General features: G+C 50.3%; 15 protein-coding genes across 15 annotated transcripts; 10 read left to right on the forward strand and 5 right to left on the reverse strand.

The window, feature by feature from the left end:
- Positions 1 to 6,848: 6,848 nt before the first annotated feature.
- On the reverse strand, positions 6,849 to 8,507 carry ALTATR162_LOCUS6976 (uncharacterized protein; the record flags this gene model as incomplete). The annotated part of the gene is made up of 3 exons (XM_043314602.1): positions 6,849 to 7,193; positions 7,245 to 8,099; positions 8,160 to 8,507. 3 exons carry the CDS (start codon positions 8,505 to 8,507, stop codon positions 6,849 to 6,851), a joined length of 1,548 nt encoding a protein of 515 aa, XP_043170537.1.
- A 700-nt stretch (positions 8,508 to 9,207) lies between these two features.
- ALTATR162_LOCUS6977 (uncharacterized protein) lies at positions 9,208 to 10,835 on the reverse strand (the record flags this gene model as incomplete). Its single annotated transcript, XM_043314603.1, has 3 exons — positions 9,208 to 9,732; positions 9,809 to 10,555; positions 10,650 to 10,835. 3 exons carry the CDS (start codon positions 10,833 to 10,835, stop codon positions 9,208 to 9,210), a joined length of 1,458 nt encoding a protein of 485 aa, XP_043170538.1.
- Positions 10,836 to 11,651: 816 nt separating this feature from the next.
- Positions 11,652 to 13,606, reverse strand: ALTATR162_LOCUS6978 (uncharacterized protein; the record flags this gene model as incomplete). Its single annotated transcript, XM_043314604.1, has 2 exons — positions 11,652 to 13,481; positions 13,532 to 13,606. 2 exons carry the CDS (start codon positions 13,604 to 13,606, stop codon positions 11,652 to 11,654), a joined length of 1,905 nt encoding a protein of 634 aa, XP_043170539.1.
- A 292-nt stretch (positions 13,607 to 13,898) lies between these two features.
- On the forward strand, positions 13,899 to 15,502 carry ALTATR162_LOCUS6979 (uncharacterized protein; the record flags this gene model as incomplete). Its single annotated transcript, XM_043314605.1, has 2 exons — positions 13,899 to 14,243; positions 14,291 to 15,502. The coding sequence occupies 2 exons, from the start codon at positions 13,899 to 13,901 to the stop codon at positions 15,500 to 15,502; spliced, it is 1,557 nt and encodes a 518-aa protein (XP_043170540.1).
- Positions 15,503 to 18,388: 2,886 nt separating this feature from the next.
- ALTATR162_LOCUS6980 (uncharacterized protein) lies at positions 18,389 to 19,159 on the forward strand (the record flags this gene model as incomplete). The annotated part of the gene is made up of 1 exon (XM_043314606.1): positions 18,389 to 19,159. One exon carries the CDS (start codon positions 18,389 to 18,391, stop codon positions 19,157 to 19,159), a length of 771 nt encoding a protein of 256 aa, XP_043170541.1.
- A 2,571-nt stretch (positions 19,160 to 21,730) lies between these two features.
- ALTATR162_LOCUS6981 (uncharacterized protein) lies at positions 21,731 to 22,105 on the forward strand (the record flags this gene model as incomplete). Its single annotated transcript, XM_043314607.1, has 2 exons — positions 21,731 to 21,878; positions 21,984 to 22,105. 2 exons carry the CDS (start codon positions 21,731 to 21,733, stop codon positions 22,103 to 22,105), a joined length of 270 nt encoding a protein of 89 aa, XP_043170542.1.
- Positions 22,106 to 23,547: 1,442 nt separating this feature from the next.
- On the forward strand, positions 23,548 to 24,879 carry ALTATR162_LOCUS6982 (uncharacterized protein; the record flags this gene model as incomplete). Its single annotated transcript, XM_043314608.1, has 2 exons — positions 23,548 to 23,847; positions 23,908 to 24,879. The coding sequence occupies 2 exons, from the start codon at positions 23,548 to 23,550 to the stop codon at positions 24,877 to 24,879; spliced, it is 1,272 nt and encodes a 423-aa protein (XP_043170543.1).
- Positions 24,880 to 31,496: 6,617 nt separating this feature from the next.
- ALTATR162_LOCUS6983 (uncharacterized protein) lies at positions 31,497 to 32,558 on the forward strand (the record flags this gene model as incomplete). Its single annotated transcript, XM_043314609.1, has 1 exon — positions 31,497 to 32,558. One exon carries the CDS (start codon positions 31,497 to 31,499, stop codon positions 32,556 to 32,558), a length of 1,062 nt encoding a protein of 353 aa, XP_043170544.1.
- Positions 32,559 to 33,271: 713 nt separating this feature from the next.
- ALTATR162_LOCUS6984 (uncharacterized protein) lies at positions 33,272 to 33,472 on the forward strand (the record flags this gene model as incomplete). Its single annotated transcript, XM_043314610.1, has 1 exon — positions 33,272 to 33,472. The coding sequence occupies one exon, from the start codon at positions 33,272 to 33,274 to the stop codon at positions 33,470 to 33,472; it is 201 nt and encodes a 66-aa protein (XP_043170545.1).
- A 404-nt stretch (positions 33,473 to 33,876) lies between these two features.
- Positions 33,877 to 35,478, reverse strand: ALTATR162_LOCUS6985 (uncharacterized protein; the record flags this gene model as incomplete). Its single annotated transcript, XM_043314611.1, has 4 exons — positions 33,877 to 34,486; positions 34,538 to 34,750; positions 34,806 to 35,240; positions 35,297 to 35,478. 4 exons carry the CDS (start codon positions 35,476 to 35,478, stop codon positions 33,877 to 33,879), a joined length of 1,440 nt encoding a protein of 479 aa, XP_043170546.1.
- A 1,437-nt stretch (positions 35,479 to 36,915) lies between these two features.
- Positions 36,916 to 37,275, forward strand: ALTATR162_LOCUS6986 (uncharacterized protein; the record flags this gene model as incomplete). Its single annotated transcript, XM_043314612.1, has 2 exons — positions 36,916 to 37,074; positions 37,123 to 37,275. The coding sequence occupies 2 exons, from the start codon at positions 36,916 to 36,918 to the stop codon at positions 37,273 to 37,275; spliced, it is 312 nt and encodes a 103-aa protein (XP_043170547.1).
- A 3,349-nt stretch (positions 37,276 to 40,624) lies between these two features.
- On the forward strand, positions 40,625 to 41,961 carry ALTATR162_LOCUS6987 (uncharacterized protein; the record flags this gene model as incomplete). Its single annotated transcript, XM_043314613.1, has 2 exons — positions 40,625 to 41,357; positions 41,405 to 41,961. The coding sequence occupies 2 exons, from the start codon at positions 40,625 to 40,627 to the stop codon at positions 41,959 to 41,961; spliced, it is 1,290 nt and encodes a 429-aa protein (XP_043170548.1).
- A 30-nt stretch (positions 41,962 to 41,991) lies between these two features.
- On the reverse strand, positions 41,992 to 42,441 carry ALTATR162_LOCUS6988 (uncharacterized protein; the record flags this gene model as incomplete). Its single annotated transcript, XM_043314614.1, has 1 exon — positions 41,992 to 42,441. The coding sequence occupies one exon, from the start codon at positions 42,439 to 42,441 to the stop codon at positions 41,992 to 41,994; it is 450 nt and encodes a 149-aa protein (XP_043170549.1).
- Positions 42,442 to 49,212: 6,771 nt separating this feature from the next.
- Positions 49,213 to 51,222, forward strand: ALTATR162_LOCUS6989 (uncharacterized protein; the record flags this gene model as incomplete). Its single annotated transcript, XM_043314615.1, has 1 exon — positions 49,213 to 51,222. The coding sequence occupies one exon, from the start codon at positions 49,213 to 49,215 to the stop codon at positions 51,220 to 51,222; it is 2,010 nt and encodes a 669-aa protein (XP_043170550.1).
- A 733-nt stretch (positions 51,223 to 51,955) lies between these two features.
- Positions 51,956 to 53,012, forward strand: ALTATR162_LOCUS6990 (uncharacterized protein; the record flags this gene model as incomplete). Its single annotated transcript, XM_043314616.1, has 4 exons — positions 51,956 to 51,996; positions 52,054 to 52,097; positions 52,154 to 52,688; positions 53,000 to 53,012. 4 exons carry the CDS (start codon positions 51,956 to 51,958, stop codon positions 53,010 to 53,012), a joined length of 633 nt encoding a protein of 210 aa, XP_043170551.1.
- Between the last annotated feature and the right edge of the window lie 16,109 nt (positions 53,013 to 69,121).

Consider the following 69,121-nt stretch of genomic DNA (forward strand, 5'->3'; position numbering starts at 1 on the left):
CCTTAAGCCGCTTAAGGTTGCTACGGAGCGGCTTAAAGGCCGAGGCAAAGTAGGCAAATTTGGTGCTATATACGAAGTTATACCTGTCTTTGAGTACGTACTTACCTTACTCAAAGCTCGTACGCGCTAATACAAGCAAGTCGATTTTAACCACACCGACGCGCTAGAGGACTACCTTAATATTAACCTACGCGCTGCTTAGCGTAAGGCTAACGAGTACTACGATAAGCTTGATCGATCGCCTGCCTACTACGCTGCTGCCTGCCTCTATCTATACTACAAATACTACTGCGAGAACAGCTGGGTTGACAAGCCAGAGTGGCTTACCGCCGCTAACACTAGGTTTTAGCGACTCTAGCAGTCGTATAGACCTTAGCGTATACGCCCCTAACCTCTACTGACTTTAATAACAACTGCGCGTAGTATAGATAACGTAATCAGCGCCTTTGTACGCCGCAACAACACTATGCATAAAGCAGCTTACGACGACGAGTACGAGCGCTAGAGGACTTAAGAGCTAGAGTGGAGCAGAGAGCAGTACTTAGGTGATAGTTACCCTGTCGTTTACTGGATACAGATGCGCTCAAAATACCTGTGTTTAAGCTAGTTTGCGATTAATATACTAACAATTCTAGCATTAAGCTGCGAGTGTGAGAGGCTCTTTAGTGAGCTTGGCGACCTACTTAAGCCTAAGCGACGAGCTATTAGTAGTGAGTTGCTAGCTGCTCTTCAGTTAATACGATCGTGGATAAGAGTAGGCTTTAAGACTTATTATAACGACAGGGACGACGTACTAGATGAGGATATTATATAAGACTATAACATAGACGAGTGGGCTGATAAGCCACTGTAGTTGTATACAACTTTGATCCTTTATGTCACGGTAACCACCGTGGTTCCCTTGACACTGAACGCGCTACAGAATCCGAGTGCTCCGCCAAGCACCAGGATTCTGCTGATTGGCCGGCCGGGCCTAGCGCCATGCGCACGGCCCCCATCGATAACTTCTCACCGCCTGTACATGCTGATTCTGTTTCCTTACGCAACGTCTTGTATTACACCAGATATCGTACGTAGCCACAACTAACGCTTCTAGTAAGCTCTTAAACACGTGCTCGTAGCATCTCGTGACATTACGTTGCGTCAACCTACTATGACTACCCACGAACAACCTGACGCGTTGCAGCTAATCTTGCGTCAGCTGAACGCAATTCAAGCGGACTCGGCTGCGTTGAAGGCTAGCAACGAAGCACTCCTTGCTAACCTAGCCGAGCAAGAGAATCGACACGCGCAACAGATATTAGAGCTCCGTCAAGAGATAGAGACTATTAAGACTAGGTCTGCTCCTGTTACTACCCCAGCTCTTACCCGTACCGACACTGAAGCTGGGCAAGTTCGTTTCGAGGAGCCATCTGGAAGTGGCTTGAAGCCTGTGACGCCGCCAACTGCGAGCCTCAAGGACCTGCCCCGAACCGACCGCCTGCCTGACCCGCCTTTGTTCAATGGCCGACGAAAGGACCTCCCCGCCTTCGTCCGCAAGCTAAGGTACAAGCTCGAGGGTAACGCTGACCGATACCCGAACGAGAGATCCCGCCTGCTATATGCCCACTCTCGACTGGAGAAGGACGCTGTAGCCCTTATTGACCCGCTTATGGACAAGGACGTCCATACTGTAGACCAGCTTGTTACCTTCCTTGAAGCCACCTACGGAGACCCGAACAAAGAGCTGACAGCACTTAGCCGACTAAGCGGATTACGTCAAGGGAAGCGCAGCTTTACTTCCCACTTCGCCGAGTTCCGACGACTAGCCGCTGATACTGGATTGAATGAGATCGGTCTCATTGCTTCCCTCCGAAACTCCCTGTCCCACGAATTGCAACGCGCAATGGTTGGAGAAGCCCTGCCTAACGATCTAAACGACTACGCCAATCTCATATCTACTTACGACAACAACCTCCGCTTCCTACCAGACCGCCCACGCCGTCTCCCTGTAGCACACCCTGACGTAATGGATATAGACGTGATGAACTACGCACCCGCTGGCTCGGCTGAACGCCAGAAGAGAATTAAGGAAGGCCGCGCTTTAAATGTAACCAGAAAGGCCATATATCCAGCAACTGCAGTGTCCCCTTACCTGCTCAGCATATCCGATCGCATAGCACGAATAACCGGATCCGTACTCGCTCCGCAGGATCCGATACCTCAAGATCTTCCCGATCCTCAGGATCTCGAGAGAGACGCTCTCGCAACCGGTCCCGAAAGGGAAAAGCCTCGTCCCGAGGATAAGTCGCTCCCCGGGACCGCGCATACACCGAATCTCTGCTGAACTCTGGTCTGAATCCCAAACCGACACATGGAAACGCTGTATCGTGATACCCTGCACAGTCCAACAAGGCAACACTAGAAGTAATCTTAAGGCCTTAGTTGATACTGGAGCTACTGGTATTGGATACATTCACAGAGACCTCGCGCGCAACCTGAACCTTCGTCAAACCCTGCTGCCCTACGTTATCTATCCCACTGGATTTACTGAACGTACTTGACGGTGGAGAAGTGTCTCACACCGTCACTCTAAGATTACAATACGACAACCACGTAGAGATTATACGACTCTACGTTACTAACACTGGCCGCCACGAGATAATACTTGGCCAACCATGGATGAACAAGCATCGAGTAAACTTAGACTATGCTAATGAGAAGCTGCTTTACTGCCCGAAGATGCACCGAACGATGCCTTAGAGTTAGCCGTACCTCTGCTCCTACTCCCCAAGGACAGTGGGGCAACAACAGCTCTAATAGAACTCACTCCCGAACCCCGAAACTCAAACACGTACTACGACAACGACACGATCATTGGCTACCTAAGATGAAGCGCCAATTAAACGAACCTATACACGAACCCACCTACGACTCCGACTCTGACTGCACTCTTTTAACCAACGACCAGGACGACTCGTTAAAGTCACAGCCGAAACTTAATATCTATTGCATAGGCGCGGCCCCATTCATGAGCCTGGCGCGTAGAAGAGGCTACGAAATCTGTGCTGTTAGTATTGCTGACATTGATAAGGCACTAGCTGTAAAGAAGCACACCGATCCACTCACGAAAGTCCCTCCTGAGTACCACGACCTAATAGACGTCTTCTCGCGAGAGAACTCCGACAAATTGCCCGTACGACGACCATACGACCACAAGATCGAACTGATAAAAGGCAAGCAACACGGGTTCGGCCTGTTATACGGCATGTCCCAAGACGAGCTAAAGGTACTGCGCAAGTACCTCGAAGACCACCTGTCGAAGGGGTTTATCCGAGCAAGCTCCTCTCCAGTCGCTTCTCCTGTTATCTTTGTCAAGAAACCTGGAGGCGGATTACGCTTCTGCGTCGACTACCGTGCCTTGAACGCAGTTACCGTCAAGAACCGTTACCCAATCCCGCTGATCCAAGAGACCCTAAGCCGACTAAGCAAGGCTAAGTACTACACAAAGCTTGACATTATCGCTGCCTTCAACCGACTCCGCATCGCTGAAGGAGACGAATGGCTGACAGCCTTCCGTACCCGATATGGGCTATTTGAATATCTCGTAATGCCCTTTGACTAGCCAACGCGCCAAGTACGTTCCAGCACTTCGTGAACGACGTGCTACGCCCGTTCTTAGACATATTCTGCACCGCTTACCTCGACGATATCCTGATCTATAGCGAGACCCTCCACGAACACAAGGAGCACGTTAGATCTGTTCTGAACGCTCTTAAGGAAGCTGGGCTCCAACTAGACGTAGACAAGTGCGAGTTCCACCAAACTGAAGTCACTTACCTTGGCTACGTAGTTGGAGTAGATGGAATACGAATGGACCCGAAGAAGGTTCAAGCCATCGTGGATTGGGAATACCCAAACAACGTCAAGGACGTTAGAGCCTTTCTAGGATTTGCGAACTTCTATCGACGGTTTATAGATAGCTTCTCCCTACCTAGCCGCTCCGCTTGTAGCATTAACTAAGAAGGACGCTAAGTTTCTCTTTAACGACGACTGCCAGAAGGCCTTTAATGCCTTAAAACGCGCCTTCACTACTGCACCGATACTGCGACACTTTGATCCTGACCTCCCGATCATCGTAGAAGCAGACGCTTCCGACTACGTCACGGCAGGTGTCCTCTCCCAGACAGAACCCGACGGTACGCTTCGCCCTGTAGCCTACTACTCGAAGAGGATGAACCCTGCGGAAAACAACTACGAAATCTACGATAAGGAACTACTCGCTATCGTCCGTTGCTTTGAACAGTGGAGACCTGAGCTAGAGGGCGCGTCCTTCCCAATTGCTGTACTTAGCGATCACAAGAACCTACAGTACTTCGCAACTACGAAGCAACTGAGCCACCGTCAGGCTCGATGGTCCGAATACCTCTCCCGATTCCAGTTTACGATTACGTACCGACCAGGCAAGCATGGCGAGAAGCCTGATGCCTTAACCCGACGTTCGCAAGACCAGCTTGCACAAGAGGAAGCCCGAGAAGCTCGCAAGCAAACGTTGCTGCGCCCAGAACTCTTTCAGAATCCTCCCATGATTGGGTTAGTAGAGACCGATAGATCTATCCAACAGATTATCGAAGAAGGATACCAGTTAGCACCTAACGGTTACCCCAAGGACCCGTTTATACAAGAAACTCTGCAACTGCTGCACGACGGTAGACGACGGTCAAAGACCGTCACCCTAAGCGACTGTGAGAACCGCGACGGCCGTCTATACTACCGGAACAAGCTCGTTATTCCTGACGACGACGAACTAAAAATCAAGATCCTCCGTGCAGTCCATGATGCTCCCTCTGGCGGCCACCCAGGCCGAGGAAAGACACTCGAACTTATCCAACGGGAATACTACTGGCCTCGGCTGTTCGAGACCGTCCGACGATACGTATCCTGCTGCCACACCTGCCGCCGCTCTAAAGCGTCGCGAGAGAAGTACCACGGGTTATTAAAGCCATTGCCCGTTCCTGAACGACGTTGGGCAGATATCTCCGTCGACTTCGTGGTCGACCTACCTGAGTCAGAAGGATACAAGAACGTGATGGTGGTAGTGGACCGTTTGTCCAAATACCGCTACCTAATACCATGTAGCAAGATGGAAGCACCCGACGTAGCGCGCATGTTTCTTCGCCACGTCTGGTGCAACCACGGCCTTCCCGACACGATTGTCTCCGATAGAGGCAGACAGTTCGTCTCTGCCTTCCATGACGAACTATGTAGCCAGCTAAAGATTGACCCACGCTTTTCAACTGGCTATCATCCCGAAACTGACGGGCAAACCGAGAACGCTAACGCTGCGATGGAACAAGTCCTACGCGCGTACACGAACTACCAGCAAGACGACTGGGTCCAGTGGCTCCTATCGCTCAATTCGAAGCTAACAACACCGTTTCGGAATCCACAGGAGTATCTCCGATGATGGCCTGCTACGGCCAGAACCCCGAATGGGTTTTGAACCGCCCACGAACAAGACACGTCCCGCCTACCAGGCCCTACAAGCCCGGGATGTGAATGTGATGATCGATAAGATGCGTGATATCACTGAGTTTATCCGCGAAGAAATGACATGGGCGCAAGCCCTGCAGCAAGAATACGCGAACCGTAAACGCCTACCTGCACCAGCTTACGAAGCTGGCGACGAGGTATGGCTAGATGCGCGTAACATCCGAACACAACGACCATCAAAGAAGCTCGACTGGAAGAACCTGGGACCCTACCGAATAACCAAGAAGGTCTCCTCCCATGCGTACCGCCTCCATCTACCTGAATCTATGAAGATACACCCTGTATTTCATGTATCCCTCCTTCGTCTAGCAGCCAAAGAAGACGATCACATACCTGGCCAGAATGCACCGCCACCCGAACCTGTCGTTGTAGATAACGAAGAAGAATACTTTGTGGATAGCGTCGAAGGTCTCCGCTTTAACAAGCGTAGAAAGAGACACGAGTACTATGTAAAATGGACTGGTTACAATGAGTTGACCTGGGAACCCGCCTTGAACCTGAAGGATAACGCAGCTGTGGCTGCTTTCCACGAAAGATTTCCTGATATCCCTGAACCTTTATCGTCACGATCGACGCTCGCAGGAGCTCGAGAATAAGAGGGGGGTACTGTCACGGTAACCACCGTGGTTCCCTTGACACTGAACGCGCTACAGAATCCGAGTGCTCCGCCAAGCACCAGGATTCTGCTGATTGGCCGGCCGGGCCTAGCGCCATGCGCACGGCCCCCATCGATAACTTCTCACCGCCTGTACATGCTGATTCTGTTTCCTTACGCAACGTCTTGTATTACACCAGATATCGTACGTAGCCACAACTAACGCTTCTAGTAAGCTCTTAAACACGTGCTCGTAGCATCTCGTGACACTTTAGCGTCCAATCTAATTAATCTACTAATTAAGTCGCAATTAAGCTGCCTAAAAACACTAACAATCAAGCAACAATTAAGCGACGACGACGTCGCTAACAAGCAAGTCAATCGACGACCTCAAGATTGCTTGACTTGCTTGTTGCGGACTGTGATTACATGACTGCTCTGCAGGCATGACTAATGCGTCCGACTACTTAAGAGTTCAGATCACACATTTGTACATACACAGAAGAATACACTCATTCATGTGACCTTATACTACTACCACCCTATGCTTACATAATCCTATTAATTAATCTATTAATTTTTAGCTTAATCGACTGCTATTTTACGATATGCTGGATTGGCTTGACTTGCAGTACAAATTGTCACAGCTTGATTGATGAGATTGATCTGGATTGATTGTTGACAAGTCTGCGGTTGACAAGATAACGAAAAGCATCGGTGCCTACTTCTGCGCTCTCTGCTGGACATGCATCATCAGAGGCGGCTTTTGCCATAGACTAAAGATCTTCTGCACATGCCACTGCTCCATGCCTTCGTCAAGTGACAAATCGAAATTCCACAACAGCAGAGCAACAATCAGACGCATCTCAAGGAATGCAAGATTGCGACCGATGCAATCACGCCGACCATATGAGAAGGGCTTATGGACATCGCGTCGGTCGTTATGAAAAGGCGACGATGGGTCATTGAATTCCTCTGGTAGCCAGCGTTCCGGGCGGAACGATTGTGGGTCGTGGAAGTTGAGTGGCGAGTGATACGCGGCAAGGTGGTGCACACCAACGCGGGCCTGGATCTATTAGTAAAGCTGCTTACTAGAGCTATTGCTACGATAGCTTACCTTGGGAGGTATTGAGTGACCAGCCACGGGTGTTGGCGGACCATCGTTCGTTATCCTCAACAATGCTAAAGGAATAGACGGGAAGATGCGCATCGCCTCATTCAGGCAAGCCAACATGTACGGCAAGCGCGCATTGACATCCCTGAAGTTGATGTCTTCTGCACGCTTGAAGGCACCTCGTACCTCCTCGATTACTCTTTTGTAGGCGTCTGGATTCTTCAATAGGTAGTATGTGACGCCGAGAAGTATTGTTGCCGTGGTCTCAGAGCCCGCGACCATAAGAAGATCGGCGTTGTGTACGAGCTCCCCGTCTGTCAACTGATTGTCCTCGCCACGTGAGCGTAGAATGAAGTCCATAAAATCTCCACGATCGGCTTGCTCCTTTCCTTGGATTCGGCTCATTGCGAGCGACGCAGCATAGTCTTGATGTTCTTTACGCGACTGCTTCATCTTCTTGCCCAAGACTAGATTGAATAGCGTCATCAGGAACGGGAAGCTTGTGACCAGCATCAACACTGGCATGAGTCGCAACATCTTATCGATCTTCTCAATCCAAGCGTTCGACTTTCCCGTCTCCAAGCCATCCAGCGACTTCCCAAAACAGAGATCTGCGATCAGATCAAAAGTTGTGAGATTGTACCAGCGTGTCAGGTCCGCTGGTTTGCTGGATTGCGCGCACTCTGAGAGACGTTGCATAAGTAGGTCAATATAGACGCGAATCAATCGCTCTTGCTGTGCGAGCGCTTTTTCCGAAAAGGCTGGTAGCATAGCTCGACGCATACGGAAGTGATCACTCGAGTTTGCCGCGATGATCTGGTTCGTATTGACAGTGTCAGGCGGGAAGTACTTACGCAGCTGCAGAGGGATACGAAGTCAGTGTATGTCTCACATGCATTTCGTACGGTCTGGACTTACCTCCGCGTGGCCATGTCCATAAATGTCCTTCCAGGCGCTTGGATTGATGAAAGACAGCTCGTCCACACCAATCCTTACGACTTCGCCGTGCTTGCGGTGTGCCTCAACGATTTGCAAGTCGAAGTCTCCCCGCATGCGACCGATCGTCCGTGCGACTTCGAAGGCCGTCCATAGTTTCGGTCCGGGGTATTTGCTGAGCGGATGAAAGTAAAGGTTGTAGATGATGTAGACGACGCTTTTGAGGACCTGGAAAACAATCAAACCGCCTAGAACAAGTGCAATTCCTCGAGATGAAAGCAAGTTGGAAGCACGAACTTCCGCGACAATAGCTTGCAATGCGCCGGCCATAGTGTCTTGGAGCGATATGCCGCTGAGTCTGTGGAAAAGCCCCGTCAGATGTATGGACCTTATATTTAAAGCTGGATTGGAACTGAAACGTAGGTCAACTAAGGCCACTAGCAGCCATGTACCTAGTGCTACGTATGCACTCGGATTCGCACTTCGTACTCGCACTCGGAAAGCGTCTAGGCATCGCAGATCATCTCACACTAATAGCCATCCACACCTGTTCAACGTCAACAAGTAGCATTATGCGCTAGCCCCACCGCTGATCTCCATGCGATAGCGACACGATCATCGATGGTTCGTGGCCGGATGGTAGAGGCGTTCGAAGCGTGCGGTATATGGGTTAGCGACCCAGGGTCTTCGTACAACCAACCGTGAAAATCATCGACCGGATTGAAGCACAGACATGTGCGAAGGCGCGCACGAAAAGCGCGTACGTAGCATCTCTCAGACCCCATTCCCAAAGATCATGATTGTACAGTGCATTATTATCTGAAATGCTCATCAGCCATTATTCCACAGCATATGCATGAGAACAGCATACCGACATACAAAGACGCTTCCAATTCCAACCCTCATTCAAACCATGGTGAGTTAGGTCAACTGTTCAGCGCTCAACAGTCGCAGTCCCAACTCTAAACCCTTTTTCCTATGCCGATACATCCCTTTTCTTCCCTTGGTTATCTTCCTTCCGGCCATTCTCTCATTGCTTTCCACCCTTCCGTTGCTTCACTCTCGACCCAATGCTATCAGCACCACTCGTCTGCACCCCCGACCCATTCACAGTCACCAGGGTTGTTGGCGCATCTTCCACCTTTTCCAACTCCTTCTCCAACCCCTCAAACTCACCCTCCGCCTCAGCCCCCTCTTTGATAAATTTCTCCTTCTCCTCAACCTCCTCATCTGTCGGCGCGTATTCACTCCGGTCATCATCTGCATCCTTGTACACCACGAACCGATACGCAATCCTGCAGATGAAGAACCACCAAAACAGATTCACTGCCTGCAGACTTGCCAACAGCGCAAAAGTAATGTATTGCGAGATCCAGCACTTGTACTGTTGCGTCTCCCAGTTGAGTTCAAACGGCCCGACGGTCTTGAAGGTAGTCAAGATGGAGTAGATGATTTTGAGGTTGATGTAGTGACGCGTGTAGCCCCAGACACACATGAAGACGAAGAAGTAGGGGCCAACGATGGGAGAGTCGATGTAGTTTAGACATTTGGACGTCTGGTGTCACAGTCCCGTTAGCAAAACGCTTCCTTCTCAAACTTTCCGTCTTGGGAGAGATGGGGATAGAACTTACAGCCAAGAAGAAATCCGAAACATCATGTGTAATGTAGACCGCAATCCCCATGTACGTAAAATGAAATCGATAACTCAACCAAATCAGAGACACGGTAATAACATGATGCGCAACCAACTCTTTGAAATCCTTCCTCGGCTTCTCCAACATCAGTAGCAATACAATCGCTTGCTGGGCCCAGTAACTCGCTTGCAACAAGTAGTATGCCTTGACAACGGCTTCGTGAGTCCGGTGGGGGAAACCCTCGTACATGCCAATAGGGTTGAAATACCACACGGGTGTGCGCGACATTATCCAGATACCAAAGGGCCCGTAGAGAGCGAAGTAGAGCGCTGTGTAGGCTTGTTCCATGAATCGGGATTGTTTGTCGCGGTTCCTAATACCCAGTTTAATCGCAATCGGGCGGATCAATCTCTGCATGCAGAACTCGCGTGTAAAGCTCAACACGATAATGTAGAAACCAACGAAAGCGAAATCCCGGCCACCTTTGCCATAGTGCACCGGCCCGTTTGGGTCTGCGCGGACATGTTCGGGAATGAGGGGATCGTCGCGTGCGAGGGGGTAAGAGAGGAAGAGGCAGGCGGACAGCGGGTTCGATTCGTAGGGATAGATGGCGTAGAGGGATATGATAATCAAGCCGAGGATGAGGGGGAGGAGCCACGTATGACGGATGCAGAGACGTTTGGCTTTGGAGAGGTAGCGGCGTGTTGTTTTTCGTTTGGAGCGGCGGATGGATTTATCTGATTTCTACACGTGGTCGTTAGCAGTTTTTCTTTGCCTTCTCGTAGTTGTTGCTCATCGTCTGTAAGGCTTTCGGGGCAAAAAAGGCAAGTCGACGTACCGAATCCATGCTCGTAGGACTGTTCAGCGGCGGGGTGCTCGTTCGATTTGTCGCGAAAGACGGTACATCAACATCGCCAGGTACATCGGAGCCCAGCACACTAGACTTTCTTCGCCGCCTGGTTGCGCCGTTGGCTCCCGTGTTTTGTGGCAGTGCGCCGTTGAGTGGAGGAAACGGTTCCGTCATCGTGAGCGAGGAGTTGGTGCCCAGGTGCGGGAGGAGAAGACACTGATCCGCAGGTGTTCCGCAGATGGACTCTCAGAGCACGAGGGTCCTGGTCTAAAGTTGGCCTCGGTGTACAAGAAGAACGTCCAACGCAAGAGAGCCCAAACGGAAGTCAGCCCCAAGAAAAGTTGCGGCCAGCTCGGAGGTGATGTGAAAAGCGGACGACTCCTTTCCAGCTTTCCCGAGGCTCGCTGCAGCCAGCTCGTCAGTACCAAGCAATTTCCGACCAGCGTGCAGTGGACCTCTTGGCGTTCTGACGCTGCAGGGGTTAGCCCGTCGATCTGCCATGTAATTCGAAGATTCAGGGCAAGGGGTAAGACTTATGTCAGCAGACGTACTCGCTTAGACTACCCTTTGGAACCTGGAGAAGGGCCGAAGCCGACGTGAACGACGGTCAAGTCACGACGCACATGCTTTTTCGGACCCTGAAGGGGCCTGGGGCTTCGGCTCGGCGCGGTTTCGCAGACGCCACAGGCACATGAGAAAAGCAAGTGAAGATCGGGGTAATCAAACAGCTAAACAGACGAAAAGCAATGGTATCTCGGATGCTTTGTGAACAATCATCGGTGTTGCGACTCCGTGTCTGCATTCGCCTACCAATACAGTTAGACCCGATGCCTCGACGTAAGTGTGTAGTGTACAGGCTGCAGAAAAACAATGGTGTCTTAGAAGCTATGTTACAAAGTACTGGTATCAGGTCTACATACATAACTACATCCACCCGAAAAGACATTCAGACCTCTCGCATCCCGTACGTGGTCTATGTATAGTTAGGGGTTATGCAGCAGGTCTTAGCCTGCTCCCTGCATTTGTTTGTGCTTGAGTAGGCGCACCGTTCGTTTTTCCCTGATCCAGTCTCTTCCCCGCAATCTCCAGACTCTTCTTCAACTCGGTCGTGGGTGTGCCAACACTGCTCATGGTGATGGTGCTATCCATGCTCCCTTTTCGAGACATGGCACCATCCTTCCTTAACAAGCCTTTGATGCCACCCGCTTTTCTTGCTGGCAGCTCGCCTTTCCCAGCGGTAGCAACATAAAGCAGGTACTTCAAGTTCGGCAAGGTATGCCTAATATCCACAGGCCGTAGCCCCAGAGAATTAGAAAGAATCTCAATATTCTTGTTGAGGAGAAAAACGCCGTACTCGAAGCGATATCTCACAACATTCTTCATATATAGCGGATACGTGCGTTGGGCATTTTGACCGCTCTGCGTGACGGCAAGTGGATCGTCAATTGTCGATGTGGAGCCATGGGGTGAGATTGGATAGGGTAGGATGACGGAAAGGTAAGGGGATAGGGAGTGCACAACCTGCGCTACGTAGCCGAGAGCTGCCGATGTCATGTCTTCTTTTACTTCATCGAAAACGGAGTTAGGTAGGAGGAGACCGCGGATTGTGAAAGCGAGGGGTTTTCCTGGAATGGGTTCGATGGGGAAGATTCTGAGGACATCTTCACTGACTCGACGGCGTTGGCCGGTTATGTCCTCGCTGGCTTTTTCTATGAGGGCTTTGGTTTCATTGGCCTTGGTACGCTCGAGGGATAATCTTGAGGAGGCATCTGCTTGCTGGTCGCGACCGGCTTGCATCTTCTCTCGTCGGTATGCGATGTTGGCTTGTAGTTCGTCACGCTTCCTGCGTGCTGCTACCACTCGTCGCTTTTCCGCAGTCACGGCAGCCTCGACGGTCCGCAGACTGTCTTCTGTCTCGGCGACCGACTCAACCGTGCATATGTCTTCCTTGTTCGCTGCGAGTATGCCCTCGATCTCGTCGGCAATCCGGTCCCGTGTAGTCAGCGCATCCTGTATGCAGTCATCTAGAGTTGATAGTCGCATGAGTGCGTCGTACGACGAGGAGCTGAGAGCTTTGCCGTCTGGGTTCTCCTTTGGTGGTGCGAGAACCTCGGGGCGCATTCGTTCCTGTACCGGCAGATCCGTAAAGCTGGTGTAGATGCCATCCGTCATATGGAACAGTATGCAGTTCTGCGGCAGTGGATGTCTGAAACCTCCGAGCGTCCTGCCGATGAACTGTAACGACCTGAACTGTACTGTGTAGTCGATGAGATACTGCCATTCCTGCATCGTCTCGCTCTTAGCCCACACCCTCACAGTCAGCTTGTCCAATCGCGTGACACCAGGGCCACACGGGCCGAGATCGAAGAACTTGAAGTTTGGGTTCATGGCCTTCTCCGCGACCTCGGAGATGTATACCGGCTCTTCCTGATCCTGTGCATGCAAGCTGAAGAAGGTATCCGCCATGCGCCCTGCGGTAATATCTTCCAGCTTCTTCTGGCGAGTCAGCGGGCTCGCGTTTGTCCACTCCATGGTCGAGCGTCTTCGCAGTCCTTTGCCATATCCGGGTCTGATTGGAGTGGTAGGTTCGCGCAAACCACCACTGCTGCGCCGGACGCTATCTTCGGGAGAGGTGAGATCGCTCGAAGATCGCGAATGCGCCAGACCCCTGCTCTCTCTCAAAGCGAAGGCCTTAGTGGGCGACTTGAGTGTACTCGGTATCGCTTCATCATCAATGGTCCGTCCGCGCGACTTTGGGGGAGTCGTGGTAAGTGTGAGATTCCGGATCGTGATGCCTTGGAGGTGTCTAAGCTTGCGATTCTAGCTAGATTGTCAGCGACTACAGCTAATATGCTGTCTGCACAACATACATATGGCAGCAGCCACGGTCGCTCACGTGGCGGAGACTTGGGCTGCTCGGCTGCCTGGGATGGCTCTCCAGCCATGTTACGTAGTTGGTCCGGTTGGTAGACAGTGGCAGGAGCAGGATGGAATTGAACAAGACTTCATCGAAGCATCCTGGCACGATTCGTCTAGCGCCTGAGTAATCGCAATGGAACAGCTCATAGTAGAAGCTTGCTACGAGTGAATGCGCGCCGGAGAGCTGTCGTATTGGAGCAAGCGGAGGTGCTGCTGGCTTCCGCGGTCAGAGGCCCGTGCGCGACTGAATCTTGGATTCTTTGCATCCACCACCAACATCGTCGACCGGCAATTGGCATCACCAGCAACCCCGCGGCCATGCCTCGATCACTTGCCCGGCTCCGGTATAAGCCGCCACTAAAGCCCGTCACTTTCGCCAACACCGCTAGACGCATCACTCCGCAGCATGTTGAGCATATGCAAAAGCGTATCGCCGCCTATGTCGAGCGCCAATCGAACCCCAAACACCTCCGGCTACAAACTGTGGTCAACGAGAAGGCGAGAAGGCAAGCGACTGGTCAGCATGTGGTAGCGCCGATCAAGCCCTACACCCTTCGGGATGTTGTAGACCCAGAAGGCACTGCCAAACATGGCGAGATCATCTATATCTTTCGCAACACCAAATCGAATCAAATCATATACTCGCTGCAGGAACTTCTAGATGTACGGAATACATGTTATTCGCGATCATTCAATACTGACGTCTGTAGAACCACCATCTTGAACAACTTCCCTTCATCGGCAAGCATTCCAAGCCGCCCGTCCTACGTCCCGATGAATGGGTACCGCACTGCGTCCTCACCTTCCCCACCCCAAGTCAAGGCCACAATGCTTTCCGCAAGCTACGCGAGTTTCGAAGACTGCACGAGACTGCCTGGGATAAGACGAACCCAGAGTGGATCCGAATGGACCGCAAGACTCGAATCAAGAAGATCATGGACCAGCGCGCCAACACCAGCGCCGACTTGGCAGAGGTCCTGCGCATACAAGAGGCACACGGTGCCAAGACAACGGAAGAGCATCAAGAGCAGCAGAAGAAGGCAACGACGTTCCTAGACAAGCGATGGGAGCAGATCGACGCCCTAGCGAATGCAGGACTGGCCAAGGCAAAGCCTACGGATAACGTCAAGTGGCTCCAAGGCCAAATACGCTCCATGGATCTCAAGCTAAAGATGAAACACAACCAAAACGAAGCAGACCAGAAGAGCCTGAAAGTCGCCAAGGAGAGTCTCGAAACCCGCCTCCGGAAACTGCAATACGCCCTCCGCAAAGCAGAGCAGTTCAAAAACCTACAAGAGGACCTCGCACGCCGGGCCGCACCCGCCAACGAACTTGGTGCTCAGGGCAAACTCGATGAACTAAGAGATCAAGCTCGTGTTCTCCAGGAGGCGCTAGAGAACCCAGATCCCACGCGCTCCAAGGCAGACCTCGACATTGACAGAGAAATCTTAGCCGGTCACCGCAGCAAAATTTCCATCCTCGAACAAGCATTTGAAGCGAAAGCCCAAGCTGAATCCCGCGACCACTACATTGCGCGTTCCGTCCTACCGCAAGCGCTGAAGACATCTTCCGTCAAGCCATATTCCCTCGAGGGTGTTTCTGTTCGTTGGGCCGATATGCAAGATGCACTCTACGCCGCTGGTCAGTGGCCCGAAGCTATTGAACACGAGCCGTTGGAGATACACAAGGCGAGGGGGGAGACGCTGTTGTTGAGTGCGGAGGAGTTTGAGATCGAGAAGGGGAACGAGGTTAGGAGGGTTATGGAAAGTTTGAAGCTGACTGATGGGGAGTATTTTGGTGAACAGGATGCAGACGCGAATGCTTATGGAAGTTTGCCTAGCCCGATTGTAGAAGATCCCGCGCCGAAGAGTGGTATAGCCAAGTTCTTACCGAGTAACCCGTTCAGGAGCGCCACTGCGTAGGGATGGGGGATTGTATAGTATGTAACGAACTATCTTGTATGTGTACCTGGCAAATGCTCAAGTTTGTTGCTTCTCTTTCCTTTAGGTCGAAGACTTGCTGATCAACAAGAATTGTGACGTGACACCCAAAATACCTTGGGAGCGACTATGTGTCGAATGTGTCTTGTGTCATAATGCCTCGATACAACTAGTGTGAGACGCAGGTAATAACGGGTATCCTCAGCCAGAAACGAAGGTTCGTTTTGGGACGTCAAATGATGAGTTTGGGTTCGATAGGCGTCATTACCTCGTATGTCCAGCGGGAAGTGAAAAGACGAGTTGCTGGCCATACTGCATGAGAGGGTTGACTGGGACTTGCAAGACCAAGGTCACGGTCATGATGGCTGGTGGAGTACTGAGGGGCGAAGGTGTACGAAAAGTGCACCTCATGTGTTTTGAGGGGGCTTTGGCTATTCCATAGACCTACGTATCTTGCTCATGAATGCTTCCACGTCATCTAAAATAGCCGGAGGCTAATTCTACGCAGCAAAGTGTCTGCCCTTTGAACAAAGTGTCTTAGTCAGCCTTTTGCTCTACTGTGAAAAAGAGAAGAAGAGTAGCGCAAATCATACCGTGCAATGTGTCGTGTAGTGCACAAGGTTGGGGAAAGCTGCATATCCCCAAGCTCTTGGCAGCATCAGCGTCTCACCAGCGAAATCACAATAACCAATCGGCTTCCGTTTACTCGTTTCTATAGTGTTAAAACTTGCGATCCTCCGGTATAGAGCCACGGTTGCGCGAATGACGATGTAAACCAGTAAAAGCTCACATTGGCTAGCAGTTCGTCTAGCAGCGTTTGTTCAGTTAACAACTCGAGGAGTTTCTCTCCGATGCTGTGGTCCAGCAGTCAGTTCTGGGTACGAATTTTCTAGATTCAGCAAAGTGAAAGCTTTACGTACCATGTGGGTAGTGCCAAGGTGCTGAAAGAGACTGCGAGTTCGATGGGAAGGCCAAGTATCATGTTCTAGAGCATAGGCATCGCACGTGGCTCCCCAAGCTTGCATCCGTTCCAAATGCCAGACATCTTCAGATGTCAATTGATTGAAATATCCCTTGAAGTGTCGCAGTGTAAGGACGTTAAGTACCAATGGTCAGCAATGGACATGAAAGCGCACGACTTGGCATTTCAGAAAACCGCCGCCATATCTTGGATTGCTTTACACTTTTCCGACTCTTTCAGGAGTATCAGCGAGAGCATAGACCCGATATCATCTCCTTGCGCTACATAGCCCTTGCCAATCCGAAGGTTCACCATGAGCTGTTTCAAAACCTGCACAGCAGCCTCCATCATGGACTCCCTCTCGCCTCCTATTTTACCGAAAACCTGTACCCAGGCAACGACGGAACAACAAAATGGTACGGCATCGTCTCTGGTGTATACTTGTCGTGCATCAGCACAAGCATAGGCATGAACTCAATGACCACGCCAGGCCAACCATGCACGAAGGTTACAGGAACGGCATCTCGCTTCGCACAGAACAGACCAATGAAGTGTGCATCCAAGGCTCCGTGATTAGCATCCTTCACCGTGGTTGTGAAGTTGGGGAACGAATTGATACGGGCTTCCTGTTTGCGCCAGTCAATGTTATGCAGCCATCGGCCCGTTGTATCGATGAGCCAGTCGCGTCATATCCCGAACTAGCCACCTGTTTGCGAGTCGTACCACATCTTTGGTGCGACCTCGGATAGTGAGAGGAGGGTCTTGAATTGCGTCATGTCGTGGCCTGGGATGGAGATATGATATGGTTCAGTTGTGCCCAAAGAAGGGTATGTAGGGTATCGAAGTTCGCAGCCATGGATACAATCACAGTAGTCGTGGATGTTCACTGTGACAATAAGATCTGTTCGAGACTATCAACAAAGCGGTATAATGTGAGTTCGACAAGATAAATGTTTGCGTCATCCAGAAGTACGGAGTAGTTTATACGAGCGACGGAGACCGTGGCTCTTGAACTTCGAATTCTATATGGAAGGTTTCAGGATCTGCAGAGCTTCTACACCTAGGAGCGCGCTGCCGATGTGGAACGAAGGCCGAGCTGGGTTTTTGACCAAACAAGGTTCTTTTCCCGATCGTCAATGCGTTCGCATTCGTGCGACGCAGAAGAGTAAGCGCCTCTAACTCCTACTGCTACCTGCCACTGTGAACATGGGCGAAGATTTTGAGAGTCAATGGCTGTGGAGGTGGAACGCTGCTGAAGTACCTTCCATTCCTGCCCCCGCGATGACGACTCGCAAACCTGCGTCAGATAGGTGTAGAGCGAAAATGATATCGTTTATCATGATGGCGCATCTGGCGGCAATCGATCAGATTCGATAGATGATAAAGCATCGTGGGCTGACAACAGCCCTTGTCTGGGAGTCTGGTACGGTCTGGGTCTCTCGGAAGGTGGAGCGGTTCGTTCTCTACAGGTCGGTAACATAAGGGTAGAAGTAACAGAACGATGAGTCTGATGTAGATGGAACTATGACTATGTGGCGGATCGAGACTTCATCGCCGACGATAGAGCCATCATCGAAGATTGCGTTGCTGTGAAGCCTTAGTTTCGGCCAGGGCCGTCCAGCTTGCTGAGACGCTGCCAGAATCCATATTGATGGAAGAATTGTATGACCGTCGAAGAATCCAATCAGAACGATGGCGTTTCGTGTCATAAAAGCTGTATACGTCTGATATGGTTGTGGAGTCGCAATGCCTTTCCGCTGTAGACGCGAAAGATCTGCGCTAAGACGCACTAGCGTGGTAGCCCCACTACGACATTGCCTCGGTTTTCAGCCGCTACCACGCGACATTCCGCCTCGTAACTAATCATACCCACTGGAACCGACCATCCCCGTACACCGAGCACCAGAATGTCCGCACCAAAACCCTTTCCCGCTGTGACAGGCAGTTGTGTCTGCAACACTATCCGCTACCGCCTGCTTACGTCTCCCCTCTACTGCTACGCCTGCCACTGCATTAACTGTCAAAAACAGACCGGAAGCGCGTTCAGTGTCAACTTGAATATCGAGTTGTATAACATCCAGGTCATCTCTGGTACAACTCCACTGTTCGTCACGCGGGAAGCAAAATCAGGGAGAATCGACCGCCATGCAGAGTGTCCAGAATGTCACATTCAGCTTTGGGCTAGTAGTGCGCTGGGTGAAGCGGTTGTTGACTTGAGGGTGGGAACTCTGGACTTGCCTAGCTTGATGGAACCGGATATGCACATCTTCGTGGAGAGCAAACTGGACTGGGTACGCTTGCCTGACGATGCAAAAACTATACCCAAAGGGGACAACTTACGGAAATGGTGGCCAAAGAGTAGTTTAAAGAGGTTGGAGATTTGTATGAGGAGGACAGAGGAGGTAAAGAAGAGGAGGATTGCGGCCATGAAGGAGCGCAAGGAGGCAACCGCCGGTGCTGAAGAAAATGTGCTGGCGGAAGGGAGTGGGGAAGGGGACAAGACGCCCACTGCGGGAGGGTTTGGTGGAGAAGACGATGAGGCATTTGAGAAGAGGTTTAGGGAGACGGAGAAGGCGTTGCAAGAACGGTTGGAGAGGTTGAGCCTTAAGCTGCAAGATGAGGAGGTTGTTGAAAAGATGCAGAAGACAGCGATTGGGGAGTCGAATACTGCCTCATAAAACCAGTTTCATTTTGGCTTCCCGATACCTTTGGTTTGGAAGGGCGGTATCTGTTATCGTTACGGTCGGCTGTGTTGCGACAGTTGTAAGTGCCTTGCCGTTTACGTGTCACTTATAACATCAAAAATCGGACGCCGAAGCGCGAGGCATACATGCGCAATGTAGTTGCATTTCTTTACTCCCAGTCAGGCTCACGGTGTTGTCATGCACGGTAGTTTCCCTTGCCTTTGGGCGACCACCAGTTGCGCTTACATCATGGTCATGCCATGTGCGAGGACCGTGCACAGATATGAACGTATAGACACTCTGTCGTTAACAATCTTTTTCCTGCTTCTGCACTTCGATCATGGCACTCGCAGCCTTTTTTTTGGTGTGCTCTCGCTCTCCACGACCGTCAAGCAGGTGGTCACTATGTATCCGACAAGAGACTGTAAATCGCCATTGTGGGTGCTGGATTGAGCGGTGCATCAGCGGCCTACCACATTCGCGAGATTTCTTCTCCGGAAAAGTGTCTCTCATTTACCATGTTTGAGAATAGCGCAAAGGTGGCGGACACATAGCTCCAGTTGCATTGCCAGAGAAACCGAACAAGGCGAGTCTTGAGACCGGCGCTTTTTACTTTTTCGCGGACGACGAGGATAAACCAACAAACAATCTCCCGGGTTTCGATGGAGATTTTCTAGACCGCCGAGTTCTCTGGACCTCCATGTAATCATCGGAAGCCTTGGATCCCCCGGATCAAAACCTGTTCGAACTCTCACAGTGGCCGGTAGGCTATTGGTGGACAGAGCGAGGTATGCGCACAGAATTGTGGACTAATTGGGCCGACAAATACATAACAGACATGTCAGAACAATATTGGCAATTAGAATCTTCATCGAATCTTGACTCGATATCCGATAACAACTCAGGAGAATAGCGGTTCGATTGGAAGGACTTGAGGGGAGGTTCAGAGTGCTACAGAAGTTGGGTTCAGCTATGTACATCGGCTAGAGTGGACTAAAGTATTTCTTGAGTATGAGAAGGATAGAGAGGTTTCTGGAAAAGTTGAGATAGCCAGGAAGTTGTTCTGGCTGCGAGATGCGGAGGAAATCGTTGCGTCCCTCGAGATGAGCTGTATGATGGGAAGAAACGTGGCGTCCATCATCAGGCAGAAAGGCTGGGTAGAGAGACCTGAGGACTTCCATACCGAATTGTGATGGTGGAGTAGACACTGGGGCTCAAATTGTTGTGTTGAGCGCCAAATACGAAGGAGCGAAGAGGCGGTGTGGCAGCGGAACTCTTGCGGTTACCTCGCATTCTTCCACCCCAACACCAACGGCGTCGTATGCCAAACCACCAACATCCGCAAAATCCGACGATTGCGTATTGGCGTTTGCCAAGCTGGATAATCTCGACCAGAATAGAGTGAAGGCTCGGTGGCGAGACAGCTGTTGGACGTGATGAGCAAATTGCGTGACGAGCTGTGTTGCTCATTTGCGTTGTATGGGTGACTGGGCGGAAATATGGGCCGATGCGGTAGCGGTGTTTGAGAGGTATCAAAGGAGTTCAAGACGGTCGAGGATATGTGCCGTTTTCTGTGGAGATTTGTGCAGCCACGATTGGTATTGTGTCAACACAGGTATTCGATGATTCGATGTGGATAGTGGGACAAGTCTGGACGATAACATCTCGCGAAGTAATATGGATGATAGAAAGAATGTCATCTGACGACCTGTGAAGAACACTATATGCAGAGGTATACAATGTCTCCCATCGTGTCAGTATCGACGTACTATCACAACAATATCTTCACGATAGCTTTTGCTTAAGTACTGCTCAAACAACAATCAAGATTTTGCAGTATTGAACATCATGCACGATGAGGAAGCGGATGTGGTCCATATGCATTGAAGCGAACCCGTTGATGTTGTTGAGGCTGGGGTGGCGAGAATAGGTTAATTCTCGGTAGATTAGTCTAGAAGGCCGGGGATGCGCCGCAAATGTGTCGATCTCGCAAGTAGGGTCTTTGCGGCTCTATGCGAAGTACAGCCGGACGGATCTCGGAGAGCCTCATTGCCGGTCATTCCAAGTCGCAATACACACAATGCGCCCCTTCACGCATTGTTACGATAGCCCCAAAAAAGCGCAGCGGAAGGGTCTTCACTCCATCGACGACGATGGCCCTATTGACACGTTACCCCAGACTCCAGATTTGCTATTTCCGACCTCGACCCACTTGATGTACCTCGCCAAGCCTATCGCGACTAAGCCCATCCCTGCACGGATCGCTCACCGCCCCTAAATTTTCTGCTGGCGTCGCCTCCTTTCTTCTTTTTCCCTTTTCGCCTTACATGCGACCCACAACAACACCTTTCCGTGGGCCCACTTTCTTTATATAAACAGCATCCGTGTCTGTGTCCTCTTTTCTTCCCCACATTCACTCAAACAACACATTTCGCTTGGTACTTCCATTCAAGAGGATCTATACGACAACTATCAACAGTCGTTACAAAAGCTCCACGTTTCATTTCGAGTCGATAGCACACCGACATATTCACCAAACCTCACAAGAACACCACTTGAATCAACATGTTCTCCCGCGTTGCCACCCGTGTTCCACTCACTGCAGCCTTCGCCGGCAAGCGCGTCGCAACCGCCAGCATCCGCGCCAACTCCTCCAGCTCAACAAGTAGCACAGCCCGCGTCATGGAGATGGCCGCACAGGCCGAGCGACCAAGTACGTTATTCATTCACCCACTCAAGCTCCACTTACGCACTGTCCATCAACCATGTCATGACAAAGCAAATACACAGGAAGGAAACCTACTGACAGTCCTTACAGCTGGCGCTGAAGCCGCCGTGCCTGTGATGTGGGCTGCCTGTGGCGTTCTTGCGTACACGGCGTGGAACCGCATGAGCGAGCGGACCGCAGGCGAGAACGTGGAGAAGCTTCTCATCGTCTGAACGTCATCTTAAAACAATTCTTCTACGATACCCTCGACACGTTCTTCGTCGATTCACGATTTGTCCGACGATAATTGTCTCTACATATACATGGGAGTTCTGTTCGGAATCTGCTATCGAGATATAGAACATGTGTAGCATGTCGTCTTGCGCGCTCGTTTGTGATTTGCGGCATCATAGATCATGTCCTTTTTTGGTTTGAATATTTAGGGGTATTGGTATGCCATGGGATCATGTCTGGTTGGGATTTAAGTTAGCTGCGGCTAATGGTATGGACATGGACTTTGTATAACGGATACGCGTACTCTGCCTTGTCCGACCCATCGTGCTGTCGACGGTGTTTTACCCACTTCAATGCGGCTTTTTAGCCTCCTCTTCATGTGTATCCGCACTGCGATTGTGTTTGCATAACATTTTTGACTGTATTCGGAAGTCTGATGAACATGCGTACCTCTTTACCTTGACATACTTTCGAGCTATGCACGTGTGCTAACTCCGCGTAGATGGTGTTCTCGGTGATCGGGAAGCACTATCTACTTTAAGCAAAGACATGTGCGTTCAACTACTTCGTCCACATTGTCCAAGAGGTCGTTCCAGGCCAGATGGTACTTTCCATGATCTGCCTGCTGTTACTCTAATGCATGGCGCTCGTAGTACTCTGGGCAGATCAAAACAGCCCGATAGACTGAAAAAGCACAGGTGCGAGACCGAAACCGAAACCGACACCGACACGCTTCCGAGTGCGACAACTGTCAGGCGTTTCATAACACCTTACTGGACGCGACGGAAATCGTAATCACAACACAGGAATCATCGTACACTTGTTCTATGTCTACATTTACGGCAGCCCTATACGAACCCGGTCATCCATGCAAGGATCGAAGTGTAAAGACGCTGGGGTTTAGTTTACAACCGGACGACGTTCGTGCATTGATCTTTAGCTACTAGAAGGGAAGAGGCATGAGAGATTGCGTATAGATAGGCGCAGTTGGTACATGGACGGATGTCTCCGGAAATGTGTTGATATAAACACGGGTTGTTGCGCAGTTGCATTCATTTGTCTACACTCTTCCTCCACTATTTTGATCCCTGCTATTTCTATGATGGCTCCAATCAGGGACTTGGTTCCTTTCACTTTTGCAATTTCAGCTTCAGCTTTTCAGTTACTGGCTTCGCAGAATGTTTCTGACCCATCGACTGCATGCGAGATCCTAAAACATGTCTATCCAAACATCACGTATCTTCCAGAAGATGCAGGCTACGTGGATGAGAATCAAGGTCAATCATAAAGATGCGCAGACGATGGTTCGCGAGCTGATAAGAACGCAGTGCCCTGGGACTCCTCCGCCTGGCTCGGCCCAGCCTGTATCTTTGCCCCAACATGTGCAACATCCCTCTCTTTCGCTGTCAAAACGTTCGTCGATACGTCTACAAAGTTCGCTATGCGAGGTGGTGGTCACATGCCCATATCGGACGCTGCGAACATTAACAGCACAGGAGTCTTGATTTCAAGCACCAACTTAAACACATTGGAGCTTTCTGAAGACGGGGAGACAATGAGCATTGGCCCTGGACCTCGATGGGGCGATGTGTTCAACTACCTTGAGTTTACCAACAAAACTGTTATCGGAGGTCGACTGGCACCTGTTGGGGTACCTGGTCTGCTTCTTGGTGGTGGTATTAGTTGGTACAGTGTCAAGCATGGGCTAGCTTCTTCCGAGGGAAAGATCAAGGCATATGAGGTACGAAAGCAGAATTAAGCACTCTGTGCGAAACCCTGGGCAAGAGCTAAATCACCCCAGGCCGTCCTCGCAGATGGTACCATTGCCACCATAACTGCAAACAGCACCTACTCAGACCTCTATTGGGCGCTCGGTGGCGGCGGTAACTCCTTCGCTTTGATAACTCGATTCGATCTGCAGACGTTCCCGTCCATCACGCCACTTCTCGCAGATGCGCACTACGGCTCCACGAACGAAACCCGAGACGCCTACCTCGCCGCCGTCCTGAATATGGCTCTTACAAACGACGAAGATCTTGACTCAACAATTATTCCAGTCTGTCGCTGGGGCCCCAGTTCTACCGCACCGTCTTATGAAAGCACACTGTTCTACAACGATACCTCTGCACCAACCTCGGGCCCGTTGACTGAGTTCATATACGGCAATACCACAGGTCTCAAAGCTTTGAATGGCACGTCGACAATGCGTCCCGTCTCTCTCGCGCGGTATGGTCGCGCAATGCGCTCAGCATTTAAAGACGGTGCACAATCTCACGGCCTGCGCCAAAAGTTCCGTGTTGTTTCCATCAAAGCGAACGCCGAAGCACTCAAGATCGTGCACGACACCTTCTTCAACTCGCTGGCTGAATCAGGTCTCGCAAATAAAGTTCCTAATTTCTTCGCAGGCGTCGCTTTTAACATTGTGAACCGCGAAATGGTTGCTAGATCTGCGCGGCTGCCACAGAACATCCCGCTCGAACCGGCGTTCTGGGTAGAGGAGGCTATTAGTTGGGGTAGTGAAGGAGAATTTGATGGCGAAATTGCCGACTGGGTTAAGACTGTCAATGAGGATATCGAGAGGAAGTTGGAGGAGGTTGACGGTCTGAACAGGTATATCTATCTGAATGACGCTGACAAGGGCCAGAAAGTCTTTGAGAGTTATGGAAGTGAGAGCGTGGAGAGACTCAGGATGGCAAGGGCGAAATATGATCCTGAAAGGGTTTTCACGGATTTGATGCCAGGGGGTTGGAAAGTCGAACATGCTGATGTCTAAGAGGCAGCGTAGATATATGTAACCCCAAGCATGTTGAAGTCCACCATCAGAGACTAAATTGCACAACGAAATGCTCAGCTGAAATACTCAGCCACTATGATATCCACGGCATGCTCTGCGATTGCTATTGGAATATGTCAGTATATTCGTACATCAACCGAGAACATAATGACTAACAGTAAACGGGAACCTGATAATGTGCCGCGAGAGGTTTGGGAATCTGCCTTGAGTTAGCCTCAGTCAGCGTCATGTACAACAAGCAACTCACCATACTCACATCCGCAACCCGCAAGTTCTTGACCCCATACACCCTCAACGAACCATCAACAACCGTTCGGATCGCCGCCGTTCCCACAGGCTGATACGTGGTACTTGCGCCCATCTTGACTCTCGCATCAATCTCTTGGTCTGAAGCTTCTGTCTTTAGTACTAAGTACCCTGGTGGGGTATGTTCGCTGTCAACAAGTTCTTTGCCTTCAGCTGTGCCAAACATGAGCTGCGATTGCGTGCGGAAGCCTTCGCACATGACGTTGCGGTCAGCTTCTGTAGCGTAGTAGCTTGGGTCGATGATAGAATTATCAGACTACGCGAAAGTCACGGAGCCTCGCGAGGTTGGAAGACAGCCCATCAAGAAGGTCATGATTGAAGAGCCATCAATCAGGATCTGGAGATCCTGTGATTCGGTACAGCGATGTACAGGAGCAGCATCTCGAGGTGGGTACGTGGGCCCCTGAGCAATGGGTGCTCCTCGGATATTGGGCCTTCTTCTCTCTCGATAACTGCTTTTATTGGAGCGAGAGGTATTGGTGCGCGCACCAAGAAATCTGCCGGTCCTCCCTTGTCATAGTTTGCACCGTGAAAACGTGGCGAGTAATAGCGAGGCCCTTCTCCGAATGCCGAAGTCTCTAGTATCGATACATTATCAAATGGTCACAAAGATTCTGACCCACGTATGGTAGGTCGGACACAACTGGAATGTTGTGTACGATAGCTGAGAGGGGTCGCCAATGCCAGAAAGCATTGAGAATTGCGGCGTTAGGTAAGCGCCCGCGGAAACAATGGCTTGACCAACTTCTTTGAGATCAATCCTATGACCATTCGCAAGCTCTTTGCCGACTGCTGTCTCCGCCTCGTCAGATACCACACGTCGAACGATAGTATCCGTCAGACTTGTCAACAATCAAGCTGAATACAAGCGCTTGATTGAGGCTTGATCGAAACTCCAAGCCGATCAAGCCAAGCTTCTGCCTAGCAATTTTGCAGTCAATCAAGCCTTCCTCCCTAAAGCTTGATTGATTGGCTTGATTGGCTTGATGTTTTAGCGTCAATGTTGGTGAGGCTATTTAGTTTGCCGTACGAGCGATCTCGCGATGCATTTCTAGTGTTGAGTTTCGCTTAGTCAGCTATGCTTTAGCGCACAACCTTGATGTGATTATCTCCGTTCTAGAGCTGCTAAAGCCCACCTGTTCGCGTATACTGACGCGTTTTTTGGTGTTATACTTGCCTCTATCGTCGCTATGTCGCCTCCCCGACCCCCTAAACGTCCGCATAAAAACGCTTTTACACTAAATAAGCGCGCCAAAGTCGCTGCTCGCGGCACTAAGTCGCAGCCTTTCAACATCGATGAGAGCCACTAGCTACCTTAGCGTCTTTTACTACGCAAAGCCCTAGCGATTGCCGCGTCTTAGGCTACTGAGCCGCCCACGTTCGAGTTGCAGTTTCGCGAGAGTTAGCCTGAAGCCGCTATTGTAGCGCTAACTGAAGGCAGCAGCGCCGCGACAGTTGCTATAACTGAGGAGGACGAGGACAGTAGTGAGGACTGCAACAAGGGTCTTGATGAGCGCTTTGCTGACAACTTTGATGGCATAGATTGGGCGCGCTTGCCGCTATATTGCAAGCCTGTAGCTACCCAGAAATAGCGCAAAAGCTGGGTATACTGCTACGGCTATCGCGTTGCGCTTATTAAGGACCCTGATTGTCTTTTCTTTGTCTGTCGCTATTGCTACCAGCACAAGTGGATAGACGCAGGGCAAGGTGGTATATACGAAACAACGCTCTTAACGTCAACCTCAGCACGCCATCTCGAGCAGCTTAGACGCGGCCACAGCCTCGCAGCTCCTGGTAAAGTGCACAGCGCTACGAAGGCAGGCAAGGGTGGCCTACGCGCTATCTTGAAAGCTACCACTGCTAAGGTATCGCAAGGTATCGCCAACGAGCTTGGAGGCTTTGATTGTTAGGCCTTTCGACATACTGCAGTCGCCTGGCTCGTAGACGGTAACTACCCGCTCTCTGAGTTTGAGAAGCCTGCGTTTCGACAGATGCTTGAAGCTGCAAACCTAGAGGCAGCTGCAGCGTTGTGGACGTCTTACGCAAGCGTTTCGCGGTACGTGATGCGTCGTTTTGACTTCATGCTGCCCCAGGTGGTCGCTGATCTGTCAAAGTCGCTTAGTAAGATCTATATTAGCTTTGACGGTTGGACGACGAAGCGCGGTAAGCGCGGCTTCTTAGGCGTTGTTACGCACTACGTTAACAGCGCTGGCGACCTTGTAGACCTCCCTATCGCGTTACCTTAGCTAACAGGCGCCTATACTGGCGAGAAAATTGCTGAAATTATTAGTAAAACTCTGTAGCAGTTTGGTATTAACTCGCGTACTATTGGCTACTTTATGCTTGACAACGCTACTAATAACGACGCTGCTGTCCTTAGGATTGCGGAGCAGATGGGCTTGAATGCTACCTATCGTCGCCTCCGCTGCGGTGCTTATACTCTTAACCTAATCGGCCAGGCGTTGCTTTGGGGCAACAACAACGACGCGTACGACAACGATAGCAGCGAGGCTGCTGTTGAGAGCGAGCTATTACGCAACTGGCGCGAGGATGGGCCACTTGGCGTGCTTCTTAGCGTGATTAACTACATTAAAACGCCGCAGCAGCTCGAGCTTTTCGAAACATTCTAGGGCCTAGCTAACAGTGAGCTGCCCGCTGATTAGCGCGAAATACTTGCTCCCGTTAAGCTAGTTGTTACTCGCTGGAACTCATATTATTCTGCCTTTGAGCGTGCTGTTAAGTTACAGCGCGCTGTTAACGCTTACGCTAATTATTATATACGTCGGATACGAGATGAGGACACGTACGCGATTAGCCGTGGTAGCAAGCTGCCTGAGGCTGCGACCTGGATGCGATCCGACGGCCTCACAGCTACTGACTGGGCGGTCGTTACTGAGTATATCGATGTGTTGAAGCCGCTGAAGTCTGCAACAAAGCGCCTTGAAGGACGTGGCAGAGACGCTGACGGTCGCGTTGGAGGTGGCCGTTACGGCGCTATCGCTGAGGTTATCCTAGTCTTTGAGTATATACTTACTTACTACGAGCAGCGCGTTAAAGCTTACGAGTCCGTCGACTATAACGCGCACAACGAGGCGCCTAAAGACTATCTCTTGATTAATCTCCGCGCTGCCTAGGCGAAGGCTAATAATTACTACAACAAGCTCGACCTCTTACCCGCGTACTATGCTGCAACTCTACTTCATCCGCGCTATAAAACGTATTGCGAGCTTGTCTGGGCGGACAAACCTGAGTGGCTAGAGGCTAACAACTGCGCGTTTCGCGCGCTTTGGGCAGAGTACAACACCTTACTACGCGCGGTAAGACGGCTAAAGGTTATCTCTAGCGAGATCGACGACGCTATTGAAGCCCTCCTCGACCTAGACGGTGCCGCGGCTGCTATTGATGGCGATATAGATGAGTATGAGAGGTGGAAGGCGCGCGAACTAAAGGTCAACAAGGACAGCTACGCTGCCGTTTACCCTATTAAATACTGGGTAGGCTTGCGTGATTGCTACCCTAACCTTGCCTGGATGGCTATTGATGTGCTTTCTATACCTGCTTCAAGCTGCGAGTGCGAGCGCATGTTCAGCGAGCTTGGCGACCTCCTTGAACCCCGACGGCGGCAGATCTTACCCTAGTTACTAGCAGCTATACAGTGTGTACGGCGGTGGTATAGGGCTAGTTTTGATCAGTGTGGTAGCAGTGCGACAGCAACACTAACTGACGCTGAGATAGACACTATATACGGATTGTGCGATTGGGATCGTGAAGATGAGTAGTTAGTATAGGCAATTAATCTGTATAACTCTAAGCCAATCAAGCTAATTAATCAAGCCTTAAGCTAGTACTGCAAACAAGCTAATCAATCAAGCCTTTTGACACAATGTTCAAGCCTCAAGTCAAGCCGGAGGCTGAGGCTTGATCGGCTTGATTGTTGACAAGTCTGGTATCCGTTAGCACCCGAATGTGCCCCAGTGGGAACACCGATTGCGTCATCCGTCTTCTGCCGTCTTGGAAGTTCCCTAAAGGTTCGCTGACACCTTGTGGACGTCCGTCGTTCAAATCACGAATGTGAGGTATACCCAAGTTCGACCACAGCTTCAGCACCGTGTCGCACAATGGGAACTTGCGACCGGTTGAGCTGACTGATGCAATGTGCATTCGACCATCGTAATCGTGCTGGTAGGGATCCGCATCAGGGTCGAAATGCTTCTCAGTACGTTTGAAGTAGGGAAGAAGACTCTCATAGCTCCAACGCTGATCGCCAACGTCGCGCGCCCATTCATCGTACTCCATCGCGTCCCCTCGGATTCAGCCACCTACTTTGATCAGCCGAGTGTCCACACCAGGCGGCTACATTATTGCCGGTGGTGATAACGCTTCCGCCACCAAGCCCTCTGAAACCGACTTTGCGCCTCAGTTTTCCGTCAAGATAGTCTTAGGGCGTTGAGGAGTATTTGTGGTCGTCTCCAGAGAAGTGAAGATTTACAACCGCGGCTGGAACGACCACATATGGGTTACCGGTGGGATCAGATCCTGATTCGTTGAGTATGATCGAGAGCGACGGCTTTCTCTCATGTAGGCGGGATGCCATGACTATGCCAGCAAGTCCGCCGCCTATAACAACCACGTCAGCCATTGTAGTAGTGATGGAAGATAGCGCAAGGAGTAATTAGGATATTAGAAAGATGATGCGGTGCAGTTAATATCATGATGTACTCCGCAACCTGGCGCGCGAAGGAGGTGCGCGTAATCGCGTATGCAGTCAGAGCCTTGCGCGATCTGATAAGATGGCTCACCGTTACAGCGCAACGTCCAAATTGATACAAAATACACACCTTCTACGTTCAACAGTAGATGCGGCAGCATGCTTGAACGACAGCTCCCATGATCCACCTCCCTTGTGCGCAGCCTAAGCCTGTACCGCAGTCCTGTGTGACTGGGTTGAAAATCAAATGTGTCTGCTTACCCGTATCATCTTCCTTTCTAAATTCGGCTGAACGGAATGAACACACGGTCACGGCGATGGAAGGATATTTGAATCGCGAAGGAGGCAGTAAAGGCTAGGTGGGTGGAAGCCTGCCAGCATTGACGTCCATTATCACGATCGAATGCGACGGTGGCGACGGGAGGCTTTACGGTACGAGTCTATCGGCCGGATTTCGAGATCATCCAGGCTTCATACATGGCTAAGCAATTAGCAAACGTTTGACAGTAAAGGCGCATACTCAAGTGGAATGGTGGAGAATCATGGGGATACCATCACGCGGGATCAGCGTGCGACTACGCCAACGTCTTCTCCCTGCCATCGTTGTAAAGCTTCCACGCTTTCGAATTGCTGCCTGGTATTCTCCAAACAAGCTGCACCCATTCATTCTCTAAGCCCAGAAGGTCGGAAAGGCCGTATCGCGGAGAGACCGGCCATGGGCATTACATGTGTGCAACTGGGACATGTATAGATGCTCTTCTGAGGAGCGTATGAAAATTTCGGAATATCGTTCCAGAAAGAAGACTGCTGGCTTTTGGCTTGGGCGATGTGCTTGTGGAGGTATGGTTGTGGAGTCGGTGTTGACAGGCCATCACAATCACGCATCGAATTAGATCAGCGCCGCGCCGTGCCTCATGACTCCGACGGTACATAACACGGCATTGTGTCGCCATCAACATTTCACTGCCATCACTCCATCCTACAGCTCTCAAAACACTGCGATGCTCAGTCATCCGTACAAACTCGCAGCGCCTTGACCGAGTAAAAAATTGTGGTCGCGCGCATAGGGCATGATGCTTTCGTGCTCCCTACCGCTTGGGCAAGGCGACGCCAAATTGCGTCTCCTCACCCAAAAGCGTGCACGCACATCTGATCGTAGATTCACATCGGACAGTATATCATTTTGGTCAGAGAGAGGATGGTAACATGAACGTAGATACACCGCATATAAGATTCGGACGAAAAGTGCGCCGCTGGGTAGGGATTGCCATTTCCCATGACTGAATGTCGGCCCTTCTATTGTTGCTAATTGGTCACTCTACGCCCAGTCTTTCTAAGCTTCTCAGATTAGTAATCTGCATTAAGTTCTGTTTCATGATGCTGCCAGGCGGGCGAAACCTTACGGTCGAGTGACCAGAGGATCCAACTGTAGAGTTATAAGCAACCACGATGGTTTCCAGTCTGAACACCAGCAATTAAGGAGCAACAACATCGCTACGTCAAATCATACTCAGCTCCCAATACCCTCACCTCTCTAATTCATCAATCGATCAACGCCATACCAACGCGAAAATCAACAGCCATGTTCAATCCGACAACATCCCGCCTGCCCAAGGGAAGTACCATCTTCGTCACCGGTGTGACAGGATATATTGGGTCCTGGGTTGCGTATGAAGCTCTCAGTCTCGGGTACAACGTTCGTGGCGCAGTTCGCTCCCTTGAGAAGGCCACTTGGCTTCAGGATCATTTCGATTCTACCTTTGGCCCAGGACGTTACTCTCAAGTCTCCCTTTCCGACTCATCCGATTTGGTTGGCTTTGCAGAGGGTATAAAGGGTGTATCGGGTATCGCTCACGTTGCAGTCAACACGGCGCGCTCGACTGATCCAGAGCCTTACATTCCCAACATGGTGAAAGAAACTGTAGGCATTCTCAAGGCTGCTCAAGCAGAGTCCACTGTTCGATCTGTCGTTTTCACGTCCACTGCCTTGGCTGCTTCAGCTTGGGGTGCTAAAGGCAAGCTCATAGAGTGGCAGTATAACGAGGACTTTATCGGATATGCCTATGACCCAAACTTTCAGCACCCTTCCAAGGTTTTCATAGTGTATGGTGCTGCCAAAGCGATATCAGAGAAGGCAGCATGGAAGTACATGCAAGAGGAGAAGCCGCACTTCAGTTTCAACACCATTCTCCCGAATGTCAACTTTGGACCTTCGCTAGTCTACGAAAAGCAAGGCTATGGCTCCAGTGGAAGGTTTCCCAAAGCTGTCTTCGACAACGATGAATCCATATTCAAGAGCGTGTTGCCGATGTACCACATTGACGTTCGCGACGATGCGAAGCTGCATGTTGCTGCCCTCGTCGATCCGGAGACCGCTGGCAGACGGCTATGGGGATATGGCGAGCCCTTCCACTGGAACGTAGTGCTCGGGATCTTTCGCAAACTGTGGCCTCAGAGAAAGTCCCTCGACGACTTCCCGGGATTAGAGCTAGACGATAGCGAGCCGCCGACTGAGGGCGCACTCAAGGCGCTGAAGAATGTGTTCGGTCAAGATGGTTGGACTTCCCTTGAGACGTCTCTTAAGGATGCTGGTCTTGATAGGGAGCCGCCAGCCGGGTCAAAGAAGATGGACATTTTCAATTGATTGGTTGGGGCTTGGATCAGGTCATTAGAAACAGCAGGGAACGTGTGGTCAATAGTGAATAGTGCAGCTCGAAAGGTTGCGTCTGTCTCCTCGTCGAAGCTATGGGAGTCAGTCTCGTCTGATTTTGCTCTTGTTAGCAATTATGGTGTCAGCCAACACGGTCAGCTCTTCACGTATTAGGCCACGTAAGCACTCGTCACATATATAGTCTCATGGCCTCTCACTCTGGAGCAAGACGATGTCCCCTCAATTCTGTTATTGGTATACATGTAGCACATAGCTTGACTGCGATCCGGCAAGAGGGTCGAGGTCTGATGAGTTACTTACCTAGTGTCAGAACGCAGTCCTCCACCACTACGCCATGCAACCGAAAAGGTACGTATAATAAGTGAACTATTGATCATGGTGTGGGATAATATAACGTCATCTAGGCCTAACACCCAGAATATAGTCTTTGCCAACAGACGCAGCTGTGGCGATTTGTGGTACAAAAGTATCTACATCTTCGACTGTACCAACATGGTTCATCTCACACTACGAATCGACTAAATCTGACAGGGCGTAAAGATGGCCGTTGTAAAGCTTAGTACCACTCTTGGTGGTTTCATTGTAATGCCACTAACCACATGACTTCCTGGTTCTTAGCTCTCTATTTCACCATTCTCCCTGTCAATCTGGGACGCTGCTCATTATTTTCAAACTTTCTGGTAGCCATGTGGGTTATTGTCGTCTGCATTACCGCTTGCAATGCAAGATTTGCAAAGGAACACACCAACAAGGCTGCCGGCTACAATGTCGTCTGGATCATGGTCGAGTTCGCAAGGGTCTGGTTCGTCTTCCCTGAGACCAAGGACCCATTACTTGAAGAGATCGCTGTTATTGTCGACGGCCCACAGAAGAATTTACACAACTAGAAGATGCATCAAGACGTTGAGAAAGTCGAGCACGCAAAATACTAGAGTTTAGATAGCACACGCCTACCGCCAGACGTTGGGATTTGCTGAGTTGGGGCATGATAGCATTGATGGGTCAATCTGGTCCGGTCACTATCTCACGATGATGTGCCTAAGAATAGTCCTTTCCCTTGATCTACTGCTGGATGGGAAAGGCGGTCTCTAGTCAGGGCGACCTTGTTTGAAGCGTTGTGGATTTGTTGTTTTGTGTACAGTCCAGCTATCTTTTCTTATCTGCCACTCGTTTCTTCTACACCTTCAACAGAACTTTGTACCTCGCCTACAAAGCGAAACGATAGTCAGGATGCCTAAATGTGGGTTTACGAAGTCAGTGTATGTCTCATATGCAAGTCATACTGGCACACTTACTCATCACCTAACTCCATGCTTTGGTCGAGGACTTCTGGCATCTGAAGCCTTGCTTTGTCACGCTTCTTGTTTTCCCTCCGGCAGCCAAACCAAGTAATAGTTGCGGCCACGGCTCCCATGCAGGCTAAACCCAGACCCGTACTGAAACCGGTGCGGAACCGGGGCGCCTCCTTGAACAAGAAGACGTTTGAACTAACAAATGCTCCAGCGGTGCCGAAGTTGATGATGGCGGCGATGGCAACTGCGCGCTTGTACCCACTTCCACAATTCATTGACACCCAAATGATGGAGATGGGCATAGCGAGGTAACACCCGCATGCGATGAAGAACATTCCCGTGTAGCGCACTTTGGGGTTGGAAGGATATACAATCTCCACGATGAGACCCAATGCGAGAACGGCCCAGCCCAGGACGTAGAACATATATCGCCGATTGAACCACTCGGACATGTAAGCAAAGATGACCGAAAAGGCAGCGCCGACGAGATATACAGGAATGGTGTGAACCTGTGCTTGCGTTGCGGTGTAGCCCAGCCCTTTGAGGATCGTCGGTTGGAAGTTCGAAAGTGAGTTTGCATTCTCCGTGACACCGAGGTTCATTGCGACTCTAACGGAATGTCAGTCATGTAGCATACGCGTTCAGATTCACCTAGCTTACCCAGCCCAGATCTTCCAATCTTTGAGGAAGTGCAAGGCCTTCTTGAAGGAGATCTCATCGTCGGATACATGGCCTCCATCAGCCTGAATGCGCGCGAGCATAAGCGCTTTGTCTTCGGGAGACAAGAACTTGCAATTCTCGGGGAATGGAGGAACGACAGGCCAGCAAGCCATGCTGACGAAGATAGTAATGCAGCCCTCAATGATGAAGATCCTGTTTTGCGTCAGCAACTTCTTTTCGATGGAAATGAGCTAGTGCGCATGCTTACCACCTCCAAGCAGAATAGCCAGCCGTGCCGTCCATCTTGGCGATGAGCGATGATAGAAACCCGTTGATTGCGCCAGCAACGATACCAGCTGTGCAGAAGAAAACGTAGCGCGTCAAGTATTCACGCTTGGAATAGTACGCGCCGATCAAATATGCGGCCCCACTGATGTACGCAGATTCGGCGATGCCTTCTAGTAGGCGACATACGACGAGTTCTTCCCATCGTTTGACCAGTCCGCAACCGATGACTGTGATACCCCAGCAAAACATCATGACGCACAGACTCTTTGGTCCGTACTTCTTGAAGGCGATTTGTAACGGAACGCCAGCTACCAAGTACCCGAGGTTGAAAACCCAAACGGCAATGTTGAATCGCTGGCCGATGAGGTTCAGTTCTGTCTCCATGCCCTGAATCTTCGCGTTACCGATGTTGGCTCTTGGGACGCATGTTAACCTAGCTTTAGAACGCTTCGGAGGAGGAAGCTGACATACCGGTCGATAAAGTTAACTAGGTACAGTATCCATAGTACTGGCAAGATGCGAAGGTCAAGCTTGCGAAGCAGCCGCCGCTCAGCAGCGCGATCAAAGCCATGCTCGGTCGTCGAACCTGCTGGTGATACTGGTGGTGAGTCGTGGACATGCATGCCCTTCTCGGCAGAATTAGTATCTGCCATGCCGGAGTTGAAGAAACAACAGAGGAGGTGTAGGCAGTGTTGTTATTTCGCGGCAGTTCGACGTCAAGTATCAGCACCAGGCTGTATGCAGAACGCGCTAGGACAAGAGCCGCTGTAAGTTCTATGTACTACAGGTCGTATAATTACGCCCGTCAACGTATACTTCATCCCGGCATCTAGTGCCGTCGTCTGGAAGCTCTGATTACCGGGAGAAACCCAAGTTGAGAAAAATAACCTCAACTGACGACTCGAGCAGTCTCCAAGCTTTTCTGTATAGACTGCTACTACAGCACACTGTTGAGAAGGATCAACGGACCGTTTACGATCCTTCTCCAAATTCCTTAGCGATGCGATCATGATTGGATCAATGAGTAAATTGAACCACGTACGTAAATGGGGTGAGAAAGTTGCCGACGTGGGGCGGGTTTGCGCTTTAGCAGGATTGGATGTTGCTAGGCATAGTTGCGAACTGAATATACGAACCACGGATTTTGGACCTATCGTTATATGAACGACTTCGGCACGAGGCTTATCTCGATACTAGTGCTGCGGCAGACCCTGGTGACATTATGAGCTAGTGAGCTCGGAATGAAAGCTTGGATACTCCCCGGCAGGGGCGCCTTCTCCCCCGCCGCAGCGGCCCGCAAAATCAAACATCCAACAACGCTCCAGACCTTCGCGTCGGCCTCATTTAAACCGCTTCCTGCTCGGCGCAAAGACATTACCGCAAGAGTATGACCGAGGGAACGCCGCGTCTGATGATTAGCATATCGACAGAGCTGAGGTTGACACTGAGCGGGAGTTCAATGGATGCCGGTAAGCATGGCATTACACTGATCGGTGGACTGAACGACCGGACCAACAACATCGCCGCAACACTATGATCGATCGGCGCAGATCGCAATCCGTTCAAACGCAGCACAATCTTTCTTCCGGTACCTCGTCGGGGAAGGTAGGGCCAAGAGCAGCCAAGGCGTTACAGAATCGCTCTGTCGCTTGTTCGAGTTGCTATGCTCTTCCGAGGCGACGAAGCGGATATGCCAATATTCACCCATATGCATGCGCAGCGCGTATGCGATGCAACACAAACCGCGGCTACCGCTACCTGCAGGGTATGATTTCCGCTACCCAGATCGCTTCATGAAGAGATGCTTGCTCTGTCACCGAGCTCCTGGTGTTCAGCTACTTCGTACCCGGGCTTGGTAGCGGCCGCAAAAACCACCGAGCAGGATTCAAATGAGACATGCAATACATGGTCGAGAGAGGACGGATGACTGATGCGCGGTATCGGCTTCCCGAATTGAGCATGTTCAGCCTCATGCGAACACTGCAAGATCTACTATAAGTATACTCGCATGGTTCATAGCTTCACGATCGTACTCATTTGACTGGGTTGGTGATTTCGCAGACGCAAGAGCTATATGGCCGTCACCCACGATGATCTTTTCCGCGTACGAAGGACAGCGGCAAGATTTGCAATGGGTGACTGTAACGTTGACAGTTGTCTCGACGCTGCTGTTGACTTGGCGAATCACGAATACAATCACAAGTAGGGGCTGGCTGGGGTTGGAAGATGCCTTTGTGATTACAGCGAACGTGAATATCTACCAATCGAAACACTGCCCGTGCTAATTGAATTGTAAGATCTGGCTCGTCCTGCTCGCGGCGTTCATCTATAGATCCACAACGTACGGATTTGGCACGCACACAGCCGAGATCCAACGAACTGGTGGTAGTGTCACGGAGGCGCTCAAGGCGAGTGAAAAGATCGACAAGAAGATCATCGCAATGTGCTGATACTTCCTTGACAGTCATTCTGGCTTACGCAGTCCTTCTACACTCTCACAAATGGCTTCAACAAGATGGCTTTACTGGCCTTGTACTACCGTGTATTTCCAATGCAACGCTTTTGACAAGTATGCATGATACTAGGAGCGATATCAGTCTGCTGGACCGTTTCGTACCTTTTTGTCTGTATTTTCCAATGCACACCAGTGCCTCGCGTCTATAATCGAACCATACCGGGCACATGCATCAACTTCTTCTGGCATCGGTAGGTAACGCAACGATAAAAACTGATTTCTCACTGACATCTTCTCAAGCTGATCGAACGCCATCCTCAATCTCCTTACTGGTAAGTTGTGACTGTACAAGTGCATGTAAGATATGCACTGACTTCGCACTCGTACATCTGCAGACCTCGCAATCTTCATACTACCAATGCCTGTCATCTTTGGCTTGAACATGTCCATGGGCTCGCGCATCGGCCTCGTGATCCTCTTCTCGATGGGTTTCTTCATCTGCCTCATAACCGCGCTTCGGATGTCTACGCTGTCCCTAAGTCTGAGAACCAAAGAGCCTACCTGGGCGTCAGCACCTACGAATCTATGGAGCTTCATCGAAGCAGCTACAGGGGTGATATGTGCTTGCTTAATCAGTCTTCGGAAGAGCATAGGGGGATTGTGGCCAAAGAAATGGCGAAGTAGAAAAGGTACGAGTGGCGCGTATCAACAGTACGGACACAGCGGATCAAATGGTCTTGGGCTGAGGAATTCGCGTCCTCGTACCGGGAATGTGAACCATGACTCGTTTGCCATGAGAGGTATGCGCAGCGGAGCGAGGGGTAAGGCTGATACTCTCGGCGACGTCAGCCCGAGTGAGAGTCAAGAGCGCATCGTGGAGGATTCGAAGGCGGGCGCGCTCGTCACAAGCCAGCCGTGACGCAGCAACAGTAGTAAAAGTGAACGTCTTGTATTGCAGGGCATTAGGGTGACTCACGATGTCGATGTCGTAAGGGGTTGAAGGCCGTAATAGTCGGAGGCATCAAGTAGTCAGCCGTGATGAATGTGAACCATAGACATCTCGCTTGAGCTCGTGCAGAAGTGCTATTTCGAAGAAAAGATAGTTACGTGCCCCACTATCGAGATGCGCACACCATCGAAATGCGCACGAAATACAGCAATCCATGTTCGCATGCGAATAACTCAACACCACAACAAGCTATCTACGCATTTAATAGCTCGAATTAATCCTCTACTTCTGCTGCATATTTCTTGCATGTGCGCTTATTATGTCCTGCCTCGCCGCAGTTCTTGCAGCGTCGGATACCTCCTGCACTACCACCTGCGCGCACCCTCTCCTGACGCCTCTCCACCTCTAACTGGATCTTAACATCCCTTTGCTTAACTATATCCTCTGCCTCTGCCTGCGATAGGGTCCCTCCCTTCTGGATTCGCTTTTTCTTGCGCTTTTTACGTTCAGATGCTGCCTGGTTTGCCTCCTTAAGGTTGGCTATTCTAGCCTCAAGCAACGTGTGTAAGTGCACCTTTGAAGTTGATCCCTTTTTGACCTGCAACACCATCTCAATGATAGAATTAGGTGATGATTCCTTGTAATCTGTTATCCTCTTGACAATCAGCGTTGTTTGAGCCTCTATCTCCTAGGCGTTGCTTGGTGTTTTAGGTTCCTAAGGGGTAGGCCCTAATGCAGGTGGTGTTGGCGTACGAGGCTGTACTTTAAGCCTAGATAACACCACATCTGGGTTATGTGGGACTAAGCCAGTTGCTTGAAAGCTTAATAAGATATTTTTCTTTAAGAACGCCTTGTCAAATATTGGCCTAAAGGCAGCTAGGAAGGCTTTCTTGTTGATGTGGTAGATGTGGCTGTCTGCCAAGCCCCTAACTTCCTTCTTGTACGCCTGCTTTAGCGGGGCAAAACAACCTATATTAAGTGGCTGTAGGATGTGCGATGAGTGTGGAGGCATGCAGAGGGTGATAATATTGCTTTCCTCACACAGATCCTGGAAGGCGAGCGACTTGTAGCTCTTATAGCCATTAATAATAAGCAGCTAGTGACTACCTACTGTGCGAGCCTCTGTATGCTGGATAAAGTGCTGCAGCCATGCAAGACCAAGCTCGTTTGTTGTCTAGCCATTCTTACTAACTCCTATCCTCCAATCTTTAGGGTTGTAATACTAGGCCTAGTTATAGTTCTTTGCCTTAAAGATAAAAAAGGGTGGGATAGACCACCCTATCGCGTTGATGCCAGCAATTAGCGTTGCCTACTTACGATTACTAGGCTGAACACTAAGTGGCTTGAGACGTCTCTCAGAGGCTGTTACTACCTTAACAGACCCTCCAACGCCTATCTAGAAGCTAGTCTTATTAAAATTATAGACGTCTTCATCTAGAATCCTATACTTAGCCTTAACGTTGTGTACAAGATTGAACTAGGGCCTAATAATAGCTGGGTCGCTGCAGAGGACTCTCTAGTGATCCCGCTGTCTTGTTACCTGAGATTTAATCTCAGGTCTCCGGCGTATAAGCCTGTAGGTCCAGTTTTCTCTAACCTAGCTACCACTACGTGTAGCTAGTAGTTGGTTGGCCATTTCTCGCACATAGTTAAGCGTAGGGGCGAAGCCTCGCGCGTCAAGCTTCCTTATATATTGTATAATCGCCTCCTCTTCATGTCTCTAGAGTTTTAATCGGTTGGGTTGAGTATCGCGTCGTGAAGCCTTCCCAGCGCGTCGATTGCGGAGAGTGCTTTCATGTATATCGTAGCGATGCGCGGCTTGTCGCTGGGTAAGCGACGCGTTAGATTTCATAGCTTGGATAGCCTGGATGACTCTGTCTTCAGTAGAAAGCAGTTCAAGATTTGGTAGTTGAGACATTGTAATAGAGAGTTGAAAGTGGTGGGGGCTTGGCAGAGTGCGCATTTCGATGGTGTGCGCATCTCGATAGTGGGGCACGTTTGCATCAATCTTCATATCGCTCCTAGTCTTAGGATTACCTAGCACATCTTTCTTCGGTCTGGATCAACATGGCGCTAGCATGATGCAAGTTCGGTGTTAGACGGGAGGCACATTGTAAGCATGTAGCAGTAGAGACGATTACGTTCCAGAGCGCGGGGCCTTGGAGTGCGCTCTATTCTATCGCCGTGTACCTGCGTGGTAAGCGTACGCCCCACCAGATACGGGTCGTCTTACTACCCCTCACTATCAAGTTGCTTAAGTAGCCTAGAGCCCGCATGAACAGCTGCAGGGTGCTCTACGACTCAAATCTCGTATTTCAAGTGTTCCGACTAACTACTACCTCCAAGCTCTTTACGTCCAACCATTACCATAATACAGAAACGCATACCTATTGTAATGGCCGAGCAAAGCTCATTGAGCATCGCGATAGTAGGCGGTGGTGTTGCGGGCCTTACCCTGACGATTGCGCTTCTCGACAAATGTCCGCACATCAGTGTTACACTCTACGAGAGTGCAGGCGCTTTTGGTGAGATTGGGGCCGGTGTTGGTTTCTTCCCGGCCGCGGTTCGCACGATGGCGCTAATCTACCCTCGCATTGCTGAGGCCTTCGAAAAATGCAACAAAGGAAATGTTATCACCGACCCACCAGTATGGTTTACAGCAAGAGTAGGAGACCAGAGGAAGAAGAGTGTCGAACTGGGAGCAGAAATTTTCACCATACCAGGAAGAGAGGGACCGAGCGGTGGAGTTCATCGCGCTCAGTTTCTCGACGAGCTTGTCAAATTAGTTCCCGATGGTGTAGCGCAATTCAAGAAGCGGGTGTTGAGAGTTACGGAAGCGTGGGACGGCTCTGGAGATGCGGTCTTGCACTTTGCTGATGGGTCTTCTGCGCAGCACAGTGCAGTATTGGGTTGCGATGGGATCAAGTCGCGCGTACGACAGATTGTGCTAGGCGATGTGGATGCAGCGAAGCCAGTGTTTTCGGGGAAGTACGTATATCGCGGCCTATTTCCGATGATGAAGGCTATTGAAATCCTGGGTGATGAGATACCACAAACGCCGCAAATGTGGTTGGGCTATGGCGCGCACATTTTGAGTTTCCCCATCGCGAATGGGACGTTGTTCAATGGTACATTGGTTCTCCTGCTTCTTGTGATCTAACTGACACACATACAGTGGTTGCCTTCGCCTCACGATCTACATGGGAGGATCCGAATTGGGTGGTGCAGACATCTCGCGAAGAGATGCTAGAAAACTTCAAAGACTTCATACCTTCCACGCGTAAGGTGATAGAGAGCATGCAGAAGCCCGATGTCTGGGCACTATTCTACCACCTTCCTGCAGCGACCTACTATAACACTAACCCTCCCATCTGTCTGGTAGGGGATGCTGCGCATGCCTCAACACCTCAACAGGGAGCTGGAGCTGGCATGTGCGTTGAGGATGTTTATGTGCTCAGCGAGCTGCTGTCGCAATGCCATCAGAAGAAACGACTCGTGAAGGCGTTCCATGCGTACGATGCAGTTCGAAGACCACGCAGCCAAAGATTAGTGACTACAAGCAAGGAAGCTGGTAAGCTGTGGCAGTTTGAAGGGGAGGGAGTAGGGGACGATCTGGAAGCTTTGCGGGGCAATGCGCTATCGAGGATGGATTGGATTTGGGATTGTGAAATATCGGACGATCTGAAGAGGGCGAGACGCATTATGGAAGAAGTTTCGCCGAATACTCCGTAATCTTGAGATGTCGCATGCGTACACTATTTACTACATGCCACTGCTCTGGAGTTCGACCCCTATATCAATCAGTATGGTCGGGTACCATAGGTAGTACAGGACTGTAACTGCAAACATTGGAACCGAGTCAAATATGTACATAGCCCATTCGTGCCGAAGAAGATACCCATCGTTGCCCATAGCATACTCCACAACACGGCAGACAGATCTGATCATGATCAGGAAGCTAACGATGAACAGCACCCACAAGGTCCTCCTCCAAGGGATATCCGTATCATACGACTCGGGCGTAGGGCGACTTCGTATGCGGTTTCGGAAGATGACTGCTGCGACTGCGAAAAGCGCGAACATGATAACTTGTATCAGCAGACCTGTAATGACGATGCCTTCGGCGAATCTTGCGTTTGTGCCAATGACCAATAAGCCAGAAGCACCACCCTGGACCCAGATTGAGAGGACGTCTCCAGTTACGAATATCATGGTCAACCTCCGGGCGCAATTACGGGAATATGGTGGGCCTGCGTACTGCGAATGATGCGGCTTAAACACATGTAGATTGATGCTGCAGAGAAGGTAGGGCTAAGTAAGATGAACACGTTTTGGATAACAAAAGGCATGGTTTTGCTGGTCTTTTTGTGAACAGAGGCTCTCGCGCAATATCCAGCGAGTTCCACTTTGACAAGGCATCAACTTCATTCTAAAATGAGTCTTGAGTTGAGGGAGATAGCTTACGAAAGCTACCGATGGCGAAAGAGATACAAAACCAAATCTTGGTTTGAAACATCCGCCATGAGAACAATGCGGTCATGGAGGGGAGGTAGTTCCATAGATAATAGCCTCCCATGGTTGGCTCTACTCCGTCGACCATTTCGGCTGGTTGAGCGGTGCTATTGATGAGTGAACTTCCCGCGAGATTCATTGGAGGAGGAGTTCAAAACGGCTTGCCAAGGTGAGGCGATGAACACGAAAGGTGGAGGGTATGTTGATCAAACATCGCGAGAACTCGATATCTTTGTATCTACTGCGTTTACTGCAGCTTCAAGAAATTACTTCGGCGCATGCAGCGCCCGATGCGAGTGTTGAACCACAGTTTGAACAGTCATGCTTTGGAACGTGTCGTATCTTAATCTGAGTAATCGCAATTGATTTGCTGCGATAAGATCCCAAAAGGCTCATGCGCAAAGATGATTACTGTGAGACAAGCGAGGTAAGGAAGATACTTCGTATAGTCAATGACGCTAAGTCATCCACATGTTGCGGCAGGGATAGCGCGACGAACGAAGGGTGTAAGGAGAAGATCTTATTAAGCTTACTCCTGGATTTCGGTGCAGTAACTAAATCCAGGTAGAAACGGTATTTAGAAAAAACCCATATCCCCTAATAGCGAGGTAGCAAGATTAGAGTATATTTGTCTCATTGATGCTAGTCGACCAAACACTAACACAGCTTCAGTCGCAAGATGGGTATAGACGTTGAAAAGTGCATTGAACTGCACAACTCCATCGTCTCGCACGCTAGCTCTAAGCTCCTACCCCACCACCAGCCAAAACTAGAACGCAACTGGTTCGCCGCCCACTCTTTGGATGCGTCCTCGCCGGGCCTCGACATCGAACTTGACGATGACCTCACAGCTTTTCTATCCGCCATCGACATCGTTATCCCTGGAGACCATCAGCATTTAGCCTTTACCCCGTTTCCCATCGGCATTTCGGCTCCCAATGGCCTGCAGCCGGATACGTGGGAAGGTATAGATCAGGATGGGGATTTTATCCTGCTGTAAAAGGGCACGGCGCATGACCTTGGCGACCTTGTTTATAGTCGAACTACCCATCAAGTCTGCTTTGTGCGCGACCCGTTTGATAAGCCCCGCGAACGCTTGTAGGGTGATGTTGATGCGGTTCTGGAGCTTCATCTGCTGTCGATCGAGTCGGGGAAGTTCGTTGTTGATGCAGAGTACCCTGGGTTCGACGATGGGGATGGGCTTGTTACGCAGGGCTGGAGAGTCGCCAAGTGGACGGAGACAGAGTTGGGGCAGGTACTTGATATTTGGAAGAGTTCGGTGGATGCGGTTACTGCGCGGTTATCGGAGTCTGCTGGAGCGTCTGGTGGAAAAGAAGATGGTGGCGATGAGGAACCGCAACCGAAGAAGAGGAACAAAACGGAAGATGATGGTTTAATTCCTGACGACGTCTTGAACAAATATCCTGCGATACCGCCTTTTGCGCGCGTCTTCCTGTCTCGGGCGAAGAAACCGCGCTTTGCTTTCATCGCACCGCAATTAGATGCCCCTGATGAAGCCTTTGTCCACCGTGTGGGCGCTGGGCTACAAGCAAGGTACCCCGATGCTTCTCTAGCTATTCCCCAGCATGACCTTATCGATTGTCCACCCTTTCTGCTGTGCTCATGGCGCACACGAGGCGTGCAGTTTGCCTCACAAGATGAATGGGATCGATGGCAATCTCCGCGATAACCAAGTATACTAGACGATCGCATCGGCCTCTATGTTATACCTGATGTTCTCCACGTTCACGCCAGCGCTCTGCTTCTACCTTTCCAGCTCAGTGAGAAATGTCATATAGTGATGGGGGATGGGTCAGCGGTAGATAGACCGGCTCAGGACGCATTGTATTGACATGGCGTGTGTAATCCTTTCATGCCCCTGACCGTGCGCGTACCGTGCTGTACGGAGGCTAGCGACACATTAGCAGATGTGTCCTGTGGCGCAGCTAGAATATGCCTGTGGGATCTACGGCTTGGACTGAATAGAGAAAGTTCAAGTGTTAAGGTTCTTGTATAGTACAAGACAGGGAGAGACATGGTTGTAGGAAAGATGCGTTGCAGCAGAGTGATTGTCAAGCAATAGAGTCTTTATAGATACGAGATGCACCGCGATAGTGGAGGTAGAGGTATATTGCCTTATAAGACTAGAGACGAACCGCTGTCGAGCCACAACAGCGGTAGGTAGGCTAATATACTGCGATTGCTTGGCATAACGGCCCGAACGGGCCCGGAGTACCGTGTCCGTGCACCCAACGATCGGAGTCAACCAACGATCGCTCCGAGCCCTGAGGCCTACTACAAAATTGAAGCTATAGAGCCACGTACAATAGTTATTATCGCGAGGTGTTTTGATAGAGTATTCTTTAGGCCTACGTAAACAATATTCTCTATATAAATTCTCTATATAAAGTGGCGGTGCGGCCGCTGCGGGTGGTGTGGGTGCGCGCAGGTGGAGGAGGCGTCGCAGGCTTTGGGTGACTACGCGCACCTACACTACGACGCCCAGGCTTTGGTTTAACTGCAGAAGCTTTTGAAATTGTAGGCTTGCCTCTTTGGGATAATTGTAAGGCTTTTGTAGAGTCACGAGCCTGTTTGGCAGTGGTTCTAGCAGCTTTCCGGGCATCAATAGCTTGACGCTCCTCTGCCTTAGCCTGCGCGCGCGCTTCCTTCTCCCTTATACGCTGCGCACGCTTCTCTGCTGCAATCTTCTCCTTATATAGCTTGTCAGCAGCAGCTAACTCCTTTATCTCTGCCTTTTTTAGCTCGTCAGCCTCCTTCTCCTTCTTAGTAACTGCTATGCGGACGCGCGCCTCCCGAATAGCTCGAGGTGACTACACTATCGCTCTGCCGTGGTACTCCTAATGCTGTTGCAGGTCTAATTGCCTGCTAGGTTGCTTCTGGCGCTTTTGTTTTAGGTATAGCTTCTGCTGCAAGCTATTAAGTTCGTTGTGAAGGAGCTCTACCTAGGTTGATAGGTAGTGGATAGTTTGGCCAAGCTTCCGCGCACCTACACTGCGAGGATCCTTTACCTCCGCACGCAGTGTAGTGCAAGCTCTAAGCTAATCCTGTGCAGAATAAGCCGTGGAACTAGAGGTAACTGAGCCTGAGTTAGTAGGTGTTGTGTAGCCGAATCTATCGAGTATAACGTTAGGGTTAACTAGGGCTATCCCTGTGGCAGCGAAGGCGTTTTGTACGAGCTGTTTGGTGAATGTAGTCACCTAGGCAGGCCAAAATAAGCTTACAAAGTCACCTTTCGTTAATGGCGATAGGCCTTAAGACTTCTAGAGGTAGTTATCTAGCTCGGAGGCGTACGCGGAGGAGAGTGGCTTGAAGCAGACTACGTCCAGCGGCTGTAGCGTCTGTGTACTGTAAGGTAGTAACACAGCAAGTATAATCCAATTCTAATCGCAGTAGTTAATAAAATCCTGCGTTAGGTGACTCCCGTGGCCATCTACTATTAAAAGCCTATAACTTTAGCGCGCCTTTGCCTTTGTATAACGGTCAAACACCTGCTTAAGCTAGGCCAATCTAATATCATTATTCGTCTAGCCTGTAGGCGAAGAAGCCACGTGAATTAAGTGGGTTCCTGCCTCAATATCGGCTACCCAATAACTCTAGATTGTAGAGTTCTTTGACGCAAAAATAATGCCTAGGGGTAGAGCTGTACTATCCGCGCAGACTGCTGCTAATAGGCTCACCTACTTACGTGAGCTATCTTAACGAGCCTGCCTAACTTCCTTCTTCTTATATTAACGCCTACTAAAGATGCGCTTTCTCCTTCCTAGCAGCCTAATTGCAAAGCCCTTCTTATCTATATTGTATGTGTGCGCTGGCTTAATGTCGTATTCGGTGATCTTCTGCTGCAGCAGGTCAAAGTACAGCTTGTACTTATACCTAGACTTAGCGTTGTGGCGATTAGAGTCTATACCCGTCGTCTATTGTAGTATAACGCGGTCGCGGTAACAGTGTAGGAAGCGCGTAACCTAGCTCTCAGAGCAAGGATTTTAGGCTACTTTAGAGGCGAAATTTTGTACTATAACTCTTGTAGGTGGTAAGCGACGCGCAGAGAGTAGTTCTATATACTGCACTAGGTCCTCCTCCTGTTATCGAGTGAGCTTATGTTAGTAGTCGTTCGCGTCGCGTTAAGGGACCTGCACACTACGGTGCGCACGCGATAGAGTATTACGATCAACACCGTGCTTAAGCGCAATTTTTGTATACACAAGTTTATCGCCTAGTTTCAATTTACGAATCTCTGCAAGCGCATCATTAATCCCTAGCATGGTTGTTGAGCTATTACGCGTTGAAATTTGGTGTAGATGTTGTGCACTGATCGTTGGTTGACTCCGATCGTTGGGTGCACGGACACGGTAGCCTGGTGCCTGACAGTGATGTGCCGAATGCTGCTTTTCAGTCCCGGAGGCTTCGTTCTGCCATGTGGGCGTGGCTAGCGGTCGAAGAAGGGGCTCAGAGTCTGGAGTAGGAGCATTCCCTTGACTGTATCATCTCCACTGGAGTTGCGATGTTGTGGTGTCACTCGCACAGTGCAACCACGCAGAGGGGGGGGGGGCGCCAAGAATTAGCGATTGTGGGGCTTCAATTAAGCTAGCCCATAGATAAGCTGGCTACCCAGGTAACCTGGCCACCCCACCAAAACGAGACACCTACACAAAACACGCTATATCTCTTAACAACGCTTTACAATTGCTATTGGCTACACATAGATTAAAGAGTTGCAGCTGCTGTAGCTGCTGCAGCCCTCTCTGTAGCCCTCTCTATAGTAGCTCTATCTCGCTGGGCTGCTGTAGCTGCCGATCTATGTATTGCCGCCATGATATCCTCAACTTCCGCAAAGCGTTGATTTGGGTCTACTTGGACGCGCTTGCGAGGGGCCTGAGGGAGAGCGATCTCTAGTTCAGCCTCAAGGCGTCTTTTCTCTGCTTCTAGCCCTGCTGCTCTCGTATTCGCACTTGCCAGCGCCTTGCCTGCTTTCTGTAGCAGAAGCCGAGTCTTGCGACCGAGATTTTCATGACTCTGGATGTCCTGCTGCGCAAGGTAGATATCGCGAGGGCCCTAGGGTGTAGAGAGGAAGGCCTCGATAGGTGATCGAGGTCGCTTTAGGCGTGGAGGTGTAGCTAGCTGCTGCGAGACTTGCGATAAGCTAAGCACGTGATTAATATTAAATGGGCAGAGGCCAGCAGCTCGCCAGCCAGCTCGAATCACACGCTCTGTAAAGCCTTCCTCTCTAGCTTGATAGTAGCAGGTAATAAAGCGCTCCTTCTTTACAGGCGCTGCGTTGTCAAGCGAGGCTAGGTCCTAGATCTGCTAGCAGTAACTTAACTTAATAACAGAGAATAGAGCAAGGTCTAGAGGCTGTAGGACGTGTGAGGAGTGCGCAGGTAGATAGAGGAGGTAGACCTTGTGCTGTTTGCAGAGCAGGAGGAAGTCTAGACTGATATGGCTGCTATGACCGTCAAGAATTAGGAGTTGGCATTGACCATCTGCTGGCGCTGTCTCAGGGAGAAATATACGCTGTAGCCACTCAAGACCTATCGCGTTTAAGGTCCATCCATTCTTAGACGTTGTATAGAGCTAGCTAGGTACTGATTTAGCTAGGAACCAGGTTGTCTGTAGGCTCTAGCCCTTAAAGATGACCGCGCAGCGTAGCTTCCGCCCTATCGCTAACACACACTCAATTATTAACACCTACTCGCGATTCTCTGGCGACTTAACGTCAGCCTTCTTCTTTAATGCTCTAGCAAGGACTCTAGTATTCGTACATACGCCTAGGGCGATCCCTGTCTCATCTATATTATATGTATTCTCTGCCTGTATACCAAGGCGCTCTCGCGTCTGCTCATAGTGCTCAAGGAACGCGCGTAGCTAATCTAGCGTAGCCGCCTTAACTCTCTAAGCGTCGATCTTCTGGCTGATAACTAAGGCGACGCGTGGCTGGCGCTTAATAAAGTAGGAGACTCAGAGCTTGCCGACAGGCTGAGCGTCGCCATTTATACGCAGGATTCGATTTGCTATTTCTCGCGCGCGCGCGTGTGGAGGGGGGTAGCCGCGAGCGTCCTCTTCGAGGATCTAGTTAACGAGGAAATCCTCTTGTAGAGGGGTCAGCCGCTGCTAGTGCTAATAGCTGATGCGTCTGTTAGTGACGCCATTTAGGCGCGTCGAGAGAGTTGACCAAGGGATACCGTACGCCTTAGCTGCAGCTCGCTGGCTAGAATAAACACCTGTGTTGAGATCGCTAATAGCTAATTGTAAGGCTACTTCACGAGCGTCCATATTGAAAAGCGTTGTTGAGAGATATAGCGTGTTTTGTGTAGGTGTCTCGTTTTGGTGGGGTGGCCAGGTTACCCGGGTGGCCAGGTTATCTATGGGCTAGCTTATGCGAGCCACTCCCGAGGTTTCGCGCACCATCCGTCACGCCCACCCATCCACACATCTCCTGCATCATGAACCCTTATGGAACTTGGCACGCCATCATCGGCCAGCGCTTCAGCGTTCTCGGATCCCGTTGATGAGACTTCGATCCGCCTCCTCCGCTTCTCTCAGACTGAAGATGGCATCTTCATTGGCAAGCTGCGGAAGTTCCCAATCGCCGGTGCACCTCACTATTACACAGCCAGTTATGTGTGGGGTAAGCGTAAGTACGCGGGAGTGACAGTCAATGTGAAGACTGGAAGGCTCCCTATACTCGACAGTCTCGTACCCTTCCTACAGATGGTCACTCACCATGGCGACTTTAAAGGCACAGATTGGTGGTGGATCGACTCTCTTTGCATCAACCTGGGTGACAGTCGTGAACGTGAGAAGCAAGTGCGCATCATGGCGGAAATCTACAAAAAAGCGAGAAGAGCGATCGTGTGGTTAGGCGAAGAGAAAGACGATACCAGCGACTGCACCGATGCGATCGACTTCATGCATTATCTTTCCACTTTACAGATCGCGTTTAATGGGGACGATATTGCGATGCGCAAGAAGCTTGAGAACCCTGAATTCACCAATAAGTGCGCTGCTGTCAGCAACTTGCTAGCCAGGCCTTGGTGGACGAGAGTGTGGACTCTGCAAGAATTTGTACTCCCGAAAGAGGTGAAGCTCTACTGTGGTATGGCGAGCATCAGCCGCGGCAGGTTCAAGAGTGCGATCTACAGTATTTTCCTTTGCAGCACCATCAGCCAAGAATTCGAACATGAGCTTGTACCGCGAAAGCTATTCGACGGCGCATTCAACCGACGTCGCATCCATCAATGGCATACCAAGCCAGCTTCAATCGGCATCAACCTGATCGCCATCATGGCATACTTGGGCAACCACTCCGCAACCGACAGTAGAGATCGCATATACTCTGTTCTTGGTCTCATCACTGAACAAGATCGAGACCTCATAGGACCCGCGGAATACACTACCGATATTGCGCATCAGTTCGCGAGGCTTGTTCGATCCTTTTGGAACGTTCACAAATCGCTTGACATCATTTGCTTTACACACTTGTTCAGTCGCAACGCAGCGGTCAGCGATCTGGATGCCAAAAACGCAGCACCTACCTGGGCTCCGGATTGGAGGACAACTACCGACTTTGCTTCTCCTGTTCCGCTCATGGCAAGCCAAAGTGCCTGTGAACACATTGGGAACTTCAGACCGCTACGATCGACGCGTTGGAAAGCGATATATGACGCTCCTGGAACGCGACTCGGGAAACAAGCAGCAGTTTCCTTCTCCAACGACCTGAAAGACCTGTACTGCAATGGCGCCGTGTTAGATACAGTTCACGGGCTTGGTGGACTTGACGGACGGGAATTACGATGCCAAAGCTTCGTCTGTAGCGAGGCTGGGCACGAGTTGATGCAGCCCCGACAAGAGCAACGCACCGCACCGAGAACCACCATGTCACCCATGGATTGGCTCGAAGCCATAGCACGCTCTCTGGTCATTGACCGCCAGGACAAGTACCTGTGCTTCCAAGCGCCTGTAAACTATATCACCGACTTTCTCTACCTTTGCCATGCATGTATCGATGGCGATCCAGTCGACTGGAGCTTCGCGACATGGTTCGAGCACAACAGGCAACTGATCTTTGGCAGCACATCTCTGGAGGATCATGTGAGACAGGTACCTATTGGATTTATATCGCCACCACCGACACTGCATCGGCCACCATCACATCCTATGCACCAAATGAACGACAAGCTGGACACCTTTCTCTCGCGCTTCCACGATACTGTACGGAAGAAAGCACGCCGACTGATGGTCACCGAGCAAGGCTATGTTGGTGTGGCACCGTGTCGCGCAAGGCCTGGCGACGTTGTCGGTGTTCTATTCGGGTGCAGCATCCCACTCGTTTTGAGGAGGGAGGCGTCGCAAGACGCATGGCAGGTCGTGGGTGAAGGTTTTGTGTATGGGCACATGAATGGTGAGATCGCAGACCAAGTGAAGAGTAGAAGGGTTGGTGTACGTCGGTTGAAGCTCATATGAACTGCTGCGCTCACCGTCCACGCACCCGCACCACCATTCAGCGAAGACGCCAAGCATACGGCGCATTGCATGTGAGGTGATCGCCTCCTCGGCTGCAGCTCAGCTTTGAGGCCCAACCTCAGCCTACCTGAAGTCTGCGCTCTCGTGGACAGCAAACGACTAAGAATATCCTGGCAACGACACGCTTTCGAGCTCGCTACTCAGTAAACTTCTACTGTCCTTATGCGTGCGGATCATGGCAGCTTGGAGGTGCGCGAAAGTGTTCCAGCTCTTGTAGGCTATTGCCGACGCTCGGACGTTTCTTTTGCGCACCAGGCTGTACGCTCACCAACATCCCCACACCGTTCGAACACACCCCGCATGTCGTCGACAATAAGGTGCATGGTACGACAAACGATTGTGTCATTGCGCTCAATGCGATCTCGTTTGCGGTAGACGCAACGAGTTAGTCTTGGGCGCATTGCTGTGTGCTGATCGGGGGTCAGCCTGCAATGTGGTGCTACCAGCCTTACGCCACTCTGCATCGCGATTCGCATGGCGTTGACTCAGCTCGCAAACAACCCTTCGGCTATGCAACAAGAAACATGCAGCATGGGAATAGGTTAGTTGAGGTGCTCTACAAAGGCACGTCTTCTTCGCCTACCTGATCCTGCCTCCCCGCACTTCCCTCTCCAATCTTGGAACTCAGGCACTCTACCTTGTACTGAGTACGTTGCTTCAGGTTATCAACAAAATGTCGGGCGCTTTCTATTACCCGCGCCCAGCAGACAGTGTGTATGCCAACATCAATGATTAAGTGGAGGTGTCGTATTGGTCAACTTTCGCCAACAGGCTGCAATTCTATTGCTATGAAGGTGGTGGTGGCCCCGGTTACAGTATGTTTCCTACGAAGGACCTCTAGCGATTGTGATCAATCTAACAGAGGTTGCAGGTTACACTTACGACATCGATCAGAATGGAACGTATTCCATTCCACTACCGGTACTTGAGCAGGATGTCAAAGACTGGGGCCTTCCCGTCGGATGTGGAATGAAACTATATGAATTTGGAGAGGATGGTGGTATCACGGGCGCGGCGGTAACCGTCACCTCCGAGACTGACCAGCCCGCATCGATCTTTGCCATGTCGTCGACTGTCACGTATGAACGCATCACTTCGAGCACCACGGCCACTCCAAGCCCGGCACCGAACTTTGTTAGCACGACGTCTTCAATGTCTCCCATGGCTACTTCCACCAGCCCGATCATCACTGTGGACCGCCCCAATAGGGGTGGCTTATCGACAGGCGCGAAGGCTGGCATCGGCGCTGGCATCAGCGTTGGCGCATTCCTTGTTGCAGCAGCTGCATACTTATTGTATCGCAACCATCGCAAGATGGAAGACTTCAACGCGCGACTCACCTACCAGTCTCAGGCTGAGATGTACAAGCCCGTGGGTGTTGCAGTCGCGCATCAAGAAGGCAATGGGTACGAGAGGCCTTACAGTCAGACATGCCAACAAGCAAGTTTTTTGATTGACTTGATTGATTCTTGATCAAAAGCTCAATCAAGTCAAGATCAATTCGCCCATAGCGTTTTTCTAATTAAGAACAAATTGAAGCCCTCTTTTTGATTGAATTGATTGATTAGATTGATCAGGTACTAATACTAGGGCGATTTCTAAGGTAGTTAATAAGGTTGCTAGGCAGTAGATAATATTAATAGGGTGACATATTAGTGGTGTTAAGTTTCGATTAGTAAGCAACCTTCTGATCTAACTAGCTTACTCTGCGACGTAGTATCAACATTTAACATCAGCCTATATCTTATATTAGCGCCTATTGTTGTTATCTCTAAGGCTCCTTACGCGCTATTACTATCTGTTATGCCTCCGAAGGCCTTTAAACGCGCTGCTGATCGCGCTGCTGCGTCAAATAAACGCGTCAAAGTCAACGACAACTCTTAATCGCAGTCTGAGCTGCCTGTACGAACCTCACCACGCAAAGCCCTTAAGGTTGCAGCTAGTTAAGCTACAGAGAAGGCTCCGTTCGAATCGCAGCTGCGCGACCTGCTGCCCGACAACGCGATCGATCCGCTAACTGAGGGCTCACGAGCTGCTACAGAGGCTTTAACCGAGGCGTCTAATAGCTATAATAGAGGCGAGCTTAATAGTCAGTTTAAGGATAAATACGATAGCCTTAATTAGGCTTATATATCGCGCTTTATAAAGCCGCTGAGGACGCTTAAGGGCAGGAAAAGCTGGGTCTTTGAGCACGGTTATCGCGTCGCCTTAATAGCTGATCCGCAGAGGACTTTCTAGATCTGCAGGCATTGCTATAAACATTAGAGATTAGAGGGGAAGTAAGCGTTAGAGGTAACGCTATTAACAACTGCTGCGATAACTTATATAGCACAGAACAGAGTTAGCCACTGCCTTAACTGTTAGGGCTAGCTTGCTAAGGCTGCGCTACCTCGAGGTTAGACGTCCCTGCGATTATTAAGCGATAGCGGTGTTGTTGTATCGCAGGAGGTCGCTAATAAGATTAGAAACTTTAATGTACAAGGCTTTCAATACGCTGCTGTTAGCTAGTTAGTTAATAACAACTACGCTCTCTATAAGTTTAAGACTCTAGCTTTCCGTAAGATAATAGCATACGCTAGTCTAGAGGCAGCAGAAGCTTTATAGGTAAGTTGTACTAGCGTCGCGAGCTTTGTTATAAGGCTTTATCGCTACCTTAAGCCGCAGGTTGTTAACAACTTGTCGCAATCTATAAGTTAAATCTATATTAGCTTTAACAGGTAGACGACAAGAGGTAGCAAACGAGGGTTCTTTAGTATTGTTACTTATTACGCTAACGCCTGTAGTAACGTTAGGGACCTGCCTATTACCTTACCGCAGCTTACAGGCGCTTATAGTAGTAATAGGATTGCTAATATAGTTGCGAAGACGCTGCAGCAGTTTAGTATTAATCGTTCTAAGCTAGGCTACTTTGTCCTTAATAACGCATCCTTAAACAATCGAGCTGTCGCTAAGCTTAGCGAGTTATACGACTTCAAAGCTCCTTTTCACTGCCTCCGCTGCGCGCCTCACACGCTTAATCTTATAGGCTAGACAATTATGTTTAGACTCGACAAGGAGGCGTACAACAGCGATAGCAGTAACGAGCAAGATATAGAGGCGCGATACTTGCGAGACTGGCGAAGAGACGGCCCGCTAGGAGTACTAGTCAATATCATTAACTACATCAAAACGCCTTAGCAACACGATCTGTTCGCATCGCTTTAGCGCTTAGTTAACGATTAATTGCACACAGAAACAACACTAGAGCTAATTAAGCCTATTGTCACGCGATAGAACAGCTATCACGACGCCTTTAAGCGCGCAGTTTAGTTATTAGAAACCTTTAACCTATACGCTAACACTTATATTAATCGCATCGCGCGCGATAACGCATATGCGCAATCGCGCGATAACAAGCTGCCTAACGCGCCCTCCTAGATGCGATCTAACAGACTAAAAGCAGTAGATTAGGCAGTAATAACTAAGTATATTAAGGTGTTAAAGCCGCTTAAGGAGGCTACAAAACGCCTTAAGGCGCGCGGCAAACAAGGAAGCTTTAGAGCTATATATAATGTCATCCTAGTATTTAAATACGTAATTAGAGCTTACGAGGCGATACTTAGGACCTACGATCATGTTGACTTTAACGCTCATCCTGAGGCTCTAGAAGATTACCTCGCGATCAACCTTAATGCTGCCTAGCGCAAGGCTAACGATTACTACACTAAGCTTAATGCCTCGCCCGCCTACTATAGCGCAACTTGCCTTCACCTATACTACAAGAACTACTGCTTAAACAGCTAGCGTAACAAGCCTTACTAGATTGTCTTAAACGAGGCAGAGTTGCAGCAACTATAGGCACAATACAAGCCTATATCGCAGCTAATCACGCGCCTAAGGCTGCCGCGATCAGGCGGTATTAACGACGCAATTGCTGCGCTTGTTAACGTCGAGCCCGCAAACGAGGTAGATATATCAAAGATAGATAAGCTTGATCGCTAGCGGCGATATAAGCTACCGTAGACAAAAGAGCAGTTTGAGCAGGAGGGCAATCTAATCAAGTATTAGATCAGCCTGCGATCGCGATATCCAAATCTATCGCGATTAGCTATCGATCTGCTTACTATACTAGCTAGCAGCTGTTAATGTGAGCGCCTGTTCAGCAAGCTTAGCGACCTATTAGAGCCTTGCAGGCAGAAGATCGGATCTCAGCTGCTAGCGGCTATCTAATGTACCTAGAGTTAGAGAAGAGCAGGTTTTAAGCCTCCTTATAACTAGGAAGATAGTCTTACTAACTAGGAGATAATTAGTATCTACAATATATGTGAGTAAGAGAACAATAACTAGAGGTAGCTATATAAGATCGCTCTAGATCGCATACTAAACATAATTAAGAGCATTAATCTCTAATTAATTACGACTCTAAAACAGCTTCAATTAAGTCAATCTTAATTGCGACCTTATAAAACTTTAATCAAGCTCAATCGGCTGCCTTAGATTAATTGACTTGATTGATAGCATGTCTGCTAAGATATGTAGACCCTTTCTACCTTTGTGTGTGCGTTAAGCAACGGCGATCTTCTAGTAGCACCCGCTCCGCTTGCTAAAGCCTAGACTTGGATCTTAGTATTCTGTAGCATGCCCGCTAGTCTGTCTCCTATTATGCCCGCTGTGTAAGTCCTGTACACATTCTTCTTAGACGCTTCTTAACTTGTTGTGCCCTTCTACGAGCTAAAGCAGTATTTAGCTACGGCTTAGTATATGTATTGGTCGCGACATGCTTAACAGCTCGAGAACGTGGTGGGTTGGACGAGGGAGCAGCGGCGGGTCTGCGGAGCTAGAGGGCGGCGCGATGGTTTATCTCTGTAGCGTAGCAACTTTCGCGTTAGCTATAGTCGTGCGTTACACGCGTCTTAAAGTTGCACAATAGCTGTGTTAGAAGCTAGTTGCGGTTCTGATGCTAGGTGTGTTTGTTGTCGCGAGCTAAACGCTAGGGGACTTCAAACCTAGCCCTGCTCCCAATCCGAGCTGGTTTTCTAGTGTCCTAAAGCGCATAGCAAAAGCGTTGCACAGCTACTTAGCTACTCGACCACTTGGCTACATAGCTACAAGTCTAGACGTTAGCGTAGCGGTCGCGTGACGTTTATGCTATATTGTCGTATTGCGCAGTAAGCGAGATCTATTCCTAAAAGACACTACAAGAGAATAGACTATATAGCTTAAGGCTACTATTCTAAGAATATCTGTTCTACTAACCTGTTGTTGCGTTTGTTGTGTTAGGGAGTGTTAGTGGCGTCCCGCCACGCAGGGTGTCCTATTACCTAGGGACGGACGTTAGCGTCTAAGAGCGGATATATAGCATGTGCTAGTGGTGTGTTTAACCTTCATCGACAGTAGAACAAAGCAGGATTATCTTTCGTGACACGGCAGCTCTCTGCCTTGCTAGTAACTAAAACTATGCTGTGTTGTGAGTCTTCCTAGGCTAAGTGAGAAATGGCTTGTAGTAACAGTTGACAAGGTTTTGCTAATTGTTTTCTTTAATCGCAAGGTGAGGTAGTAAGAGAAGAGGTCTGCCTAAGGTAAAGCGGCTGTAAAGTACAGTGTTTATCAAATGCCTCGTGCGATATTCTAGAGCGTTGCAGACAACCTGCGGAAGCTAGCTAAGAAAGGAATTAGTTGTGTCGAGCGTTCCGCGCACAGCAAAAATCAGGTAAGTTAACTTCTAAACTACAATGTTGCACTAACGACAGGCAGCAAAAGGGAAACACTATATAAAAGTGATTGTATTGGACACGTAACTATGCGTACCTAGTACATAAAGCGGAACTTAGGGTGTCTGTTACTAAGATTCTTAATCTTAGCTGGGGTAAGGTTGATTAAACGGTGATCGCGCTTGCCTAGGTCGCGCTGCTTGTTCTCCTACTTGCAGAAGGCGATGCTAAAGCATGCTAAGAGGCACACGCCGATTTGACCGCACAGATTAACCTTATAACCCTTAGGGTATCTTAGTGCGTTATGGACGGTGTATATCCTACAATGCATTAGCTTAATACTAAAGGGAGCTATTACATTAGGTTAACTAACTAGGTTGCAACAATACTACTAGCTGTGCCTAGCGTTACTACCTACGCTATATATACGGCGCGGAACGCTAGTCCACTAGCGTTGTTTGCTGCCTATGCAAGAAATCCAGGGCCTCTGGGGAAGGATCTAACTGTGATTAAGAAGATACCCCTATAACGTGCGTTGGACTCAGTTAACTATAGCATAATACAAAAGCTAGCGATAGCGGGAAGGGTAAAGATGGCAAGGTAGATCCCCTGCCGCTTTGTCTTATTAGAGACGGTCGCGACGGCGATGGCGATAAGACAGGCGCAAGCGTAGGGAGGTACCGAGTAGAGTTGCGCCTTCGTGGCGGTCCATCCCAGGTCTTTGAGAATAGTAGGCTACGGGGTACTGTCAGCGTCTTATGTCCCTTCCTATTTGTGATGGTGCCGTACCAGAAAGAGCGATATTCCTTGCACTGTGATGTTGATGAAGAAGAATCCTAGAGCGCAGAAGTAATTGTTGATATCTTTGAAGGCGCTCTCGAAGTGGGCCCGTGCAATATTTTCGTCCTTTTCTGCCCCATGGTCCTCCAGAAGCCGCTCAGAGGCTATCATACGCTCGCGAACGCTCAGGAAGTAGCATTCTTCGGGGCTTCGCGGCATCAGGAAAAGCGCAAGGAAACCGACTAGTACTGTGAACAGGCCCTCGAAGAAGAATATGTTACGCTAGGTATGGATGACTATCGAAGAGGCGCCCTACGGAGGAATGCGAGACAGACTGTATGCACATAAGCGATGGATGTGTACGTTGAATCCTAAAGCTACCTACACAGTAGCGAGCAGGCCGCTAAAGGCTCTAGCTATAGACGCAGCAGAGACGTAGATGCTGATGCGGAATAAGAGCTCCTCGCGCTTGTAGAAGCAGGATATAAAGAAGGCGAGACCTCTAGATGTGACAAGTTAGACGCGGTAGCACCGAGCATAGCCTAGACTTACGGCATAACACCCCCCTTAAATACTCTAAGAAAGGCTCTAGCAACTAGCAGTCCCTTAAAGCTCTGCACAAAAGCACTGCACAGCGAGATAAGCCTAAAGCTACACACTAAGAGCGGCAGGTAGAACTTGGGGCCGAGCTTCTTTAACAGAGTATTGCTCGGCACCTCAATAAATATATACACAATGTAGAAGATGGAGGTTACCTAATTCTAGCGGTAGCCTTGGTTGAGACCTAGCTCTTCTGCTATGCCTTGGATTCTAGCATTCCTAACGTTAATTCTGCATTTACTGTTAGCGAGTTCTATACTCGATGCGGAGACATCGTGTACCTGTCGAGGAAACAGAGTAGATAGAGAAATGTGGTAAGCGGCACGATTACCCTGTCCAATTTCTGGCGGACAGCTGTCTCTTCTTCCTTTGTCTATTTAAGGGACTAGTTACTGCTCTTAAGATTTGTGCCTAGATATATTAGCAGGCCGTCTTTACTGTGTTCTATGGCATGCAACCTGGCACTAGCACAAGCGCACATCCCCGTCCGTTCTTACCGTGTGCTATGTCGTTGCTATCGGATACTGGTAGTAGAGTCGAGACCGGGACACGCAAAACTTCTCGCTTGTTCTACTGTAAGCCTGCAGAATTTGAGAGTAAGTAAGATAGTTTTGTAGTAACATTTAAGACTGCGCAGCCTATATACTAACGTACTGTGTCTCTTCGCTTCTACAGACACTAGTGGGTTGAAGTATTAGACTAAGGGCTTGGCTAACGGTTGGCGGCTTCGACCTCTGCGCAGCTCTTGTTCACACTACTTAGAACAAGGTGTAAGCGTTTTCTGTTACAGTACTATGATGCTGATAGTGATGTTCAGACGTGCCCTAATTCGAGACATACGTATCTTGCATCGTGCTGACCGTCTGGTTTGTGGCTCGCGCACACAGCTACCCTGTAGGACACTTGTTAGCTATGTAGTCGTACTAAAAGGTGTCTTCGTTGATTCTATTAACCCTAGTCGTCTAACCTATCTAGTCCTTGAAGTTACATAGAAGTAGGTTGTCGAGACTCGCTATAGGAACTATCTATGACTGTGCAGGGTTTGCACAGCACTACAACCCGCTAGGCCAGTACCTTAAGTAACGAACGTGCGCTGTAACGGAGCCGTGTGCGATGCAGCGGTTGTTTCTAATTAGCACTATAGCTATAGTGTAGTGTTGCTGCTACATAGGCAGGCGTTAGGATAGCGTCACCCGAGGGTCGACCTAACCGAGCTAGCCGGTTCGCTTACGGGCGTAAGCGAATAACAAAACGTGCTGACAAGACATTGCACTACACATTATCTAACATTCGCGTAATGATTCTGCGCTCGAACTGTTGCGTCTGTAGATCTTCTTACTTGCGAGAACATACTCTTCTTTATGTTGCTTTTTGCTAAAGTTCTCTTTACGACGAGTAGGCTTTCTTGTGTGCGTGCACTACTTGTGGAGTACGTCAGTTTGTGATACAGACAAGTAAAAGCTCACATGCAATAAACTATCGACTCGCGATACCCGAAAGCATCCGCTGTCTTACTAGCTATCACGATCTAAGATGGCTTTAACTATAGGATTCTTTAGACAGAAGATCACAGAATAAAGAGAAGACGAAATTAGGATGTAAGACGTTAGTGCGGGGGCAGCTGTGACCGTCCTATTTCTAGTTTAACGGCCTTTTAGGCCGCTGTGTAGTCGCCGCACCTATGCATAGTTGTTTACGATATCTAAACGCTAGGAAACATAAATGTATTAAGTGGTTCAGAGAACAGTGAGACCTACAACTTACGTTAAGTCGTTAGCGCAGCTTGTTGTCCAAAACTATCGCCAGACTAAACTAACCTTAAGAGATGAGGATGCTAGTAATATTGTTACACACAAAAGTTAGTATGTAGAACGTTGGACAAGAATGTATAGACGCAGAAACTAGTATTGGTATAGAAGTTGTAACGTGTTCTTCTCTATTCCTCGCCGTTCATAACGTGTGTTGTAGCCAGCCAAAACGTGTCACGCTCCGCTGCCAGGGTAGTGCCCACGCACGCGGTTAAGAAATCGTGCCATCCGTCCACCTCTCCCGTAGCTAGCCCAGCTCGAACGGAGGGGGTGCACTGCGTGCTGAGAAACCAAGCCGCCATCCCAAAACTCTTCTCGTCGTTGCAGTTGGCCAGCCGTAGCACCGCGTCCAGGCCTGCGTCCCCTCCGTCGGCTTCAGCCTCCGCGACAGCATCGGCGCCAGCGACGCTTTCCGCGTAGAGCTTGACAACAGGGGGCATCCCCATCATCCTTGTGCCCTGACCTGGCCTGCCTGGAAAGTGGTTTCTGCTGTACTTGAAGTTGTCTGACTCGAAAAGCATGTAGGCCACTAAGCCAGCCCTTTCGCCGAGCGAGGAGATTCCATATGTTTCGAAAGCCGTGTTGATAGCTCTCGCTGCTCGTGTTGCATCCGCACATTCCTCGGGGAAACCTGCACCTTCGCAAGAGGCGGTTGTTGATGCTATGCGAATGAGGACCTGATCAGACAGGGCTGTGGATTGGCTGTCGTGTCCGGTCTGAGGCGTGGAGACGGCGCAAAGTGCGAAGACGCCGAGAAGAAGGGTGAGTACACCATACCTCATGGCGATGAAAGTATGTCAAGGAGTGTGTCGAGAACGCCCGCGTCGCTCAATTGCAGGGTGATGTTCGTGGAAAAGAGTGTCTAGAAGTCTGGGTAGGAAGGAATGGCTGCGGGATGAACCTGTCTGACCAGCAAAGATACCCGCATGAACTCCCTAGAGGCCATCAAGGCAACCTTAATAAGGAGGTTCCTCATAGCGTCAATGTGCTTTGGCGAAGTAGGAATGAACGGCATCAACCGACGTGATGTCAGCGTAAGCACATCTTGGGCGAATTTCCTTTCGCACATGGCACCATATTTGCTTTTGGGCGCATGCTGCAGTGTCGCCTCACTTGCTCTGCTGTGTCATGGTAGCACATGTAAGCGCCTGGGAATGGAACGGTGCAACAAAACACTGTCGCCAGAGTGCCGTACACTCACATGTAGACGCTGACGTGGGGTCCTGAGACCCCGCGAGCACTGCGGCAAGCTGGCCCTGATGAAGTGAGGTTCCTGATGAGCGGGACAGGGCTAAGTGCGCGATGGGAGCGTACACGGCCAGATTCCTAGGCTGTATGTAAGCGTAAGCAGATCTGTAACACAACTGTCCGTATGCACGCCTGGCGGAGAAAGCTGCTGACAGCCGGCGCTAAGCAACATCAGGAAGGTGGGGCTACTCCCGTTGCCGGTCTGCAGTGCAAACACACATCGCACCTCGATAACACAAACCTTTACCAGCCAGCAAAACCACGACTCGCTTTGTTGTAAGCCTACTACGAGGATGGCCGTCCCGGAGCAATTTTCAGCGCTTTTCGGCCAGCTAGAAAACCTGCTTGCTGAACAGGCTGATAGAGCTTTCACGGAACTTCTCTTCCCCGGCCAGATTGAGTCGCACGGGATAATGAACGGTCCTCGCAAGTGGCATCAAATGCCGAGCAATTACCAGAAAGCTCTCAACCTTGGCTTTAGGAAACCGACGAATGATTCAAGCTATGTCTACCTGTGGGCGCAACGCTTAGTAGGGTTGAGATCCACGGACGTCCGCCTACTGGCCGCAAGAAGACAACTGAGATGGGGGATCCAGAGCCTAGTGAATGTTTTGCAGAACTTAGGTTACCAATACGCGAGTTTGTCTGTCAAAGAGATCGTATACGCTGAGGTATTTGAGTGTCGTCTACACTCCATGAATGATGAGGCGTGGATCGATAAGGACATTGCAGATGTAGTCGCACAATTGATTCACGAAATGGATTTGGACATGGAAACTCTGTTGGACACCGCTGTGCGCGTTTCTACGAGCGATGATCAACGGATAGAACCGAATTCGACCCGACATGCCCCCAAGTAGCAGGCAAGTCTTCCAGGCTATCAGACTACTGCGAATGATGAACCCGTTCAAAGTAGCCTGCGCAGCAGCAGCAAGCTTGCCTTTCACTGTCGCTATAATGGCGAGGCATAGTTTGGCGCAACTGATTGTTGTCAGGCTGGAGGCCTTGGTGGGCCAAGGCTTGGCCATTTCTATATATATAGGCCTGTCTATCGCTCGTGCGGCTTAATAACGATTCGTGTCTAGTCTACTCTATGGCAGTATACTTGAACCTCTACTATGATGGCGCGTCTAGTGTCATGTTCAACGAAATTGTTTAACAATTGTCTTGCTAGATTCTGGCCAATGCTACTAGATGCAGCGACCGACGCCCAAAAGCCTCCATCAAAGAGTGCGGCCAAGAATTCATGTCCTCTATCCTGAAGGCACAGCGTGATGTTCTCACTTGCAGATCGAACGAGAGCCGACACAGGTGTGATGAATTCAGCTGGAGAGCCTCGCTGTGTGAAGTGCAGAGCCGTGATTGAACGGAGATGTATGACCGCCTGAACAATTACCGGGGGTCCTGAAACAGCGAGGTCTTTGCAGCCTGCAACGACAATGAACACACCTACCTCGAGAGGGTAATTCAAAGTTCGTATGGTCTACCACCGGTATTGTTCACCGCATCATGCTCAGCAGTTGCACATGCTTACACATGGTCGCTGGTAAGCAGCTATGAATCAAGTCTCGGAGCCAGACTCAACAGCCTACCTAGTGATAGATGATCACGGTGAACATGCTGAGCATCACCACGTCGGACGCGAGACTGTGGACTAGTACACAGTACTGGATTGTAACAGTAGCAGTGAGAGAATCTGATGCAGAGCGCTTCGACAAGCGCTAGATACTGTCGTCACAGCGATCCGCAGCTAGCTACTAGATAATGGTTACCGCAGCACGTACGATCATACGCAGCTGATAGCTCGGCATAAGGTTCTGCGCAGTGAGCGAGAATCATACACGAACGGTCCTATATCTTATTGCATGTCCCCAGCGTTACTGCTACACCCAGAAAACGTTGCGTCATGCCGAGAGTATCGCGCCGTCTCCAGGCGATGATCGAGCCGCCGCACCCCCCGCGCCGGCTGTTGTGGATACGTTACGCATTCAACGCGTGTTTCACAGACGGGAACAAGAAACGAGAGCAAAAGTACTGAGCCGTTCGTCGTGGCTGGCTCTCATGACAGCGACAGTGATTGGCGTGGGCTCTGAAGCGTCGATGACGGCGCTCTATCATCATGCAACAGCATCGACGAACCTGGAAGAGAGCGTCGCCGTTGCGGAACTCATGCGAGAAATTGGCTTGAGAGGCATAGCTGTTGTCTGTGTATGTACAAATACATCTGCTCTGGGTTAGGCTGACTGCTGATGGCGATTAGATCCCGCAAATCATGGACATGCTCGCTGCATTCCGTGCTTCTCTGCCCCCAGCCGTTAGATCGTCCCTCAGCACGACGCCGTTGTGTTGCGCAGATGCTGATAACATCGAGTCCATCAATCAGGAGGGTGAGGAGCTGTGGAATGCTATTCACCATCCGAAGGGAAGGGTGATCGAGCGCAAGTTGGCGAACGCTCATCCAGATCTTGCCAACTATGTTAAAGGCCATGTTTACGGTGGGCTGCTAGCGCGGCACCGCAGTCCAACAGTCGGACGGATAACGATTAGCCTCTGTGCTATTGCGTGCTTGCGGGCAAGTCGGCCGTCCAGTCGACAGCTACAGGGTCATGTCCATGGTCTGAAGAAGGCGTGGGAGGACGGATCTTGGAGATCGGATCCGAGTGCTGGTTTGGAGGGGGGCATACGGTGGCTCACCAGTGACGAAGGCTGCATGTGGGTGCTGGAAGTGGTAGATGAGCTAGCGCTGGCGATTACGAGTGGTCGCGCAGCCGGCCCTGCGATGACAGTGGCAAAGCTGTGATGGGAGAAAGTGCAGCAATAACGACCTAAGACTGGAACGAGTAGCACACCCCATATAGTATTGCGCTTGTTGTCTTCTCTACCATCGGCTGACAATACCATGATGGGCTGTGCTCTAGAGTTTGTGAACTAAGTTGCGGGCGATTAGACCCGTGAAGGAACGCGTAACCGGTATTGAAGCGGCCAACAGCCGCGCTCAGAGCTGACTTGTCTTTGGAAGGATTGCCGGAGACCAAAAGTGGGGATCGAGGACGTTGCTGGCACTCAGCGGCAAATCGCCATAGTCGTCGCCGCCTACAACCGCCGAATGCAACTCGAACGGCGCGTATTGTTACGTTAGGGTCTGCGTTGTTCGAAAACATGAATCACCTGCGTATAATGTGTTTTCAGTGCTCATCGCTTACGAGGCGACTCCTTCCATCGCCCTGTGTAAGGATATAAGTCAACAAGGCGAACATTCGCCACTGCTCGCCTACAACAGCTTCATGCGCCCGAGCCTAAATAGAGAGATTGTCTAGAGCGGTTTGTCTTGATGTATTACAATTCTCTAGATATGTCTACTCGCCTAGATACCTGACCAGGTTTGTGGTAGAAGAACTTCCAATACAACGCCTCCAGACAGTTGCAAGTGCCATGAAGGCTGATGCGTCGAGTGAGAAGATCAACGCCCCATGGTTCTCAACCGAGTAGCGGAGGTTGCGGAGGTGTGCGATCTCCTTCTTGCCTTTACTATAGCATGGCACAGATCTGCCATAAAAACAACGCTGCGAGAGATGGACCACTATATATGAGCGCACACGGTACCTTCTTCATCCTCGCCGTTGTGAACGCAGCGAAGGCACAGTCCATTCGCCCAGTCTTGAGCTTCACTGGCTTTGGTGATCATCAGATCCAAGGTCGTGAGTAGCGGACAGGAGTTGTTCGCTTCGCATATGTGTTTCGCGTCGTTCCTAGCACGGGTGAAACGCGACGAGACGTCGGATACGGAACATTCTGTGAATGAGGTTACCGTCGGCCATAACTCTGTCTTGCGCAGTATATCGAAGTATTCAGCCACCCTTGTCCTGTGCGTACAAAGCCTCCCCTGGAGGTCTGTGTTGTGACAAACATGACACTTCTTTGCCCCGTTGGGAAGGCTGCGGCCACAGACAATACACAGGAGCTGAGAGGTGTCATAGACCTTCGTGTCTTGACGCAGAGCCAGCTCCATGTTTTGCACTACGGCTTCGAGTTCGTCCAACACCCGCTGAATGCGCTTAGTCATGGATACTAGATAGTGTCAGCGATAGTGAGCTCGTTGAAGGTCTCCCATGGCTTACCCGTGACGCTTGACGGCAGTATTGCGAACAATTTTTCCTCTTCCCACGCTGCCACGGACGAGGGTGTTAGCTGCAGGGTGGCGGTCCGCGATTTGTTTCTGAATTCGAGCGAGTCACCGAAGATATAGGCAGCGAGGATCTGGAACCTCAGTGCCTGGGCCGAGTTGTCCTTTTTTCTGACGTTTCTCAGCCAGGTCGGTACCCAGGGCCCCAAGGCTCTTGTACAGTCGTACTTGTCGCAGTGAATAGAGAGCCGCGCCAATGCTTCGGCTTCCATCTCGTAATCTGCAGGGCTGCCCTGATAGTGAAGGATCCGGAGTATCAGCCCCATGAGCTCGGGATCGTCGTCTCCGAGTTCTACCACAGGGCAATCTTCGACGAGCAGTCGCTGCCCTTCGGAAAAAGACGAGCTGAACATGCGGAAGAACACAGGAGATGCGAGCCGAAGGACGTGGGTCGAAACGCGAAACCCGTTGCAGACAGCCGTGCTCTGTCCCAAACATTTCAATACGACGTCCCCATTGGGATCTAGTGGTGTCGCACAATTCGCGTTGTTCGCAGTGGAAGATAGCGCCTCCTCGTCCTATCATAGTTAAGAAGAGTAAATAAGGGAACTTGAGCATGGGCTTGTACGTCTTGCATGGCTTTCTCGAGGCCCTTCATGTTAGAATCAGCGTTTCCGTGCATGCAGAGAATTAAAATAGCCTGTTGCGTCTTTAGTGCTAGATGAATGGGGTGGAGACGGGGCGATATCCCACGATAGGCAGTGGTCTTGGTTCTGTAACCAGGTACAAGCCAGAGAGACCGTTGTAAGAAAAGGGAAAGCACTCGTTTTTCTGTTACAGCCACTAGCTATTGCAGCTTCACCCTTACACGCAGCTGTTATGAGCAGTCTCACCTTCTGTATATGACGTAGTGCTAGATGCCTGCTGCAGAACAGTCGATGTGATTGTTCAGCCGTCGATTTGACGATGACTGGTTTTGTGGAATGCTGCCCGCAGAGGTGAATCTGCAATCGATAGTGGCTGTATGGAAGCTGGTTTGACTCACATCGTCGCCCAGTGTCGGGCTCACGGAGGCCTCACGCCTGGCGATACAGCGCACTATCATCCGTCAGCAGATAACTCGTTTTGGCTCAGCACAATGGTGCTGAGTATGGTATGTCAACGAATAACCCTGATCGAAACACATTTCGATTCTCCTCACCATGAGAACGTCGATCTGGTAGGCTCTCTCGAGCTCGGGGTCAGCGTCTGGGTCAGCGTCATCGTCAGCGGAAGCCTTCGTCGACCAGATATGTTCTCAGAAATGATCGTGTAAGACTCCATTTCACCCCTCTCACCGTCCCGGTTTAGCCTTGTCTCCGTACAGCTGGATCAACCATGATGCGACGCCTCTGTTCTTTTCTGTGGCTACCCTGCCTCGTTCTCAGCACAATCCCTATACTTCCCGGACGGCCAGCTTTGCAGGTAGCCCACCAAAGTACTTCAGAAACGGCGGAACCCCTGCAGTCACGCGACCGAGAATTGCACAGCGCGTTGAAGAACCAGCGTATGCACGCTCGCTCTTCGGAGCACAAGAACTCGATACAGATTCTCTATGAGGAAAATGTCTTCAGTTATGCTCATAGCTGGGGCGTATACTTTGGGCCGCGCGGCATTGCCGTCGATCCCTGCAACCTTGTGCCCTCCAATGTGTCTCATTACGAAGGAACGGCTCGCGCAGGTATCCCAGTAAGCGATATCGACACTCCTCCTCCTACACCAAGCGGGACATGGTCGGGGCTCATTTCGCCTCTCGCAGAGGCAGATTGTTCGATCGTGGGTGACGGATCGGGCCCTCCAATACTGAAGTGTGGGCAACGTCTCACAGTGGCGTTCGCGAAAGATCCAGGATACGATGATGCCACGATCGTCTGTTGGAAAAACCCTGTAAAATACCACCGGGCTTACTTCGTCGAGTACACAGCTTAAAACCGTTTTGGCAAGGGACCGATGGTATATCTTCCACAAACATCCGCATCTGTTTTTTCTTTCTTCGACAGTGACTCATTTCGTTGCTTTGCTGGCGCGTCTCCTCGATTGTCTTACCGCAGCCGTTGGCGGCTCGCCGATTTGTCTAGGTAAGGCTTGAGTAGCATGCGGCGTCCATTCCAGAACATCGTCAGTCCAACGTAGGGGCTTCTTGCCAGAGGCGGGTCAATGCAAGTTCTCTTTCCTACTGCCCGACACGCAAATCGAGCCACCCACCCACATGTACGTGAAGTCAAATATGAAGCTGTAGAGCCACCGCAAATCATGATTATCGCGCAATCTTCTGGTATAACACTACATAAGTTCATGCGAAACTTTTGTACTCTTCTAATATCTTTTTTGTTCCTGTTATTGATCGGGCTCGTATTGTTGCGGATGGAGTTGGCGGTGCAGGTTTCCCCCTCACCCCGCAATGTGATTACCACTCCTCCGCTCTTTTTCGGTTTTTTGGGCGGCCAGCTTCTTCAGCCGCCCTTTTGCACTCTTTTGCTCGGGCTTCTTTCGCACTTTCCCGCAGCGCCTTTGCTTCCCCTGCTATCCTATTCTTGTACAATTGTGAGCCTCTTCTAGCTCTCTTGCATGTGCCTTTTTGGAGTTTGTCAGCTCCGTCTTCTTGTTGTTCTACCCGTTCGCGCGCCCGAGCTTCCCTAACGTTCACAGGACTCCAGAAAACTAGACCACCATGATACCCTTTGCACTATCGAAGCTCTAGGGGCTTGCTTTTCTTCCTGTGCTTCGTTTCGACTGTAAGGGCGTGATGTAGGCTATCGTCTTCGTGGTGAAGAAGCTCATTTCGAACCGGAGCGAACGCAGTGCGCCGCTCAATGCCTTGGCCGATTCTTCCGCTTTATCTTTGACAGCAGCATCGAATATTTGACGAAGCAGGAATGAAAGCGTCTGGACTATATGAACGGCTCCCATGGCAAGACCTACCGTGTACGTAGGCCACCCATTGAACCCTGCCGTCTCATCAGTGACGACTTGAGAGCTGCACGAATTTGGTGAGAATACTTTGGTCATCTAGCGGACCGGTTTTGGGCAAACACGATCTTCGAATCTCATGATTGGCCCCCAGAGGTAAGCGAGGCAGTGCCAAAGAATCTGCTTTAACCATTACGCTCGGAAGAGGGCAAACCTGAGAGAGTGAGGAGAAGAAGAGAACAGTAGCAATGAACGCGTTGTGATATCTCTGGCTGTGGTCACGTGGAACTGTAGCCCCATATGCAGATTCTTTTGCTCTCGATGCATGCTGTATAGGTATCCACAACGTGTTCGTATAGAAAGCTAAAGCACCATGAGGCTGGAGATGGAGAGCAACTGCTTGATGTCGCTGTGTGGTGTGATCAGTCTCCAGACGTAATGCTGGGATTTACTGCTAATCTTCGCTGGTGAACCTGAGTCTGTGACTAGGCTCCGCGCGTTGGCCCATACGGCCAACAGACAGAAGACTTCGGCAGCTATCCATATCACCATGATTCGTCCTTTACATTGCTGGCTATGACCCGGCCGGGCGGAGAATCACGGCGTGACTTCCACCACTGCCAGGCCGTGGCGTTTTGTAT

The sequence above is a fragment of the Alternaria atra genome (genome assembly GCF_907166805.1).
Source record: "Alternaria atra isolate CS162 genome assembly, contig: 25, whole genome shotgun sequence".
Taxonomy (NCBI): domain Eukaryota; kingdom Fungi; phylum Ascomycota; class Dothideomycetes; order Pleosporales; family Pleosporaceae; genus Alternaria; species Alternaria atra.